The sequence below is a fragment of the Papio anubis genome, chromosome 2 (genome assembly GCF_008728515.1).
Source record: "Papio anubis isolate 15944 chromosome 2, Panubis1.0, whole genome shotgun sequence".
Taxonomy (NCBI): Eukaryota; Metazoa; Chordata; class Mammalia; order Primates; family Cercopithecidae; genus Papio; species Papio anubis.
The window spans coordinates 24,795,942-24,868,030 of NC_044977.1; positions in this window are offsets into that span (position 1 = coordinate 24,795,942).

The following is a 72,089-nucleotide window of genomic DNA, read 5'->3' on the forward strand; positions in this document are numbered from 1 at the left end:
TGCAAAAAACCTTATTTGTTTTTCATAACCAATAGAAAATTGTTTTAAAAAAAAAAGCTCGCTTGGTCTCAGATTTCCACAAATCTGTTTACTCCCTCCACCAAAGTCCATATTTCCAAATTGTCTGTGTTACAAATTAGATCTAAACAATATTCCCTATGAAGTTTTATCTAATAGGAATACTAGACCTTCAGTTCTATGAGACATTTCTTACCTGTCAGTTTTAAGAGAGGGGGTGATATCTCTATGATGCTCCCAGGTTTGCTGAGGGTTGAACTGGCTTATTAAAAATTCCTGGCCAGGCTCAGTGGCTCACGCCTGTAAAAGCACTTTGGGAGGCCAAGGCGGGTAGATCAACTGAGGTCAGGAGTTCGAGATCAGCCTGGCCAACATGGTGAAACCTAGACTAAAACTCTGCTGAAAATACAAAAATTAGCCAGGTATGGTGGCACATGCCTGTAATCCCAGCTACTAGGGGGGCTGAGGCAGGAGGATCACTTGAATCTGGGAGGCGGAGGTTGCAGTGAGCTGAGATCATGCCGTTGCACTCCCGTCCAGACAACAGAGCCAGACTCTGTCTCAAAAAAATAAAAAATAAAATTCCGTATTGACTTGCATTAATATAAATTAGTAGGTAGAGAACACAATCCAGCACAAAGTACAAATTTTTATTCAAATAATTCTATTAGCATAATTATCTTTTTTGAGGAAATTAAATGTACATTATTATACTTGATGTGCCACAAATTATAAAAGCAAAAAATTTCACTTGTAAGGTTCTGCAGTTCTCCAGTGATTAGCCATATTGTGCCCTGGAAACTAAAATTAAATACATAAATTAAACCAGTGGGGGAGATAATAACATTGTAAAGGGGGTCCAGATTTACTACAGCATATTGTACCTGAGGCTCAGCCTTAGAAGAGCCCCTGTGGGTTCGGTCACACAAGAATCAAACCTGGTTTCCCATAGATCTGAGCTAGTGACTGAGATAATCACTTAGCATGGCACTCCACTAAAGGAAAATTCCATCTCTGATCAAATCGTATTTATGCAAATAGGTCTCTTCTGCCTACTTTCTGAACATTGTTCAGTCCCTTAATCTTGTAATACTCAGGGTATGAATTCAGCAGCAAGGTATTACATAAATTCAGCACTACGGTTAATATCCTTTCCAATTTATACAAATGGAACTTGCAGCTCTTCGTTTTCTAAAGTCACACACATATAGAGACATAACAAGGATGTTCACTGGAAGTAGCTTTTTGTTGAATTTATAATATTTCTATTAGCTACATTTAGTGATAATTGCTCCCCAGATGACAAGCCTAGGGAGTACTCAGTCTACTAGCTAATGATACTTAGTTGGATGGAAAGATCAGTCTGATACTAAGCTTAAAAGCAAATGAATAAAAAGAAACATGAAGTTCCCATAACGTTTTATTCCCCTCTGCATAGTCATTCTTTCTGATAAGACGGGAGATAAGTAACAAAATAACACCATGTATTAGGTTTTTCTTTGTGAGCCCCAGGCACATAGTGAAACTCAATTTAAACACAAATTCTCTGATTCCAAAAGACAAAATGGGTAGGAGTAGGAGGCTGTCTCCCCAGTAATGTTGGTATCATAGCTTCATCCAATATTCCCCATCGACACCTGAACACCCAGCCCATAGATGTTCATTTCAGCCACATGTTCTTTTTAAATAAAATCTGCAATACTAGAGTAGGAGAGATTTTATGGTATAAGCTAATAATAGTAATTATTATCATTAATAAAAAAGATGAATAATAAAAAAGGAAGATAATAAAAAATTAAAAATCAGCAGCAAATGTGACAATCTTTTGATGTCATTTCAAGGCTCTCCAGAGAGCATTCTTCATTAAAGAGACAGAAACAACTAGTGCTAGCACAATGGATGCATGGCGGCAGGTATGGAAGCTACAAATGGGTCCAATATCATGGGCATAGACTCACCAAGTTAGGAGATACTGCTGTTGTCTAATGCCCAACTTGCCAGCAACAGAGACCAATGCTGAATCCTTGACAGACACCGCATCTCAAGGTGACTAACCAGCCTATTGATGGTATTCTGAAATTCAGTTCTGGAGGGGTCAAGAGATTTATTTTGACTGGATACAATATATATTCTGTGTATGGATTTACTTGCCTTTTCTGCCCACAGAACCATCGTTTGAGACTTTCAGCATATTTGATCCAACAACATGGGGTCCTAATAACATTATATCAAAAAAGATGCAAACGTCACAGCAAAGATTTGTGGGCTTGTGACCATAATATTCAAGTTGTCCTATCACATACTGTATCAACCAAAGCTGTTGGCCTGATAAAGCTAGAGAATAGAATTTGATGACACAATTCAGGTACCAGCTTGAAGATGATACCCTGAAAGGGAGAGAACCATCCTCCAAGATGTAGTATGTACTCCTATGAGTGATCCTTATATGATATAATGTCTCCAATAGCAAAGGTGTTGCTATGGTATAAATGTTAGTGTCCTACCCCCCATGAAATTTATGTATTGAGACCTAATCACAAAGATGATGCTATTGGAAGGTGGGTTAGGGGAGGTGATTAGATCATGAAGACAGAGCTATCATGTATTGAGTTAGTGCCCTTATAAAACAGTCCCCAAAAAGCTGCTTTGCCCTTTTACACCATGTAGAGGACACAGTGAGAGAGTGCCATCTGTGAACCAGGAAATGGGTCCTCAGTGGACACTGAATCTGCCAGTGCCTTGATCTTGGACATCCCAGCTTCCAGAACTAAGGGCAATAAATTTCTGTTGTTTGTCAGCCACCTAGTCTACAGTATTTTGTTACAGCAGCCTGAATGAGCTAAGACAGATTTAGTCCATGCTTTCATATTAAGAAGTAAGTGTTCTGCTATAACAAATACCTAAAAATGTAGAAGCAGCTTTGAAACTGAGTAATAGGTAGAGGTTGGGAGAATTTTGAGCTGTATGCTAGAAAAAGCCTACATTGTGGTGAACGGGACGATTCTCATGAGGGCTCAAAAGCAAAGGAGGAGATTTGTAGAGAAAGCCTCAGTCTTCTTAGAGACTACATCAGTGTGAACACAATGTTGGCAGAAATATAGAAATATGGACAATAAAGTCTATTCTATTGAGGTCTTAGACTGAAATGAAGAACATATTACTGGAAACTAGAGGAAAAAGCAATCTTTGTTGTTAAGTAACACAAAACTTGGCCAGGAGGGTGGCTCATGCCTGTAATCCCAGCACTTTGGGAGGCCGAGGTGAGCGGGTCACAAGATCAAGAGATCAAGACCATCCTGGCCAACATGGTGAAACCCCGTCTCTAAATACAAAAATTAGCTGGGCATGGTGGTGCACGCCTGTAGTCCCAGCTACTTGGAAGGCTGAGGCAGGAGAATGGCGTGAACCTGGGAGGCAGAGCTTACAGTGAGCCGAGATGGCGCCACTGAACTCTGGTCTGGGCGGCAGAGTGAGAGTCTGTCTCAAAAAAAAATTAATTAATTAATTTAAAAAAATAAATTTCAACCTGTGACTGGCACCTGTGCACTTTAGGTTCTGTGCTGAGATAATCAGCTTGCAAACAAAGCCGTCACTATATAACAAGTACAGTTGATCCTGTGCATCAGGAGCAGGTATGGTTGCTGTTTCACAACGTGAGGAAGTTAAGACTGGCAGCTAGGTGAGCCCACTGGGTGTTCCTTTTTATTCCTTTGCTCTCATTTAAATGATATAAGAAGAAGTGCAATAGCCACAACCTGAGAAGAACATGGTGACTAGGGGCTAAGTTCTCCCATGGATTATGGTCTGAATTATTTGATTTCAGAGGAACTAACCATGAATGGATAACAGAATAAATAAATAATAAATCATGAGCATCAATTGTAGTCTCAATACCAGCTGCAGCTGCAGAGGATGCAATGTATCCCACCAGCAGTCCTCTTATAAATTTCTTTCAGGAAGACAGCCCTACCAGAATCTTGAAGGAGTTGCTCCCAGAAATAATACAAACAAATGGATCAAAGTAGTGCATAGTGTGGACTTCACTAGATGCATTGCTGCTGCTCAGATTCCCTAATTCTTTAAGGAGTGAAGAACTCATTTGCTCAAGCTTCTAGAGTTAAGTAGTTGATGTAGCCTGGACTCCTTTCCTCAATGTGGGAAAATTCTAAATATCATCCTACTCCAGAGCTGCTTGTGGGATTAAATGGGTGCTTTGTTGTGACTGCACCAAAGCCCAATGTCCAATGTCTCTCTCTGACCATTCCTGTTTTCTTTCGTCTCCCACAGTGTTGAATTTTTTTTTTTAAATCTCACATATAAATATCTACCTTAGTATCTGCGTCACAGGAAGATGTACCTATGGGGATGATAATAATAAGAAACTAATACCAAAGTTCACATTAGTTTCCTAGAGCTGTCATAATTTCCCACAAACAGACTGGCTTAAAACAACAGAAATGTATTTTCTTGGAGTTCTGGAGTCTAGAAGACCAAAACGAAGGTGTCAGAAGGCATGGTTAATACTGCAGGTTTTAAGATAGTCTCTGTCTCATGCTTTTCTCCTAGCTTCTGGTGGTTGCTGGCAATTGTTGGTATTCTTTGGCTTGTACATTATACCAATCTCTGCCTCCATTTTCTTACTGCCTTCTTCTTTATGTGTTGCTGTGTCAAGATTTCCTCTTCTTATAAGGAAACTGGTTTTTGGATTAGGCTCCACTAGAATTTAGTATGACCTCATCTTAACTTGTTTGCATCTACAAAGATTCTTTTTCCAAATAAGTTCACATTCTGAGCTTCCCGGTGGACATAAACTTCAGAGGGACTCTATTCAGCCCAGTACACAACAACAGAATAAAGAAGAAAAGCTATCTGATAATCTCAATCAATGCAGAAAAAATATATACAAAGTCAATAACAATTCATTATTTATAAAAATTTTCAGCTAAGAATAGAACATATTTGACTTGATAAACATCATCTCCATAAAACTTACAGCTAACATCATAATTAATAATGAAATATTGAGTGTTTTTCCTAAAATAGTGAATAAGTCACAAAAATATCTACTTCACCTATTTGTAGCAATGTGGTAAAAAGGAAGAAGTAAAACTCTCTTTATAACAGACTATTGTTTCCACAGAAAATTTTAAGAAATCTGCAAAATACTAGTGGGACTAATGAGTGAATATAGCAAGTTTGTCAGATGTAAAGCCTATATAAAAATTTATTTGTATTTCTCTAATATCCCAGCAAGTGATTGAAAATTAAAATTAATTTTAAAACACTACTATTTACAATGAAGACATAAAATACATAGAAGAAATCTAATATTACATGTGTAACAATTTTACACCAAGCTGAAAATGTATGCACTAAAACTATATATATGGAAATATCGAATAAGTGTAGAAATGTGTCATGTTTATTAATTAAAAGACTGAATATTGTTGGCCAGGCGTGGTGGCTCACACCTGTAATCCCAGCACTTTGGGAGGCCGAGGCAGGCAGATCATGAGGTTAGGAGATCCAGACCATCCTGGCTAACATGGTGAAACCCTGTCTCCACTAAAAATACAAAAACTTATCCGAGCATGGTGTGGGCGCCTGTAGTTCCAGCTACTCGGGAGGCTGAGGCAGGAGAATGGCATGAACCTGGGAGGCGGAGCTTGCAGTGAGCCGAGACTGCGTCACTGCACTCCAGCCTGGGCAACAGAGCGAGACTCCGCCTCAAAAAAAAAAAAAAAAAGACTGAGTTAAGCTGTGAATACTCTTCTAAATGATATTTAGATGGACTAAAATCCCAAGTAACATGTCAGTAGGTTTTTTTCAGAAAAAATTAATAAGATAATTATAATAAAGTTGAAGACTCACATGACTTGATGTATCAGTTAGGGTTCTCAAAAAAAAAAAAACCAGTAGGATGTATGTAAATATATTAGGGGGTTTATTATGGGAGTGGAGATTGACAAGTTATACAATAGGGTGTCTGCAAGCTGGAGAACCACAAAAGCCACTGGAGTAATTCAGTCTGAGTGTGAAAGTGTGATAGCCAGAGGAGTCAGTGGTGTAATTCTCAGTCTGAGGCCCAAGGCTGAGGTGATGGACAACACTGGTATAAGTCCTGGCCTCCAAAAGCCTGAAAACCTGGAGGTCTGATGTCCATCAGCAAGAGAAGGTGAAGCTGTCTCAGCTCAAGGAGAGACAGCAAAATTCAGCCTTCTTCTACCTGCTCTTCTGTCTGGACCCTCTAGAGATTGGATGATTCTCCATGTTGGTGAAGGTAGAAATTGTTTACACCATATACTGATTCAAATGCTAATCTCTTCAGAAAACACCCCCAAGACAGACACACCGAGAAATAATGTTGGTTTTTAGTTAATTTATTATTTTTTTTTCAAGATAGAGTCTCACTCTGTTGCCCAGGCTAGAGTGCAATGGCACGATCTCGGCTCATTGCAGTCTCGCTTCCTGGGTTCAAGTGATTCTCCTGCCTCAGCCTCCCAAGTAGCTGGGACTACAGGCATGTTCTACCACGCCCAGCTATTCTTTTGTATTTTAGTAGAGATGAGGTTTCACCATGTTAGTCAGGTTAGTCTTGAACTCCTGATCTCAGGTAATCTGCCTGCCTTGGGCTCCCACAGTGTTGGGATTACAGGTGTGAGCCACCATGCCTGACCCAGAAATAATGTTTTACCAGCTATCTGGTCATTTATTCCAAGAATCAAGTTGACACATAAATTAACTTACAAGTTTTGCTGTTACTCAAGATAGCATACAGCAGGTATAACTGGAGTACAAGAGTCATAACTGGTATACATCAGACAAACAGATGAATGGGACAAAATAGAAATCACAGAAATAAATTTACACAGACACCAACTATTCAATAGGAAAATAAAATACTTTTTCAGCAAAACAACAATTTAGTAACTTTATAAATTATTATATAAAATTAATCTGAACCTCTACCTCATACCATACACAAAAATTAATTCAACAGCAATCGTAGACCCAAATCTATATGAACAAAAACTATTAAGCTATAAAGAACACAAGACGATAATATATTAGGTTAAAAACAAGATAATCATCAATTGAATTTAATCAAAATTAAAAGCTTTCCTCTTCAAAATTCATCATTACAAAAATGAAAATTAAGTGAGAAACTGGGAAAACAATGTTCAATACATATACTGAGAAAGAATTTGTACCCAAAAGGTTTAAAGAACTTTTACAAATTAACAACAATATAAAGATGCAAAAATAATGTGCAAAAGATTTAAACAGATACTTCAAAAAGGAAGATCCAGTAATTAATTTTAAAAAATTATATTAAAATGTCCCCAGCGTCATTAATCATCAGGGAAATAACAATTGTTTGGGATTAGAGAAATGCATATTAAACACAAAGAGTTTCATTGACTAAAATGGAAACTTTAAGATAGACAAATAGTACTGATAAAAGATGAAAAATGGTACAATCATTTCGAAATATTGTTTGGTATTTTCTCACACCCAAACTTACAAATGTTTACCTTATGATACAGAATTCCACTCATTTACCAAAGAGAAATTTAAAATTTGTACACAAAAATATTAGTACCAAAATCTTTCTAGTCGCTCTGGTCATAATCTACAATAATCAAGACAGTGTGAAACTGGACAGGTGACATTGTTCAAATAATGGTTGCTTATCTAAAAGAAAGCCCATTTAATAGGGAAGATTTTTTCAAGAAATAGTGCTGGAACAATTTTACAAATGTAGTCAAAATAGCTCATATTTCAGATACAAGCTATTTTGACTACATTTGTAAAGTTTCTGCATTTTTAGCAGAAGAAGAGTTAAACAAGTTGTTGTATACAGTGGAATTCTACTAACCATTTAACACAAGGAATGAAGTTTTTGTTATATGTGAGAACATGAATGACTCTCAAAAATAGTATTATGAGTAAAAGAAATCAGGAGCAAAAGAGAAAATATTGTGTAACATAATTTACATGAAGCACAAATAGGAAAAACTAATCCATGAATGTCAGAAATAAGCCAAATGTTTGCCTACAAACAGTTGGGGCTAGGGGTTGAGATTGACAAGAAAGGCTCAAAAGGGAAATTTTTGGGCTTATGGAATTACCTATATCTCAATTAGGATGTGGGTTACATGGATATATGTTTGTCAAAACTCTGAATTGTCCAGTTAAGATCTTTGCCTCTGCTACATATAAATGTTCTTCCCAGCGAAATCAAAGAAAATGTGCAAAAAGTATTCTAACTTTGGAATGCAAACTTAACAATAAAAAAATTTATATTATACCAAATTTATATTATACCTAAGTAATCTTTAAGTGGAATACGGAAATTTCAAGTAGAAATAACAAATGGATTCGAGGAGTTTTACAAGTAATCTCAATAATAAAAAATGAACTATTGGACAAAGATTTCAATTTCTTGCTGATTTGACCTGAAAACTTGTATCAGTGATGGTAACATAATATGCCACAACAAGAACACTGATGACACTAAGGTCAGAATGGTTTATGAATGTCATGAATTTAAGCAGTATTTAAGATTAGCTATTGCACAAAAGAAACTCTTAATTCTCTGTTCACATTTGAAAAATAATTCCGAGAGCTTTTCTCATATTTGACAATTCTGAAATATTATCTTACGTTATCAGTAATAAATAATGAAGCAGAAATAAACTTTTCTAAACTATCAATATTAAGGAACAATTTCAGATCAACCTTGATAGAGGAAGGACTTAATTATCTTTCTATTCTCCACAGAAGATGATAGTACAATGATATTTATAATATAAAAAAGCAATCAAAGAGTATGCTGCCAAAAATACAGGAAAAATGATATAGATGTCTGTTAGGTCTTTAATTAATAAATATATTAGGTTATTCTGCATTTTGTGATGCAGTATATTTTAGCATTTTTTAATTTGCAGTTTGTTATGGTTTCACATTTTAAAAATATATTTACTTCCTATTCAATTTTACAATCATAATTTTATCATCTTTTTTCTTAATAAGGATACACAAATGACATAAGATTTAATCTCTGTGAGGCCTAGATCTGTCTCTGCTACAACTCTGGACTGCCACTTCTTTCAAGGGTCAGTCTTACAGGTGACAATAACCCATCATTACATTCCCAGGGTGCTGCACCACTCCTTGTTAAGTGTTCTTCCCACTCCTACTCCAACCTGCCACCAACTACTCCTCTCCATAGCTTCCCTATTGCATTAATAGATTAATTCCACTTGAAACACTTGAACCTAAAGTTCAAGAACAGTGTTACGATTTTCTTACCATCTCATCTCCCTCTAAACACACAATCCACACTATGCTTTTGAGATAGGAGGTGGGACTTGACTCTGCAGGTGGGACTTGGAAACCAGACCAAATTGAGGTCTAGCTACAACAGGTCTGGGGCAGAAGCATCACCTCCATAAGACACACCCACCAGTGTGCCATGTCAGTTTACCACTGCCATGGCAACTTTCCATGGCAATGACCTGACAACATGGAAGTTACCACCCTCATTCTAGAAACTTCTGCATAAGCCACCCCTTAATTTGCATATAATTAAAAGTGGGTATAAATATTAGTGCAGAACTGCCTCTGATCTGCTAATCTTGGGCACACTGCCTATAGGGTAGCCGTGGTCCTCATGGAGCAGTACCTCTGCTGCTGTTGTACACTACTGCTTCAACAAAAATTGCTGTTGAAGACCACTGACTCACCCTTGAATTCTTTCCTGGTTTACGCAAGAAACCTCCCAAGCTAAGCCTCAGGTTGGGGTCTTGCCTATCCTGTATCACTTTGTTACAATTTCTCACTCAACTCTGTTGCCATTTGTAGTGTCTCCAAGCCTCTACACATAGGAGTTGTATTTATAGGGAAAGGGATAAAATTACAATATTTAATCAATATCAACTACTAACCCATAAATAATTTAATACCCTTATGACTCAATAAATACTGCAAGACAAATAAGGACAAGAAGATTTTATAATACAACAATGAATTCCAAATAGGAAAGGAGGAAAAGAAATATATTCTAAATTTTTTCCCTCCTTTTTCTTCTGAACCTCACAAAATTTACAATGAAGAGCAAATGTTGAGATATACCTAATGTAAATGATGAGTTAATGGGTGCAGCACAACAACATGGCACATGTATACATATGTAACAAACCTGCACGTTGTGCACATGTACCCTAGAACATAAAGTTTAAGAAAAAAAAATCTGCAAAATGGTATTTCTGCCAGTGAATAAATAGAAGATCTAATCATGGTGACCTTGGCAAGGTTGGCAGAAAAGCTCAAAAATGAAGAACTGGATTATTATGCAGTTATTTAGGTATTTATGTAAAAATTAAGCGAGAAAAATATTCAAAATATATTACATTTAAAGTTTGGTTACAAAATAGTTTGTACAATATGATACTAATGTTTATTTTAAAACATTTATAGATATAAAATAGACATAACATATACACAAAAATCTAGAGGGAAATAGATGCAAATGTGAAGGATATCTCTGGACAGTGAGACTGCTGAATTTATTCCTTTACACTTGCTGGTCCATGATTACCATGTTTCAGCAATTAACATATTATATCTTGTAGTAAAGAAGTTTTTTAAATAAACTTATAAAGAAGGTTCAATGGGCTGGGCGTGGTGGCTCACGCCTGTAATCCCAGCACTTGGGAGGCTGAGGCGGGTAGATCATGAAGGTCAGGGGATCAAGACCATCCTGGCTAATACGGTGAAACCCTGTCTCTGCTAAAAATACAAAGAAGATTAGCCAAGCATGGTGGCACATGCCTGTAATCCCAGCTACTCAGGAGGCTGAGGCAGGAGAATCGCTTGAGCCTGAGAGGCGGAAGCTGCAGTGAGCTGAGATGGCACTGCACTCCACCCTGGGCGACAGAGTCAGACTCTGTCTCAAAAAAGAACAACAACAACAACAAAAAAAAAAAAACAGAAAAAGAAGGTTAAATGGCATGGGAATTATTCACAATATAATGAGTAAGAAATTGGATAAAGAAATGCATACACTATGATCCCAAGTACGCAAATATATGTGAATGGTGAATGTATGTATACGTACATGTATATGCAAATGCATTTTATTTAAATATATTCATATATATACAAACTAGCCTTCATGTACACTAGAAAAAGGTCAGAAGGCAATTTAGCAGAAAGTTAACAGGCTCTTTCTAGGAGTTAAGCATATGGATGACTTTGATTTTCTCACTTATAGTTTTTATATTTAATTTCTTCTATAATTAACATATATTTATTTTTAAATTAAGGAACTAAAAAAAAAGAACGAACCAAAAAAAGATACAAATGAAAGAAGAAGTGTCAGAAAACACTATCTGTTTTATAATCGTGCTCTGTGGCAATACTGCCCAAAGCCGAATGTTTACTGCTTCAGTGATGGGTTTTCTCCAAATTTTGGATGAATCTCTCTCTTTGTTCAGAGAGTGAGAAAGAATAAACCTCAGGGTTTAAACCTTAATATGGATATAAACAACTGAAGAAAAATTAGATGAGTATGGAGAAGTGAAAAACAGCAGCACAAGAAGAAAGAAAATGACCAAGTAGATATGCAAAGATATGCGTAAAAATTTGCAGATAGGTCAGCAAGTTTGGAGTGATTGCAGCTTGATTTTAAGTTGTAGAAGGTATCTGGGGAACTCTAATACCTACATATTCTGGACAAAGACATTGTTAAATAAAACATCAACTCAGTCAGTAGAATCAAGAAAGACTCACAAACACACGCACGTGCACACATACACACACACCACCACAACCACCATGTATTATGAATATTGACTCTGAACCATAGATAGGCTGGAACATAGATCTGGCAAATGATTAACACCAACTTAAAGAGGCAAAAGGGCAAAGGAAAGGGAGTTATCGGGTGTTTCTGGGAAGATTCAACCCATACAGAGTATGTTTAGCAACAATGGTGTCCACTCTTAAATGAAAAATGAAAAATGTTTGATTTCATATTAAAAATCTGAAATTTCTTTAACACTGTGTTTATTGAGTGTTTCCCAGTTATCTTTGTTCAAATTTGATAAATACAAATAAATAATTCTTGTCAAAGAATTACTTGATCCTGGTAGATTTTAAGAATGATCATTAATATACCAGTGCCCAAGTAAGAATTACTTCTCCCTAATTAAATTAAACAGCAGCACCTACCCTCTGGGGAGATAAATTTGGGTAAGCATGGTTGTAGTTTTACCACTGTAGATTGAAGGCAATAGCATCCTAAAAACAAAACAAAAAAGCTGAGGTGTGCCTATGTGTCAATGTTCTCAGAATAGTATTTCTTCAGTTATTAATTTCTGTGTACTTTGTGTGTGATTGATACATAAGTATTTACTTTATCTAACTGAATTGAACTGAGGTCATAAAATTATCGGGAGTTCCAGTTTTCAGTAGCACTTCACTCCTGAGTTAGAAGGAACTTTTATTACTTGACCCCAGAAACCATTTAAGCAACCCTTTCAGAGAAGGCTTCCATCAGCAATGCTAAATTAAATCTAATTGTTGAGGCTGGACCCTAGTACAGGGGAAACTACAAAGTGTACCCAAATCACCACTTAACTTTCAGAGTGTAATAACTTTGTTTATTTCTAACTTATCCTATGTTTGAACCAGTGATTCACTTGTAAAAAGCAATTTTCAAAAATCATATTAACCATTTACTCCTTACAGAACCTAAGCCTAATCTCTTTTTAAATCTACTGTTTACACTAATATATATGATTATTTCAAGTATGGAAGATCTCATTCTAGGGTGGAAAATTATGCACATGTGGGTAGAGTCTAACATCCTTTTGTTTTTTTCAAAACAGATTACCTCATGCAACATAATCTCCAATTGGAAATTGAGGCGATAGCAAAAGTGGGATTAGAAAAAGACATGTAATGAGCATGTCAGATAATGTTAGTTACTACATGTGTTACTGAAACACCACAGGTTCCATCTAGGTCCTGCTGTTTGCCGCACAGAAAATCAATGACTGAGATGACAAGTCCTGCCACAGAAGGAGGCTTTAATCAGGTGCTGCAGCCAAGGAGATGGGAGCTCAAGCTCAAATCCGCCTTCCATACTGACTAAAATTAGGGGTTTATATAGCAGGGAAGAAACGTAACTATGTGTGGGAAAACAGGAACTCCGTAGGAGTAAAGAAGCAATCATGATGAATGAAGGGCCTAGTGTCTCACTGTCTGGATGTGATGATCTGGTGAGTTTCAGTTCTTTGATACTTTTTGAGAGGCCTGGGGATCCTTTCCTAAGGAAGAAACAGGTGAAACAAATGTAAGTTTCAAGCTTTAAGAGCAGAAGGATTAATTTCTGTTTTTATGAAAGAAAGAAAAAAAGAAAGAGAGGGAGGGAGGGAGGAAGGGAGGGAGGGAGGGAGGAAGGAAGGAAGGAAGGAAGGAAGGAAGGAAGGAAGGAAGGGAGGGAGGGAGGGAGGGAGGGAGGGAGGAAGGAAGGAAGGAAGGAAACAGTCTATGGAACTATTGTGTTGCTTTCTCAAGAATATAGTCAACGGGGTATACGGGTGGTAACAATGAGCCAGTGTTTAGAGTAGCTCCATACTTGAATACTTCAGTGATTTTTAAAAGAAGTAATACCATCTTATTCTATTTTCAAAGGTATCAAAATAAAAGTGTGCGTGGTGAGATGTAGACTTACCCCTGCAACTAAAAATTCTAATTTCATGTTTTTGAAACCTAAGAGTCTGATACAGAGAAAAGAGATTATCCTGCTACAAGAAGAAATTTGGATATGCAAATGCTTCATCATTAATAATTTATGGGAACTATTGGTACTGGTGGTGGATCCATACAGGTCTGCAGCAACCTCATTTCTTGCCTCCCCTGAAGAAAGAATTCGACTGAGCAGCATGAGGCAGAAGGAGAGACGGAGACAAGTTTCAGATCGAACGTGAAAGTTTATTAAAAAGTAGGCTAGCAGGAATGAAAGGAAGTAAAGTACAGTTGGAAGAGGGCAAAGAAGGTGACTTTAGAGTTTCAAGTGTGCAGTTTGACCTTTGACTTGAGGTTTTTATACATGGGCATTCTTCCAGAGTCTCCATCTCTTCTTCCCCGATTCTTCCCTTGGGGCAGGCTGTTCATGTGCACAGTGGCCTGTCAACTCTTAGGAGGGGCCACATGCACAGTGTGTTTAATGACATTGTACACAGGCTCACTTGAGGCGTTTTTCCCTTTCCAGTCCAGCGTTTCTAGAGGAAGGTCATAGGCCAGTTAAACTCTGCCATTTTGTCTTTTAGTGTGTATGCTTGAGCCCACCCGCCCAACACCTGAGATCTTATTGGGAGGCTGCTAATCACCAGTTTCAAGTGTTTCTGTCCATTGGGAGACTGCCTTCCCCTGGTGTTAGCTGCACCCAATTATGATTTTAGAGAGACAGCTTAAAAACAGGCTGGGTGTGGTGGCTCACACCTGTAATCCCAACACTTTGGGAGGCCCAGGTGGGCAGATCACCTGAGGTCGGGAGTTCTAGACCAGCCTGAGCAATATGATGAAACCCTGCCTCTCCTAAAAGTATAAAAATTAGCTGGGCTGTGGTGGTGCACGCCTGTAATCGCAGCTACTCAGGAGGCTGAGAGGGGAGAATCTCTTGAACCTGGGAGGTGGAGGTTGCAGTGAGCCGAGATCACGCCACAGCACTCCAGCCTGGGCGACAGAGGGAGACCCTGTTTCAAAAAAACAAAACAAACAAAAAAACTGACCATCTGTCACCTGACCTTCCTGGTTGGGGGTTAGGGGATCGTCTCCTGTCCTGCTCAGGTCTGCCTGACTACCTACTCTAACACTACCATTGTTTTGTGGTAAGTATTTTCAAGTCCTGGAAAAAGGATGAAAAATAAGTCTTGCTATTTAATTTGTTTGTCAAACTTTTGCAACAAAGAGAAAAAGAAAGTCCTGGCCACTGTGCTTTACTGTCAGGCACAATCTTGCTTTCTCAGCTTCTAAACTATCTGGTGTTCCAAAAATCTACTCCTCTTTACCTGTGCTTTTGGTGTTTGTAATCAATAGACAATTTGGTAGTTTTATTTATGTAATTGAATGGTCCTCTAGAGAGCAGTAAAGTTTACATAGAGGAAATGTTTTAATACGATGGATCTCCAAAATGTAAAAGAGTAGATGAAAATATGAGTGCTCTAGTGTTTCTTGCCTCTTCATAGTTGATATCCACCCCCATTTTACCAGAAGTAGGATACAGCTACATGACACCCTGCTTCATACACTTGCTCATCCCTGATATAGATATTATACTAATTTTACCCTCTAGATAAGGATGTGTACAGGGTCAAAAATAATAGATGCATAAAGTCAGGATGAATTTTAATTCCTGGTCCTCAAAAATTCCATTAAGCTCTATGGTTTCCCACAACCATGATTCCACCAATCAATTACACTAATAGTCTAAAGGAAACAATCAAACCACAACATTAAACTAACAAATAAGTGTTTCTGTTTAAGGGAATGAAATGAACAACTTTAAAAACAGAGGCTATTAGATGTGAATGCATGTGTTTTATAGAGTTTACTGTGGCATTTTCCAAATATGCCAATAAAATTTATCCTCAAATTATAACAGGAGCATAGTATGCTCATAATAGGGAAGAAACGGATAGATGGGTGGATGAATAATATATGTGTTGATTTAACATCTATTAATTACTATATTCCAACTGCTTTTAGATGACAACCAGTGCTCTAAGGTGTTTGTCCCCAAGAAAATGAGCTCTGTGGTCTGTGAAAGGAACAAGGAGGTCAGTATGCCTGGAATATGCTAGGGAAAATAACACAGGGTGAATGTGGAAATGTAGGCAGCTGCCAAGTAATGTGTGATGTTACAAGCCATGGTATTTATGGTACTTGAACGCTAACATAATCTATCTTTTTAAAAATTCATTCCGATTGTGACCGACAAAGCTGGTACCAGACAAAGAATGCAGTCTTTCCCTGTTTGATGTCACAAAACCAATATATGAGATCGAAAGTCAGTGCCAAGCAGTGGAGGCTTTATTCCACGGCCATGGAATTGAGAAGCAGGAGCACGGCTCACAAATCAATTTCTTCACTAGTAAGGGGTGAGAGGGTTAAAATATAGGTTTTCTCTAATGAAGGGGCTGGACATTAAAAGTAAAAGAAGGAATATTCATGTATTTTCTGGAAATGGACAGCGAACTTCCTGGAACCAGAGTGGTACCTTCCTTTTTGTCTTTTTCTGACTTATTTCAGTCATTGTTACGACAATTGTCACCTGTCATGGTGCTGGTGGGAGTGTCATTTAGCATAGAAATGAGATTATAATGAAGTCTGAGGTCATTTTGAAGTCACTTGGCCTGCTATCTTGGTTCTAAGCAGTCTCAGCTGGTCTGGTTGCACAGGGAGCTTTTTATCGCTGGTATCCTGTTTCTTAATGATAAGCAAAGTTACAACAGAGTAGAAATTCAGCTATTTACATAGGGATTACACCAGGTCACAAGATCATTGTCAGTTTTGCAGAGGGACAAGTGTGGAAATGAGACTAGACAAGAGTCTATTGCCAACAGGAGGTATTGGTAGCTTAGATTGAGATACTAAGAAAGTAGAAAGGAGAACCGATTCCAACTAGATTTGCAGTTTTGACAAATAGTACTAACTGATGACTTGCAAGGGAAAGATAAAGAGAAGATAAAACAAGGGGTTGAAAAACTTATTAGATGACAATATCATCTATTGAACTTGAAAAGACAAAGCACAGGGTACTAAAGGACAATCAAGAGTTACATTTTAGGCTGGGCATTGTGGCTCACGCCTGTAATCCCAGCACGTTGAGAGGCTGAGGAGGGCAGATCACAAGGTCAGGAGATCGAGACCATCTTGGCCAACATGGTGAAACCCTGTCTCTGCCAAGATACAAAAAAAAAATTAGCTAGGCATGGTGGCGTGTGCCCATAATCCCAGCTACTTGGGACGCTAAGGCAAGGGAATTGCTTGAACACACAAGGCGGAGGTTTCAGTGAGCTGAGATCATGCCACTGCAGTCCAGCCTGGCAACAGAGCAAGACTCCATCTAAAAAAAATTAAAATAAAAAATAAAAAAGTGGCCGGGCGCGGTGGCTCAAGCCTGTAATCCCAGCACTTTGGGAGGCCAAGACGGGCAGATCACGAGGTCAGGAGATCGAGACCATCCTGGCTAACACAGTGAAACCCCGTCTCTACTAAAAATACAAAAACTTAGCCGGGCGAGGTGGCAGGCGCCTGTAGTCCCAGATACTCGGGAGGCTGAGGCAGGAGAATGGCGTGAACCCGGGAGGTGGAGCTTGCAGTGAGCTGAGATCCGGCCACTGCACTCCAGCCTGGGTGACAGAGCGAGACTCCGTCTCAAAAAAAAAAAAAAAATAAAATAAAATAAATAAAAATTAAAAAGTTACATTTTGACCATCTTAATTCTGAAATGCCCGTTAGATACCTGAGATAAGGCAGGTAGATATATACTCAGGTCTATATATAGTCTTAGGGTTGAAGTACCCTAGGAAAGGTATGCAAAGAAAAATTAGAAAGATAAGTACTAGGTTTTGGATCCATTCCAACACTCAAAGTTTTAATAGAGAAGAAGTAGCAAATAAAACTAATGAAAGCCAGCAAAGTAGACGAATAGTGAGGAGAGTGAGAAGTCACCACCATCAAGAATTTTAAGAAAAAAAGGAATTGTCAATTACGTCGAATGCTGCTGAGAAGTCAAGTGTGATGGGGCATTAAGCGAGCATTGAATTTGGCATTAAAGAGATTGTTTGGTAATGTAATAAACAATTTCAGTGAAGGTGTATGGGCAATATCTGGAGTGGAGTGGGAAGATGAGTAGATTTGAGGTGAAGATAGTGTGGGTAGTGCAGCGTGACTCTTGAGAACTTTTTCTGTGAATGACAACAGAGAAGTGGGAAGGCAGCTACAGCTGGGTTGAAAGATCAAGAGATTTCCTTGTTGTGTATGTGATTGTTGTTGTTTGTGTGTTAAAGTTTTAAAAAGCATAATACCACAGCACGTTTGTATATAAGTGGGAATCATGTGAAAGAGAGGATAATAATGAAGATGTGATGATTCAGGAGAGGGAGAGAATTGATTGCCAGTGGGAGGCCCCTAAGAAGTCTAAGAGTACAGTGTGCAGAATACAAGGTGATAGGTTGGTGCAGGATAAAAGCAGGAACTCTTTTTCCATTGTAAAGAGTAGAAAAAAGGGAGCATGGTTCAGATACAGAATATGGATATTTTCTCTAATAGTTTCCAAATTCAGTGCATTCTGAAGTGAAGGGCATAGGGTGAGGTGAAGCAGAAATACCTTGAGTGAGCAAAGTAGCAGCATAAATTGCAGAAGTCAAGTGCAAAATGAAAATGCAGGATCCCTTGTTGAAAATGCAGGAAAAAAGTATGTAAAATACTGAATGTAATTTTTTCTTCTGTTGTCTCTCAACTTTCTATCATGTGTTTTGTTATTTAATATTGCTCTAAGCAAAGGAAAATTACAATATTAAATTCTTAGCATAAATTTAAGCACTCATTGTTACAATGCCTTTTTAACTGGGAATATAAGAGCACTAAATTATTTAAAGAAAATCAAAATTACACAATTTGTATTCCACAGCTAGTACTCAGAAGGTGCTTCAAACTAGCTAGAATAAACACTGCATACTAGATTCAGGGAGGTTGTAAGTAAAAAGAATTGGCCCTGCAAGGTGTGTAGCCAGCAGGAGGAGTACTCCTTTGGGAACTAGGAAACTCACAGGGCAAGGGAAGACTCTCATATGTTCCTGGGGTCTCCACCCTATGTCTCAGAGCATGCTGGGGTCCCATTCCTGCCAGCTGCTAGACTAACATAGGGCCTTATAGATGAAGTGGGCTCTAGGGAAGTCAAATCAGTTATCTCTCCTTCCTATACGCCTGTTGCTCCAACCATGGTGAATGGGCCATACTCAGGGTCCTTAAACTCCATTATGTGTCAGGCTGTACTTGGTACCTCGATCAAAGGTGGGTTACGGGCTTTCTCCCACCCACATGTGATCTTTTCCTGGCCTATATGCATTTGCAACTGCCCTAGAAGGCAAGGAGGTGTCAAGAGGCAGGACCACACATAATCCAAGACTTCAAGTGCTTGGCATCTGCTCTGTTATCCCATAGGACTTCATACAAAATGTGAGTTCTAAGATAACATTAAGAATTTGAAGGAAGCAACCACAGATAACCACAGACCATTAAGCTACAGTGTGGGGTGGAGGTGATGGGATTCTGAGCATAGAACTTGTGTGTTTTCAAAGGACCATAAACATGGTCCGGTGTGCAAGTCTCTGAAAGAGATCATTCTTGTCAGGTATGACGGCTTACTCTTTGTAAAACCAAATCATCATTACGGTTTAAGAGGAAGACATTTCTCTATGAATCTCATGTTTCTGCATATCTTGTTATCTTGCCAGAGAGGCACTGACTGCCTTTAATTCCAGACTCTTTTCAAGGATATTTGTATAGTGAACTGCCATGGAAGCTAGAGATAAGGCCTTTATCTGAAGCAAAGGGGAAGCATGCTTCTTGCCCATTATAAAATATTCAGGTTTTCAAAGCCCACACCTTCCTCCTGTAAGCAGTTCATTACTTGAGCAGGTTTCATCTAGCCCTCTTCCTATCTCCCTGTGGGAATTGGGGCTTAGGAAATTGGCCAAAATAGAAATGCTGATACTCTGGCTACCACTTAGGCTGACTCATTTATCTCTGACCTAAGGATTTCATAACTTCTATCAGCATCTATTAAAGTGTGGCAGGCTAACTTGAAAGTAAGGTAAGAATCCAAATTATTAATACCTTTGCTTTAGTTCTGCACTCTCTAATCAAGAGTTCCCAAGAATAATTGAATTTTCAAAGTACACACTAAAATTTAAGAAATTATCATTCCCCTTCAGCAGATCCAGGAAATGTAGACAACAATGACTGGAAAATAAGCATCTAGCTTCTAAAACATTGCTTTCCAAAGTGCTTCATTGGTTCATAATTGATGATACATACATACACAAAAAGTTGCCCACAGTGATATACATTCAAAGTAATATTGCTTTATTGCAAAAATTTTAAGATCCTTTAATGAAGAATTCTGAAAATTGTTTCTTCATACACTCCATCAATAACAGTGTTGAGCACATATCTCCAATACATAGGCATGCATTTATACATAAATTAAATTAAATAACTGAACTATAGTGTTAATATGATATATGTTTTTAAGTATACAAAAGTAAAAAGAAATTTAAAAGGTTATGAAAATACATTTACAAGGAAACTTTCTCATGGTTCCTTCCTACCTGCTACTGAATCATCTTTGTACCCTCTGATATGAACACACCCCATTTGGAGACCACTGCTTCAGTGAGTTGATGTACATTACAAATCTGCAAACAGGAGATAGATGTGTAGTTTCTGCAACACAAATGACGATGGAACTTTTTTTCCTTTAGGGGGATTCTCTAAGATGAGTCTTTCTTGGAATGCATCTGCAATGGACCAAATGTTTATGTTCCCTCGAAATTCATATGCTGAAACCTAATTCCCAAGGTGACGATGTATGGACATGAGGTTCTTGGGAGGTGGTCAGCTATGAAGATGGAGCCTTTATGAATGGGTTAATAGCCTTATTTTAAAGAGACCCCAGAAAGCTCCTTTGCCCCTTCTGTTATGAAAGGGCACAGCAAGAAGGCAATTGTTTATGGACCTGAAAATGACACCGAATCTGCCAGTGACATGATCGTGGTCTTCTCAGCCTCCGAAACTGTGAGAAATAAATTTCTGTTGTTTACAAGCCATCTATTCTATGGTATTCTGTTACAATAGCCTGAAAAGACTAAGATGGTACCTTAAAAATACTGTTCTAATCTCCAGAGGCTTCAAATTGGTGGTCCGCAGCAGTCTCATTTACTATAATTGAATTTGCATGACTTTACTCAGCAATGTAGTCAGTCTCCAATTTACCTAATCTTCGGAAATTTTTGAGTTACAAATCTTCTTTATTCATTTTTTCATCTAGCATATAAACTCCTTTTCATGTTTTATCTTCACTTGGATTGCTTTGAATACCACACAAAGTTTAGTGAGAAGGTTTGTGGCTTTAGGGGAGCGTAATTTCTTCAGAATGGACACAGATATTTTTGGCCAGGGATAAGTAGGTGATAGCTTGCTTGATTTGGACCTACATCAAATGACATGCAAGGTAAGTTAATCTTTAATGCCTATCCCCACTATTGTTTTAGGATTATTTGTGCCAAAACACAGTATTCCTAAGTTATTTATGCTTTTTCACATTTTAGAGGGTTACAGCTTCAGCCTGTGGCTGAGTCTAAGGGAGACAAGTTGTTGGCTGATGTAATAATGAAAGAATAAGAGGTATAAATTTGTCATCTCTTTCTATGCCATGCCATTAGCTAGTGATCAACTTTTTCACACAGTTAAAAAAAAATGTTAAATTGGCTGGGCGCAGTGGCTCACGCCTGTAATCCCAGCACTTTGGGAGGCTGAGGTGGGCGGATCACAAGGTCAGGAGATCAAGACTATCCTGGCTAACATGGTGAAACCCCATCTCTAATAAAAATATAAAAAATTAGCCAGGCATGGTGGCACGCGCCTATAGTCCCAGCTATTCGGAAGACTGAAGCAGGAGAATCATCTGAACCCAGGAGGTGGAGCTTGCAGTGAGCCAAGATCGCACCTCTGCACTCCAGCCTGGGCGACAGAGCGAGACTCTTGTCTCAAAACAAAAAAAAACAAAAACAAAAAAATTTGTTAAATTTACTTCAGAGTTATTCTGTTGGATTTTAAATTAGATAGAAAAAAACAATTCAAATGTTTCTGACATTCTTATCAGGAAGGTAAATTAAATATTTCAAAGTACATAACTGAATTAGATGAATCCTGCATAATTTGCATTGCTTCTGTGATCCAGTGAAATAAATGGAAGAAGAGAGAAAGAAATACATAAACAGAGTGAGTACCTTCTTTTATTTGAAACATTTTCAAACGTTAGCCAGGAAAAGGAGGTATTTTGCAAGGTGTTATGCCAACTGGAATTGTATTGCCATTCATTCTATTCTCGTTGGGAGAGAGTGAATGAGACAGTAATTGATTTCTTCCAAGAGGAACCATCACCCGTGACTCTTACCGTTCTTATACATCATTAGTCAGACAATAGAAAGTTTCCTAATGGGATTTTAGAGTCTCTTGAACCTTAAAAAAAAAAAAGTATTTTCACATGTTTTAATTATTAAATTTCAATATTGTATGATGCATCATGTTTTTGCTATTCTCAGTTTTGCTAACCGATTTAGATTACAACAGTGGGACATATTATTGGACAGAATCAAAATAAAGGGTCTAGTGAATAAGGTACCTAGAATGAAGTATTTTTCCAAAGGTACAACACAGTTGTGGAGAGCTCATAATTTAACTTAATTATCCTAAAAAGGGAAATATATTGGAGGCATAAAAAGTACAATATTTAAATGTTTGAGCAACAAACAGGGCAAGGTGAACATAAAAATTGTCCATGTTGAGTGTTTCTAGTCCATATCCACATTTCTCTCTCGATCCCGTAAGAACCAAGAGGGCATGTTTGATACCCCTAACATTTGAACTAGAAAACTGGAATGAACAACTGTAAGGAAACAGGACCAGAAAGGGTGATGATAAACATTCAGTCTCATGTTCAAATAAATGAATAGATTTGCATTAGGTTTTAAATGGTTTCTGTTACACCCAGTAGAACTTCAGAAAACAGATTGTGGAATCTCATCATCTTACCATTTTCTTCTTTCTCTCTCCTCCTTTTTATATGTATAGAATATATGTAAAAATATTACATATATAAATATTTCTCTATATAATAAATTTCTACAGATAGAAACACATGTATATTTCTATGTATGCAAAGCATATATATATATTTTTTAATCATGTCTCTGTGGGAACAAGACGTAATCCTCTCAAGTTGCCGTCACACTCTATTTTTATGGCTTGTACTTTTGGCAGGCTTAGATAGTCTAGGATGAAGAATCATATACAGTTAAGCCACTTGTCTATAACAAAGTACAAAGTCAGAGGAAAGAAGCAAGCTATCAGTTAAGCAGTGGTGTTTTTCCATCCCCAGGTATTGATCATATCACTAAACCTTAAAAGATTAAAGATCTATTTCTCAAAATGTAGAACTCAAGGATTGTCTTTCTCTCTTTCTCTCTCTCTCTCTCTTTTTTTTTTTTTTTTCATGCTGCTAAGGTGGCAACTAAATTAATAGTTTATTTGCAAGGTATGAAGTTTATTAATAGCACAGGAGAGGCAAATAAACAGAAAGAGATTACAGAATAGTGCTGATGGTAGTTAGCACTAAATATTAAAACTACCTCCTCTGCACAATTAGACTCAGTGCTGAACATTTGGAAACAGAAGAAACTAATGGCAAATTGCCTCAGCTTTCCCGACATCGGAAGCTTCCAAAGCTATGTGAATACTGTGGAAGTGATGAGGGCAGAAGTCAGGACAGTGGGCTCATGATTAAGCTGGCAGGAAGACTCATCAGGTGGAGTAATGTAATTCCAAAAAGCAGCATTAATAGCACTGACTGGGCATCGAAGAGGTTAATCTGCTGATGCAAATACTAAATAGCCTGATTTCAGTTTCCAACTTTGTTCCTCAGAGAAAAGTCAAACCCAATTGTACCAATGTTGATTTCCCCCCTTTCTCTATGCTGTAACCACAAAACGTAAGTTCCTTCCATAGTATCAGAATATATGTTCACAATTATAATTCATGGCATTAGTTGGCAACATTAGTTCGTTGTTTCCTTATTTGAAAGAGCATTTGAGTGCCCAAATTCTGATCACTATCAACAGTGAGTCGCCATGTTAAACCTAGGCAGTCCGAACTTTATTTCATCTCAGCGTAACTACTTTTCTGCTGATGAATTAAATAGCAAAATGTTGTTTTAGGTTGTGTTTTAAAGTTGTACCCTAGAGAGAAATTCCAGAATCAGCTTTGTCGACAGAGCTGCATTTCCTAGCTTACATTTGATTGAATGTGATCTGTCCACAGAGTGCTTTGGAATGAAGATGGTAGGTGATATATAATAACTAAAGAGAGAGAATTATATTGAGGCACTTAGGGAGGGAAACGTAAGAAACATTATGGCCAGTTATCGACACTGCAATCAAGCTGTTCTAAAGGAACCTCATACGAAATATGTTGTCAATAAGAGCAGTTTCAATTACTTATTCTTATCAACATAAGCAAAAAACAATCAGTTGTAGAAAGATCATTTAAAAATATTTGATCAAGTTTTGCATCAAAAGTTCTCTTTTTCATTAATTTCTTTCTCCATATTAATTTTTATGCCACTTTATTTTTTTATATTAATACCTTTAAAGCATCTAATTATTTTCTCTCAACAAATTTAAATTGCCCCCTGCAAAATACTAATAACGTCTAAACTGACCAGGAGAAGAACTTTGCTTTTGAGACCAATCAACCCACAGAATTATTAGACAAAATAATTTTTTTCGTGAGATTGAGTGTCGTGCATTTGCCCAGGCTGGAGTGCAGTGTCACGATCTCAGCTCACTGCAACCTCCACCTCCCGAGTTCACACCATTCTCGTGCCTCAGCCTCCCGTGCAGCTGGGACTACAGGTGCCTGCCACCACGCCTGGCTACTTTTTTGTATTTTTTAGAGGCAGGGTTTCACCATGTTAGCCAGGATGGTCTCAAACTCCTGACCTCATGATCCACCCGCCTCAGCCTCCCAGAGTGCTGGGATTACAGATGTGAGCCACCGCGCCTGGCTGTAAATTGTTGTTTTAAGCCACTACATTTTTACGTGATTTGTTAAATAGCAACATATATCTAAAACATCAAACATAGAAAATAATAACATGATAAAAATTTTGAAATTTCAGAAATTTTGATACCAAAATTGATATCAGTGTTGGTTTAAATATTGATACGCCTGTAATCCTGAGAGGTGAAGCCAGCTGGACTTCCTGGGTTGAGTGGGGACTTGGAGAACTCTTCTGTCAAGCTAAAGGATTGTAAATGCACCAATCAGTGCTCTGTAAAATGAACCAATCAGCAGGATGTGGGTGGGGTCAGATAAGAAAATAAAAGCAGGATGCCCCAGCCAGCAGTGGCAACCCACTTGGGTCCCCTTCCATGCTGTGGAAGCTTTGGTCTTTCACTCTTCACAATAAATCTTGCTGCTGCTCACTCTTTGGGTCCACACTACCTTTATGAGCCGTAACACTCACTGCAAGGGTCTGCGGCTTCATTCCTGAAGTCAGCAAAACCACGAACCCACCAGGAGGAACAAACAACTCTGGATGTGCCACCTCTAAGCGCTGTAACTAACACTCACTGAGGTCTGCGGCTTCGCTCCTGAAATCAGCGACACCACAAACCTACTGGAGGGAAGAAACTCCAGACAACACCATCGTTAAGAGCTGTAACACTCACCGCGAAGGTCCGCAGCTTCATTATTGAAGTCAGTGACACCAAGAACTCACCAGAAGGAACCAATCCCAGACACAATTCCAGCACTTTGGGAGGCCCAGGAGGGCAGATCACTAGGTCAGAAGGTCAGAAGATCGAGACTATCCTGGTTAACATGGTGAAACCCTGTCTCTACTAAAAATACAAAAAATTAGCTGGGCATGGTGGTAGGTGCCTGTAGTCCCAGCTACTCAGGAGGCTGAGGAGGAAGAATGGCATGAACCCGGGAGGCGGAGCTTGCAGTGAGCCCAGATCGCGCCACTGCACTCGAGCCTGGGTGACAGAGTGAGACTCCGTCTCAAAAAAAAAAAAAAGTTGATACCAAAGTATAACCCCAAAAAGTAATATTACAGCTTAGTCTTCCATGAAATATTGATAAATCTCTCTCTCTCTCTCACTCCCCACCCCCTCTCACACACACACAATATTATTATTACATAGATGTAAGCCATACATTAAAAGAATAAGAAATACAAATGTGAGTAATTCACCCCAGCAAAACAATGTAGTGCAACACTAGAAATACGATGAAGATCTGAGTAATAAAGTATATTCTCACATACAATCAGAGAGGCAATATGCCAATATCAAAATATAACATATATGCTTTTTTATCTGGTAATTCCACTATTTGAAATTTATCTGATAGAAAGAAAAAAAATATGGACTTAATATACATACTGTTGATTGTAGCATTGTATGTAAATAGTAAAATCTGAAAATATAAATACTCATTAATAAGAAAATGATTATAGGATTTATAGAAATATTATATATTAGGCAGAAGTTTAAAATATGAATTAAATAAGTGTTTGTCAATATGGATAACTGCAGGAAACAAAGGTATGTTATAACACAGTATGAGACAAGGCAAGTACTTGATTCTATCTGCAAAATAGGGATATTGGCCTTTTCTCAAACACACATATGAAATTTTAAGAAGAAAACAGGAAAACATTAAAACTGGAAACAGGAAAACATTAAAGCCATGAAAGTAATTATCTTTGATGAGTGAGACAGGAAAAGAGAAGAATGAAGAGAGAAATTTACTAATTATATATTTGTATTTGTCTTTAATTGTTACATGCATGAGTTACATATATACATATATATATGCACATACATATATCTATTCTCCATGTTTATGCATCAAACTTAGCACTCCCCATGTATTTAGTCCTTTTCCTCACATTCCCCTTGTCATTATTTTAGTAAGGAGACCAGGCATCTCATAATGTCTCTCTTTTAATAAACTTTAATGAACATTTGTTAACTGTCTAATAAAAAAAGAGTCATTATAAATGTGTATAGTTTTGAAACAATATCACTTCCAGGAATATAGTCCAGGGCACTGTTTTTTAAACTATGGTTTTATTAATTTGTGTGTAGGGAAATCAATGTGTCAGTAAGAAATCAACATCTTATATGAGCTATATTCAATAAACTAGAATAGGGATGAAACAAAAGAAAGCACATAGAAAATGTGAGTGTTGCTGGTTAGCTTCTGATGTATATGTAAGAGTATGAAGATATTTTGCCATAGGTTGCGAGTATTGGCTGAGTAGATTAGACTATCTATGTCCTGTTTCTTTTATATAGTTCAATGCTGTATTAGTTAATGATGAGTAAGCACCTAGAACTCTAACAGTGAGAAAAAGCTGAATAGCTTACAAAATCATAATTTTGGAAGCCTTTTAGATAGTGGAAGACACAAGGAGACTGGGTAAACTATATTCTCAAAGAAAACAAGCACCTTGGAGAAAAGGTAGAACACAATTTAATTTTGTGCCAAGCAAGACAGCAAGAGAGTAAGAGTCCGCCTCCATAAAAGCAGGTGAGAAGAACACAATTGAAATTCAATGAATTATTTAAGGCTCAATGTGGGGTGCTGTGACTTTTAGAATACTTGGGAATCCAAGAAACTAGGAGGTTTTTCACCTACTCATCAGGCCTTTTCACAGGCCTTCCTGAGATTCTCATTAAAAACTTGGGGGCAAGGCAGAAGGCCTGTGAACATTACCTGAGTGTTTGGGCTTTGAGAGTAGGCTTAGGTCTGAGGGCGGAGCATCAGTCTCTGGAGGCACCATTCATGGTTTTTCACGACCTGCATGAGTATAAGCAGGTGATCAGCTGCCACTTCAGGACAGGCGTCAAATCTGCCCACATTGTGGAACCTTTTCTGACACGTAGCAAAATCCATCTTCTGCTGGAGAGGAAGTGGGAATCCTCTCACTCACTAGTACTTGCCCTGACACTGGGCAAGTTCACCTGCCAGTAGATTAGATTTGTATTAACAAGGGCAAAAGCCTCTGTCACTAGCAGAGGGGCAGGATGCTGAAACATACTCAGAATCCTGCACTGATACAGGCACAGTTCATTGCCACAGGGGAGCAGAGAAGGGGCTCAGAGAGCATACTTGCATTAGAGGAATGGGTTGTTTATCATTACGGAAGGAGCAGGAATGCTGGGAAAGTCTCACCATTACTTGAAGGGTTATATTAATAATTGAAGGTACACTCATACATTTAAAATCTAGATTTTAAACCTAAAAGCAGAATTTCTCAACCTTGGTGCTATTAACATGGTGAGCCAGGTATGTTTTTGTTGTGGAGGCCACTGTATGCATTGTAAGACATTCATTAGGATCCCTGGCCTCTACCTTATAGATGCCAGTAGCATCACCCAGTTGTGACAGCCCGAAAGTTCTCCAGATATAAATATTGCCGAATGTCACCTGGGTGCACAAAATCACCACAGGCTGAGAACCACTGGCCTAGACTAATGATAGATAGATAGGTAGATAGGTACATAGATAGTTACATAGATACGTAGATAGATAGCTCATAAGCTAATAGACTAAATTATAAAAAGTAATCACATTTTGAAGAGACCAGAAAGAGAAAAAGGGAACAAAGAATAGACAGGTCAAATGAACTATCCAAGTACCTCAAATAAAAACATTAAGGACTGTCTTCCATTTCATCTGAAACCATCTCTCAGATTTGGTGTTTGGCATTTGGGGTATGTCAGACATTAGAGAAAGTGTAGTGGTATTTTACCTTCATCCTTAAAACATCCCTGTTTCCCCCTTTGTAGGTCTCCATCCACAGTAACTGCCTGCAGTCATCCCCCTTCTTTCTCAGGTAGATTGTATTACTTTTCACCAAAAATTCAGGGCGTAATCTTATGTATCAAAAAGTCATGTTTTCTGTTTGGCTCATACATGCTTTATTTACTCCAAGTTTCCTCATTAAAATGAACTTTGTCATATGCTTTCCCCACACGCTCCAAACATAGACTCATAAGAGCAGGGATCTTAGTCTATTTTGTTCAAAAATGATGTTCAGGTTGTTAGAACAGTGCCTGGGACAGTATTTGGAACCTAGAACTCCAGGAAAAAAATATTTCCTGAATGAATGAATGAATGGATGAGCAGATAATTGAAATGATGCAGTAAATAGGTATTTTTTTCCCTCTTGAAATTTATCTGCCCCATCTTCTTATAAGGAAAAAAATTCACCTCTTATTTTATAGTTTTTATTATCATTTTTATTCCCAATACATATGAAAGACAGATTTATTAAAATATGTTTTGGAGTAGAAATTAAAGCCCAAAGAAAAAATAGAATTTCCTTAAGAAAGAATAATTTTTTTTTTTTTTGAGACGGTGTCTCTCTCTTTTGCTCAGGCTGGAGTGCAGTGGCGTGATCTCAGCTCACTGCAACCTCCACCTCCCAGGTTCAAGCAATTCTTCTGCCTTGGCTTCCCGAGTAGCTGGGACTACAGGCGCCCTCCACTGCGCCCAGCTAATTTTTGTATTTTTAGTAGAGACAGGATTTCACCAACCTGGCCAGGCTGGTCTTGAACTCCTGACTTCGTGATCCACTCACCTCGGCCTCCCAAAGTACTGGGATTACAGGCATGAGCCACCGCGCCCGGCCAAGAAAGAATATGGTTTTTTTAAAAAATGAATAGACAAGATTCCTTTCCTCCAAGAGACTAAAACTTATTTGTGGAATATAGAAAAGCTGAATGCATCTAGCGTACAGATACAAATCAATTTGTCAGTCAGTGGAGAACAATCTACTGTAAAAATGAAAGACGTGATATGAGTGGTGGAGGGAGTGAACCCAGGGAGAATTCCTAGAAAAAGTTATTTTTTGAATAAAATAGTGAATAAAGTGTTGGAACACAGATTGTCAGCTCAGACAAGGAAGGACATTCCCCTAAGATTAAAATGCTGACACTAAACATAAAAATCTTCAGGCAGGTTTTGTTGGAATGGAGTTAAATATGAAGAATGGAAAACAGAAGAGAAGATGTGGAAGCCTTATAAAAATGATAGAAGTTGAATGCTAATGTGAAAATAAGGGAACTTACCAATATATGTAAATATGTGGAATTAGAATTTAGATGGAATTAACAGTTCTCCTAAATTGTGCTTAGTAAATGTCACTAAAATTATTTTAAAATAAATATAGCTTTAGGGTAGAGCAGGTCAATTCACTGATACACCCTTATACTCCAAGCAAACAGCAGTGATAAAGTAAAATATGAAAAGTGAAATCCCAAAAGGAAAACATGGCTCAAAACTATGATAATTATCTTTGTAAACAAAAAATATAACAAAATTACACACTGCTAAGTGGGGGTGAACTGTACACAGACATGCTGGGCTCAGTCTCAGACAAGCAGTAGCAGATGGGAAATGAGCTCCAGCTAGGTAATAGAGGCTATAGTCCTGCCTACAGGACAGAAAGCATGTGCCAGGGTTTCACAGCTCAGCTCAAGGAAACATGCTTGTGTTCAAACCACTGTTCCAGCATTAGCTACCTGTGATAAGCATTTTACCTGTGATTAGCTACCTGTGGTCAAATGGTGCTAGTAATAACTACCTCATAGGACTGAATGAGGATAAATTGAATGGGAACACGAAAGGCACTCAGAAGAGTGCTAGACAGTCAGTAAGTGTATTCAAGTCCATCCCTATTCATCTATTTAAAGCTTAAGCTACAACGTTGCTCCATTTTCTTTACATAAAGTTTGTGCCTCCTGCTGGATCATTCATAACAGCATACAAACAAGCTCACCTCACTGCTCCTGCCAGCTCTTACTCCATTTCTTGCCCTCTCTGTAGCAAAATACCTTGAAAAAGTTGCTATATTTTGTCCAGTTCATCTCCTGTTATCTTTTAAACCCACTTCACCTATTTTTTTCATCCCCAAACCTCAATGAAACTGCTTTTGTCAAGGTCACTAATATCTTCTGTTGCTTCTCAGTCCAATCTTATCTGGCCAATCTGCAGCCTTTGACATAGTTGCTTTTTTTCCAAACCCTTGATAAGATTTTCTTTCCCCCCTGACTTCCAGGACTCTAACCTATTTTGCTTTTCCCCTTCTACTTTGTTGATTACTCCTTTTCTGTATGCTTTTTTTTAATCTTCCTCCTCTACCAGACTATTTCATGTTTTAGGGAAGCAGACCTCTGTTTAAGGATACAGAGCTCCGTTCTAGGCCTCTTGTCTTCCCTATCACGCTCACTCATTTGGTGATGTCATCTAGTCTGTGGCTGTAAATACTGCCTATATACTGAAGTCTCCCCAGTTTATGTATCTTATTCAGATTTCAATCTCAACTCTAATTCTGAAATCCAGTTGCCCACTAGATACCTCTACTTGAATGACTAAAAACATCCCAGACTCAACACATGAAAAATTGAACTTATATTTTTCTCCTCCATCCTACCCTAGAAACTTGCTCTATTGCAGCCTTCGCCATTATATTAATAGTTGTTGTCAAATCCAAATTTCTTATTTGCTCTAGAAAAAAAGAGAAAGAGGGAGGGGAGAAGGTTGGAGGAAGAAGGAAGGAAGGAGGGAGGAGGAAGGGAGGGAGGAGGGAGGAGAGAGAGAGGGAGGAACAGAGGAAGGAAGGAAGGAAGGGAAGGAAGAAAGGAAGGAGGCAGGGAGGGAGGGAAGAAGGGAGGGAGGAGGGAGGGAGGGAAGAAGGGAGGGAGGAGGGAGGGAGGGAGGAACAGAAGAAGGAAGGGAGGAGGAGGAGAAAGAGGGAGAGAGGAGGAAGGAGGATGAGGAGAGGGAGGAACAGAGGAAGAAAAGGAACAATGGACGGAAGGAAGGAGGAGTGGAGGAGGAGGGAAAAAGAAAAGGGGAGGAAGGGAGGGAGGAGGGAGGAGGGAGGGAGGGAGGAACAGAGGAAAGAAGGAAGGAAGGAAGGAAGGAAGGAAGGAAGGAAGGAAGGAAGGAAGGAAGGAAAGGAAGGAAGGAAGGAAGAAGGAAGGAAGGAAAGAAGGAGGGAGGGAGGGAGGGGAGAAACATTGGACATATAATGAAAACGAATAGTAAATTTAAAGAATAAAATAAATGGAGGAGATTTTATAGTGGAATGGAATATTTACACAGCACAATTTAATGGAAGTAATGGATAGGATAATATATAACACCAGCCGGAAGAAAGTATAGGTTTGAATATAGCAAAAGGATGATCCTTTTAAAGTTTATGGCAGATTATATAACTTATCACCACACATCCCTCCACAGGTTCTCCACCTTATTTAGAGAAAACCTTACATTCCTACGATGGCTTACAATGTCATGATCTCCCACACCCATCTTTATGGCGACATCTCTTACTGCCCTTCTCCCAGGCAAATTTGCCATTTTGCTCATTCTCAAGTGTGCCAGGCACACTCCTGCCTTAAGAGTCTGTGTTTGAGCAATTCCCTGAACATCCTTCCCCCAGGAGTTCACTGGACTGAATACCTCATCTGCTTCAAGTATTTGCTCAAATTCAAATTCGTAACGAGGCCTATTTTACCACTTAATTCAATACGGCAACTTGCCTCTTACAGTCTCAGCCTCCCTTTCTCTATAATAATTTATGCTTCTAAAAATACATATATATATATATATATATAATCTTCCAGCACACCCCATCATGGACTTATTTATTAAATTTATCATTTATTATCTGGGTTCTCCACTACAATGTAAACTTCAGAAAGAGAAATCTCTCAATATTTTGTTCCCAATGTACCCAAGTACAGACAACAGTGCCAGTCTCAATTGTTACTGCCCAAAACTTTTGGAAGCCTATTAATGGAAATTAATAAATTGATCAAGAATGCCCACAATGAAAGCTTAAGTCAAACTGAAAGTACTAGGCAAAACAATAAGATTGGAAACAATGTTGCATGATATTTGGGGAAAAAGTTCACATATTTATAATTTGCACAATGACCTACACAGAAAACCCAACTACAAACTTTCTAACAAGAGAATTTATGTATATTGCTGTATATAAAGTTAACCTGAAAATAGTGTTCTCAGAGATTAGTAAAAGAAATGGAATAAAAAGGGCAACCACACTTATAATGGCAAAATAAAGAAATCTACAAATTACTTAAGATCAAAAGCAGTAGAAGTGCAAGAAAGTTATGAAGAAAATTACCATAACATTGAGAGACATTTTCACCAGGTACAGTGGCTGATGCTTGTAATCCTAGCACTTTGAGAGGCCAAGGTGGGAGAATCGCCTGATCTCAGAAGTTCAAGACCTGCCTGGGCAACATAGTGAAATCTCATCTCTACAAAAAAAAAAAAAAAATAGCCAAATGTGGTGGCATGCTGCTGTAGTCCCAGCTATTTGCGGGACTGAGACAGGAGGATAGCTTGAACTCAGAAGGTTGAATCTGCTGTGAGCCAAGATTGTACCCCTGGGTGACAAAGTGAGAACCTGTCTCAAAAAAGAGAAAGAAAACAAAATTGAAAGACATTGTAAAATACAGAGTAAATTAAGATAAACATTATGTTCATCAATAGAAAGTTTCAATATTGTATACCCATTTATTAACCTTTAATCAATATATACATTCACATCCCCAAAAAGATTTCAATTTCTCATTTATACTTGTTTGCAATCAACTATAAATATGTATGAAAGAACAAAGTGCTAAATGGCCAAATTTTTAAAATCACCTTGTCTAACAAGGATTTAAGGCCAAGAATAGACAAACATACCAATGGAAACGAACACAGAACAAAGACACAGATCCTAAAAACAATCACACACATAAGCAGAATTTTTATATATAATAGAGAAGCTATAACAAATCAGTGGTAAAGGTTAAAATATACAATATATGTGTTAGGGTGTATGTTAGTGCATGGAAAACAATAAAAATTATCTTTCTCATACAATACCTGAACATAAAATCTGATTAAATTAAGGAGTTAAAAGTGAGAAAAAGTTACTCTGAAGATTTTAAAAGCATTTATGGAAAACTGTCTTCATAAATTCATAATAGGGAAGAATTTCTTAGAAACAAAAAGCTACAAACAACTAGGACAAATGAAGAATATGTTGACAAGTTGCATTCCATTAAAATTAAAATTTCTACAAACAAATACAGTGATAAAAACTGAAACAATAATTTAGATTGGAACATTGTATTTGCAACACCCCAACACCACTAAAAATATGGCAAGAAAAAGAGTATTTTAAATGACTGTCATTAAATAATCAAAAGACATAAACCCTATTCTAAAAAGGGAAAATATGTTAACATACACATCAAAGACAAAAAAATATTATCGATCTCAATAGTACTTGTAGAACTGGAAATTAAAATAAAGCATAATGAAATAATATAAGACAATTTTCCACACAATAATTTGTTTTTATTTTTGTTTTAATGTTATTATTTTCCTTTTTTTAAGGTGAGTTCTTGCTCTCTTGCCCAGGCTGGAGTGCAGTGGCGTGATCATAGCTCAAGGCAGCCTCAGACTCCCGAGCTTAAGTGATCCTCCTGCCTCAGCCTCCTGAGTAGCCAGGACTACAGGCACACACCACCACACCTGGCTAGTAATTTTTATTTTTATTTTTTGTAGAGATGGGGTGTCGTTATGTTTTCCAGGCTGGTCTGGAACGCCTGACCTCAAGCGATCCTTTCACTTTGACCTTTCAAAGCACTGCGATTACAGTCATGAGCCATCACAACCAGCAATACATTGTTTTTACATATTTAAACTAAACTTTCTACCTGCCAGAAAGCATACTAAGTGTTCAATGCTTATTAACTCTTTTAATCCTCATGACAACTCTTTGAGAAAGGTGTCATTATCATTCCCATTTTGAAGATGAAGAGTCTAATGTAAAGAGAATTTGTTGTTGGCCATGGCCACAAAGCTAGTAAGTGGCAGAGCTGGATTTGATTGCAATTCCAGCTCCAGGATGCATCTTTTATCCCCCCTGAAGTACCTGATGATTATAAGTCTTGGTGAGACTGTTGAATAGAAACTCTAATTCACTGCTGGTGGAAGTGTCATTGATACAAACAAACATTTTAGAGAAGTAATTTGTTCTGTTTAACAAAGCTGAAGATTGGAAAGTATTTAGAAACCCTCTTTCTAGGAATATATCCTCAGATATATTTCACCCATTAGCACAAAAGGCATATATAGAAGTTTTCATTGAAGTGTCATTTACAAAGGTGAAAATCATAAACACGGTAGTTATGCATCAACAGAAGAATACATTTTTTAAATGTGATATTCCAACAATAAAAAACTTCATGGCAATTAAACTGAATGGAATGGGTGTCTGTGATGGTGAATTTTATGTGTCAACTTTATTGGACAATGAGGTACTCAGACATTTGGTCAAACATTATTCTGGGTGTGTCCCTGAGGATGTTTCTGGATAAGATTAATTGTTGAATCAGTAGACTGAGTTAAGCTGATTACCCTCCTTAGTGTGGGCAGGCCCCATCCAATCAGCTAAAGGCCTGAGTGGAACAAAAAGGCTGACTCTGTCAAAAGTAAGAGTGTACTCTTTCTGCCTGATGGCTTGAGCAGCAACCATCGGTCTTTTCTTACCTTCAGAATAGAACTGAAGCCAGCTCTTCTTAAATCCGGGTTCTTCCAGCTTTCAGACTGGAACTTATCCCATCAGCTTTCTTGTTTCTCACGCATTTGCACTTGGATTGGAATGGAATGACACAATTAGTTCTCCTTGGGTCCTGCTGGCCAATGAAAGATCTTGGAATTTCTCAGCCCCATAATTGCATGAGACAATTTCTTATTTAAAAAAACTATTTTTCTTTATATATGTACATGCTATTGTTTTTGTTTCTCTAGAGAACTGTAATTAATATGTTATTGATCTGGATAAACCTTACCAACAAAAATTAAAAGATTGAAAATCATACATAGTAAATGATTCTATTCACATAATAATTTTGGAAGATGCAAAGCTGTAGTTTACGTTGTTCATATTAATCAACACAATAGTTAAATATAAAACAATTTATGATATGATAATCAAAGTAGAGATTAAATTGCAGAGGAAAAAGAGTAGGACCAGGAGAATTAAATATTAGTTATTAATTATAAAATATTCTAAAATGATTATAGCAAAGATTAAGATTTTTTAGACTAATTAGCATAAATGTGCAACATTTTTCTCTTTAATTATCTAAAAATGTGAAATAGTTTACAATAAGAAGTAAGCGTACAATAGTATAATTTGGAATATATTAATAAGACCATCTAATATAATAGACATATAAAGAGAATCTTATTAAATTTTAATAAAAACAATTTTAAATTTCCTAATTTATTTTTTAGCTGTGTTCACAAATTTCTCATAAAATACATATTGACAAAAGCAAATTTGACAGCAAAGACTCTCCAAATTATTAAACATTCTAAATTAACCATTTACTGAATACGTACATCTGTTAAGTTTTAGATTTTATGATAGTAATAACTGACATATATGTCAGATACATGTTAGATATATGGTTGAATACTTAATTATATAAAAAATAGACATATATGCTTGATATGGTTTGGTTCTGTGTCCCTACTCAAATCTCACATCAAATTGTAATTCCAGTGTTGGAAGAAGGACCTGGTGTGAGATGATTGGAACATGGGGCCAGTTTCTAATGGTTTAACACCATCCCCCTAGTGCTGCTGCTTGTTTAAAAGTGTGTAGCACCTCTGCCCCGCTCGCCTCCTCCTGCTCCAGCCAGGTAGGACGTGTCAGCTTCCCCTTCACCTTCCCCCATGATTCTAAGTTTCCTGAGGCCTTCCCGTCATACTTCCTGTACAGCCGGCAGAACCACGAGTCAATGAAACCTTTGTTCTTTATAAATTACCCAGTCTTAGATTATCTTTTTAGCAGTATGAGAATGGGCTAATCCAATCCTCAATAAAATTGCTGAAAATGTAGAATATACTAATTTAAAATGCATAAATATTTTTACACAAATAAAACTTGTTCATATCAATACAGCTTAGTCAACTACAATGGCAGATATCATATTTAAAACATCTACCTAAATAAACAATTTAAATGCCATTCAATATCCAAATGTGAGATGTTTTTATACAGCTAAATATGTATTTGGGGTCAAGTTTTTATGAATATTTTTACATTTCCGCATGATTCAGGCTTTCAGAGAACATTGCACAGGTTAACGTCGTGTCAATCATGCCTTAGAAGTTAAGGATTGTGTATTACTCCAGAGAGATTTAGAGACTTCTCTCTCCAGAGCCATTTGATTGCATTCCAGGGTAGAGCCCTTTTTCAACATTCCCTAGAGAAAACTTGAATACATTCCAGGATGCAGCTTTCTCTGTCATTTTCTCTAGCGTAGAAGAAGGATATATATGCCAGTTGACCTGTATGAGTTCTAAGTCTCATTAATTGTGGAGTTCCTCTCCTGTGGTAACACCCGTGGCACACCCAGGTACATCTGGCTATCACCTTTTCACTGTGGGTATTAAGGCTTAGAGAAATAGTAAAAGATGCATCTCTGACCACTGTTTAAGCTTTAACTGGTAAAGAATATATTCTTTGGACCAGGCGCAGTGGCTCACGCCTTTAATTCCAGCACTTTGGGAGGCCAGGGTGGTTGAGTCACCAGTTCAGGACACCGAGACTATCCTGATCAACATGGTAAAACCCTGTCTCTACTAAAAATACAAAAATTAGCCGGGCATGGTGGCACGTGCCTATAATCCCAGCTACTCGGGAGGCTGAGGCAGGAGAATCGCTTGAACCAGGGAGTCAGAGGTTGCAGTGAGCGGAGAGCACGCCACTGCACTGCAGCCTGGGTGACAGAGTGAAACTCCGTCTCAAAAAAAAAAAAAAGAATATATTCTTTGATTCAGAATCTTATGTTTTATAACAATATAAATATTGATGTAACCTCTCAATACGCAGTGTACATTTGATTAGATGTGTGTAATTTCTATATAGTAAAATACATCTTATTTGTTTATTGAAACAGGTAGCCCATAACATGTTACTAAAGAAAATGAATCCATAAAATCTTAATAAGTATTAGTATCCTACATTAATGTATAACACAGTTTATTTTATATTTCTATTTGCTTATGACAAATAAATTATAAATAAAATACATTTGTTGCCGGTCAGTGTATTAAATGAGGCCAATAACCAGCAAGGCAAACCCATTTTCTTTATAATGTGGTGAAAGAGGGAAAATTAAACCTTCATAATATATCTTTTTAACTGGGTCACACAGGAATGTATCATACGTTTAGCAGAAAATAAGCCATTGAAGGTTTATGTTCAGATAGTGGTGAAATCAGAGGAATAAATTAGAAAGACTAACCCATTATTACAAAGGATGCACTAAAGCAGGGGATGATGAGACATAAGTAAAGAAGGTGAGAAGTTCTTAGAAAATCACAGTAAGATACTGGATTCGTGTGGAGACAGTGAAGTAGCTATGACAGCAGAAATATCAGAAATAGATATTTGGAGGAGTAGATATGGCAATTGAATAGATGTTAGGTGGTCAAAGTCTTAAAATACAGAGGCTAACAATTTTAATATATATATAAAGGAAATAATCTTGGGAGACTGAAGCAGGCGGATGATGAGGTCAGGAGTTCGAGACCAGCCTGACCAACATGGTGAAACGCCATCTCTACTAAGAGCCGGGCGCAGTGGTGCGTGCCTGCAATCCCAGCTACTCGGGGGGTTGAGACAGGAGAATTGCTTGAATCCGGGAAGTGGAGGTTGTGGTGAGCCAAGATTGCGCCACTGCACTCCAGTCTGGGCAACAGAGTGAGACTCGTTTCCCTGACCCCCCACCCCCCAAAAAAGGAAATAATCATTAGCTATTCATTCAGCCTAGATATCTAACAATTAGTCCAAACTTGTGTGATTTTACTACATATGTGTTTATATGTCAGCATACTTTTGGCAGTGCTTCACAATATTGACTACTTTGACATACTCAAAACATTTTCTTTCCTCAATCAACTCCAAAGACATTTTTTTATATTCTTCCAAGTTTCTCTTTCCTAATCTTCTGTGCTGGATTTTCTCTTCCAGGTAACTCAAGTATTAAAGTACCTTAAAGATTTCTCTTAGATACTCTTGTCTAATCACAGTATGCATTCTCCCTTAGCAAACTCATTTAACATGCTAATAACCTGTATCTGAAATCAGGATCTGAAGCTCATAATCCTCTAGTCTACTCCAAAACTACATACACAAACTCAAAATATTATCTCCACATGCATGTCTCAAATACCATTAAATTCAACATGATGGCTGGGCGCGGTGGCTCATGCCTGTAATCCCAACACTTTGGGAGGCCAAGGCTGGCGGATCACGAGGTCAAGAGATCAATACCATCCTGACCAACATGGTGAAACCCCGTTTCTACTAAAAACACAAAAATTAGCCGAGCCTGGTGATGCGCGCCTGTAGTCCCAGCTACTCAGGAGGCTGAGGCAGGCTTGAACCCGAGAGGTGGAGGTTACAAGGAGCCAAGATCACACCACTGCACTCCAGCCTGGCGACAGAGCGAGACTCCGTCTAAAAAAAAGAAAAAAAGAAAAATCCACATAATTAGAACTGAATTTATTACTACCCTTTTCCCACACTTGCCGTCTAATCAATCACCGATCATTTCCATCTGACAATTTCTTAAAATGTTGCATTTCTCACCTTTCCCATTTCCCCCATATTAGTCCAAGTCACTATCATTTCTCTTAATAAGTCTACAATTTTCTTATTCTCTCCCAGTGTTTTTCATACATTTCAGAAACATGATTTTGAAATGTAAATTAATTCATGTAAGTTACCTTTTAAAAATCTTTTAGGCCAGGCGCGGTGGCTCAAGCCTGTAATCCCAGCACTTTGGGAGGCCGAGACGGGCAGATCACGAGGTCAGGAGATCTAGATCATCCTGGGTAACACGGTGAAACCCCGTCTCTACTAAAAACTAAAAAAAAAAAAAAAAAAAAAAAAAACAAAAAAACAAAAAAAAAACTGGACGTGGTGGCGGGCGCCTGTATTCCCAGCTACTCTAGAGGCTGAGGCCCGAGAATGACCTAAACCCGGGAGGCGGAGCTTGCAGTGAGCCGAGATGGCGCCACTGCCCTCCAGCCTGGGCGACAGAGAGATACTCCATGTAAAAAAAAAAAAAAATCTTTTAATTGCTTTCTATTAAGTAAATAAAAGAAATACAAAAATCTTTCTCATCCAGAAGGTTCTGCATTTCTAAATTCTTTTTATCTGGCCAAAATTTCGCTATGTTTTTACCAGAGGACTGAAATGAAATCTCCTACTAGATGCACCTTATCCTGTTTTATGTTTCCACACTAACATATACTTCAATTTTCTAAACACATTCACTTGTAATTTCTAGATTAATGTTTGTCTTCATTAAACTCTAAGAACAATCACCATTTGTTCACTGTTATATCTTCCAGGTTCAACAGGGCTTGGAAAATACTAGATCTAAAAATCCTTACTTATTTAATATTGTGTGTGGTTGTTAAACCTAATAATTAGTTTAGATGCAATATATTTCTACAAATCTGCAAATGTTAATGAATAATGAGAACACCAGCCCTAAAGTTTCTTTTGGTTTTGTTTTTGTTTTTATAGTTGTATTAATTGATATGAGGGAAATAGTAACTTTATATTCAATTCTACTTGGTATATATACAGAAGAAATGAAATCAGTATTTCAAAGGGATATTTGCACTCTCATGTTTATCAGTGCCCTATATACAATAGCCAAGACATAAAAGCAATGTAAATTTCCATTAACAGATGAACTGATAAAGAAAATGTATATATACACATAATGGAATACTATTCAGCCATAAAAAGGAATGAAATTCTGTCATTTGTACCAACATGGATAAGCCTAGAGGACATTATGTCAAGTGAAATAAAACAGGCACAGAAAGACAAACATCATATGAGTTCAGTCATATGTGTAATCTAAAAAGTTGATCTCATAGAATAGTGGTTACCAAAAGGTGGAGAGAGTAAGTGGGGAGAGGAGATTAGGAAGAGGTTCATAATGGGTACAAAGTTACAGTTAAATAGGAGGAATAAGTTCTAATGTTTCATTGCATAGTACGGTAACTATAGTTAATAATATATGGTATATTTTTAAATAGAAGAGAGGATTTTACATATTTTCACCACAAATAAATGATAAATGTTTGAGGTGATAATATGCTAATTACCTAATTTGATCATTATACATTGCATACATGCATCAGAACATTTCACCATACCCCAAAAATATGTACCATTGTTATTATGTACACTGTTTCATTATTTCTTACACTAGGATAAATTGGTGTTTACACTACTTTGAACCAAGGAAAACTGAGTTAAAAGAAATTGCTTAGCCAATAAGTTTCCTAGATCAGACTCTGGCAGATAATAAAGTGTGAATCCGGATAAATAAAGAAGGGTTTGAATAATACTTACCAAGGCATTGTAGTCTCAAGTGTCCCTAAGCAGGGAAGGCTGATGAACATTTTTCAGGCACCATTAATAATTCTATCATATGCTTGTACATTCAGAGGCTAGAGCAATTCAGTGATTTACCACACCCACCACTAATGTTTCATTTCAAATGCTATTTACTCTGAGGAGAATATTAATTAAATCAGTTATATAGAGATATAGTCTCATCAAGTGCAAAAGCAAACACTTGAAGTACTCTCATCAAGACTGATATTAATATTAGGTTCATCTACAAAACCCCCTGAGTGTCTGAAAAACACATACTTTAGGTTTTGAAAAATATTTGGTTCCAACATTTCAATTTATTCAAGTATTTTGTTTCATTTCCATAATCTGTTTTTGTGCACTGCGTTTTCATTTTTAAAAATGGGAGTGAGTTGAAATTAATTGCTTGGTTGCATGAGCCTTAATAATTACAAAATTCTCACATGGTTTATAAAGCACACTCCATTTTAAGAGATGCTTCTGAGTAAGAAAAACTGAGTTAAAATGTGGTTTTATGTATGAATGCCCCTTTGGTGAAAAAATAGTCTACTGAACTTTTAGATGGAATTATTTAAAAGTTTTATATTTTTCTATTACAATATCCTAGATAATTGTTTACTTTCAATCTTCCTCTAATGCTCCAACAATCACAGAGGGCATATTGAATAGTCTCCAGGAGGTATAGTTTTCTACAAATTTCTCCATGCCACGTATTTTCTAAGAACCTTAAAAACATGTATCTATGGGCTTCAAATCTCTCATGCCTGTCACTTTTACCACTTGGTCTCTTTTGGTTCCTAAACCTCCAGGTTACCTCTTGCTACTAGTAACTGGCTTCTGGAAGTTCCTTTTACTCACACAATTTAAGTATTAATAACGTGTCCCTTTTTTCATTCCTCAAAGCTTGTCTTACAATAAGCCATTATATTTTTGGACTATTTTTACCGAAGGGACAAGAAAAACTCAGCAGACAGAATAGCTGATGTCCTTGCCTAGCTGTCAGTGCACAAAAAGGAGGAAAGTCATCTCAGCTTCCACCAAAGTTATCTCCCCACTTTAGTGTCACAGCACAACTCTAGTTCCATCTTACAGGGAAAAAAGAAATGATCTCTGCTCCCACCCAAGACTTCACCATTTCTTATTCCAGAATTTAATCCTTCTCAGGTGGGACACTTTGTAAACATTTTCTGGAAAAATTCCTGTCTCCACCTAAAAAAGAGGATCTGGGAATCAAGACCACAATAGTACTTTACAGTATTTTCTGTACTTGACTTTTAAAACATTAAAGAGCATTGCGCATGGTACACCAATAGAGCAGCACCCGTTGACTCATGATGTCCTTAATCCAGGTTGGCAAGCATTCTTCTAAAATAGGGTGAAGTCACTATCGGTTTTATACATTCTTCTTGAGGTGATCTGTCCTTCCAACAAATATAAGTAAATGTATGAATGTAAAGAATAACATCTCCCAAGAACAAATAATAGTTTTCAGTCATGGGATAACATAAACCCAAATTCAAGAAAAAAATTAGTTTCTCTCTCTCACTAGGAATGCACATTTGCATTAGATAAACCTAACTTCTATCATTAAACAGGAGACATCTTGCTTGGAAGCAGCTGCATTTTAATTACCTTTCTTTTTCAGGGTTACTCTATAAAGAGAAGGTAGATATTTGCTTTATACATGCGTGAAAGAAAGTGCAAATCAGCAGTCAGCTTCCCAGCCAATGTAAACAAACACAAAGTCCAATTTCTACCCCGATCACAAAAACTCCAAGCAAACCCCAAAATAGCAGTTTTCAAGTTTTCACATTTAAAAACTAAATCTTCATTACACACACACACACACACACACACACACACACACACCCCACACACACACACCCCCCACACCACACACTTCCAAAAACCCAATAGTCAGTAACTCCCTTTGCTTATTACTTGAGGAACGCTGACATACCATAAACTACCTCTAACTTCTATTTCTTTCCTTCTTGGCCACCTGTAATTAACCTTCTTCTTCTCAAATCTTGTAAATCATTAGGCAATTAATCATGCACTGCTTTGGAAAATCTTTTCTATTGTTTTTTTCAGTATTGCTTTTAATCGCACATTTTTGTCTTATCTTTCCACCTCCGTTTTATGCTTGGAGGGTACAATTGTGGAGAGGAGAGGCAGATTTGTTTCTCAAATTTGTTTTCACTGTTTCTCTGTACCCAATAGGTGACCATGAAATATATGTTAAACCTAGTCTATGCACATGTTCAGAATAATCTGGTCTCTTGTCTTTTATTAACCCATCATACTATCTATAAATTAAAGTTATTTTGGTACCACTGCAGGTTAAATATGCTGGCTCAGGCAATACTCTCATCTTACCTCCTAAATTAGAAATGACCCCAAATTTTAATCATTCCCTCTTCATTCTTGCTAGGCTAATTGTTTAATAGTTTGTCTAAAACTTTACCTGAGCAAAATCTGGGAAACTATACCTCTTTCTCCAATTCCTGTGTCTCCTTTAGCTTAGGATTCACCTGGAACATTCTAAGGGCTGACTAATAATTTCCCATCCTATATCCAATGAACATAACTACTCACCCGAGTATTTCTACTATCCCCATAAACATATTGCTGCAAAAAACATTGATTTTGTCACCCTCTTGATTAACATATTCCAATATTTTCCTATTATAATCTTAGCTTATCATCAAAGATCTTTTCATCTGATTTCATTTTTCCTCTTCAGTCTCATACTGACCAAATTATATTATACACACTACATCCTGCCATACTGAAATTGTTGCTTCATCTTGGATATACCACTTACCATGTACATGTATATATTTTGACATAAACAAAAGCACGTCAGCACATTCTATCTGCAAAGCATATTTGTCCTTCAAAATACAAGTCAAATATCATCTCTGCTATAAATTTGTTCAAATCTTTTCCAGGTAAAATTATTAACAGCTCTCTAATTTGTATTTTTACAGCACTTTGTTTACATATGTCATGATATTTTTAGTGTTTATTGTTTGTGATTTGCTTTTATGTATGGCTGTTTTTCCTTGTTCTTCAAAGGAAATAACTACTTATTTATGCCCCAAATATAGCATGGCAGAAAAAAAGTGCAAACTTACAAGGTATAAAGATGTAAGTTAAAATTCTAAATGTGTCATTGGATTCAATCTGAAACTCAACGTTGATCAGCTGTAGAAAAATCATTCCACCTATCCTCCAATGCAATCATAATGCAGGGCTTACAACATTTATCTAGTTGAGTGGTCATAAATATCAGTGGATTTTATATCTGTGTATGGAAGGCTTATTTTTTTCTTTTACAGAGTTTCGCTCTGTCGCCAAGTTTGGAGTGCAGTGGTGCAATGTCAGCTCACTGCAACTTCCGCCTCCCGGATTCAAGTGATTCTCCTGCCTCAGCCTCCTAAGTAACTGGGATTACAGGCACGCACCACCACGCTTAGCTATTTTTTGTTTTTGTTTTTGTATTTTTAGTGGAGACGGGGTTTCACCATGTTGGCCTGGGTGGTCTCGATCTTCTGACCTCGTGATCCTCCCACCTCAGCCTCCCAAAGTGCTGGGATTAGAGGTGTGAGGGAAGGGTCTCTTTAAATGAAAATTTTTATTATATCATTTTGGAAAATAGTTGAGTAAATGAATTCTTTAACTTTAGTATTTTCATAAATTGTCTGTGTGATTTAGCTTTTGGCCAATGAGTCTGCATCCACTAATGACAAGTCAAGAAAAAGAAATATAAAACTAGTTCTGCTTAGATGTAAAAAGCTGTAAAGAGTATTGCTCTCATCCCAACAAATAAAAAGAGTAGGAAAAACACACAATCACAGTTTTTCCACACCTATCAGAGAGCAGATAGGTGTAAAAATGGACCCCAAGTAACTAAGTAAATTCCAAAGAAAGCCAAACCTCTCCATGGAGAAACAAGGTGTAAAAACACCTTGCAGATAAGAAAAAATAGCCAAAATCTTATTGAACTGCCAAAGTCCAAGTGTAGGCAAGTGCGCTTGAATTAGTTGATTCCTAGCTATCAAGGGAGTCTCCACACATTTGCAAAATCTTTCTCATAGCTGTCTGCTGGTTGAGACAAGAAAGATCGGAAGCAGGACATGAGTGCAGAGTTATGCATTTGGGAGCTGATATTTGGGATCTGGGAAGAAACAATAATTAAATACTGCACATATCTGTGGACCTTTATCTGCTATGAAATGAAAGCCTAAGTCGTCTAATATAAAGGCAGCAAAGTCTGTCATACCCAGTACACAGGCAAAGATCCTGTGGCTAGGGAAATAACAGAAGAACAAACTCTACTTCAAAAAAGAACAGGGAACCACCTTGGGCCTAAGTTCCTATATTGACCCCAAAGAGTAGTCTCTCATTGCTAACTGAGGGAAAGAAAACTTCCAATAAAACAAGCAAGAGAAGAGGAGCTAGAATGCTGACAAATCCAGAAATTCAACCGAAACGCTACAAACAACTCAAAAGCAACGCAAAGTAAAGACATTTGAAGCAACTGAAAATAGTAATAGTAATAATAAAACCCACATTCAGCTCAACTCCCAAACAGAGGGACTCAGACCTATACTTCACTAACAACTTGAAGAAGAGGTACAAGTTTTCAAGGCATAAAAAGCATTGACAGTCTTTTACTCTTTTTTTTTTTTTTTTTTTTTTTGAGACGGAGTCTTGCTCTGTCGCCCGGGCTGGAGTGCAGTGGCGCGATCTCAGCTCACAACAAACTCCGCCTCCCGGGTTCACGCCATTCTCCTGCCTCAGCCTCCCGAGTAGCTGGGACTACAGGCGCCCGCCACCACGTCCGGCTAATTTTTTGTACTTTTTAGTAGAGACGGGGTTTCACCGTGTTAGCCAGGATGGTCTAGATCTCCTGACCTCGTGATCTGCCTGCCTCAGCCTCCCAAAGTGCTGGGATTACAGGGGTGACCCACCGTGCCCAGCCTACTCTTTTACTCTTCTACAATAATGTCTTGGCAAGGTGGAGCAAGGTGGCAGAGTAGAAGCCTACACCATTGGTCTCCCCAGCTGAAAAAGCAAATTTTAACAATTATCTCCACACAGAAAGGCACCGTCACGAGAACCAAAAATCAGATGAGCAATCACACTACCTGGTTATAACTTCATATGGTGGAAAGAGGCATTGAGGAGGGCAGGAGAGAATCTTGAATTGCAGAATTCATCCCTTCCGCATCCCCCAGCAGCATCCGTGCAGGATGCAGAGAGAGAATCTGCGCACTTTGCAGAGGGGCAAAGAGCAGCAAATGGAGGACTTTACGGTTGAACTTGGTGCTGCCCTGTCACAGCAGAGAATAAAACTGAGCTACGATCAGCCAACGCCCATGAACTGCAAGAGTATTTTGAGCAGCCCAAGCCAGGGGGAAATTGCCCATCTCAGCAGTCATAATTTGAGTTTCTTGGCAGGCTTCAGGCTGAAGTGCTCTGGGGTCCTAGGTAAACTTGAAGGCAGCCTAGGACAAAGGACTGCAATTCCTAAGCAACTCCTTGTGTTAGGCTGGGCTGACAGCCAGTGAACTAGGATGGCACATGACCCAGGCAAAGAAGATGTTGTCTTGCATCATGGGTACAGCTCAGCCACAGTACGATAAGGCACTGGGCAGAGTTGCAACGCTCCCACTCCAGGCCCTGGCTCCTGGGCAATATTTCTAGACACACCATGGGCAGAAAAGTAACCTGCTGCCTTAAGGAGAAAACCTCAGTCCTGGCAGGATTAATTTCACCTGCTGACTAAAGAGCCCTTGAGTCCTAAACAACCCCCAGTGATACCCAGGGAGTTACTCTGTGGGCCTTGGTCTCTGAGATGTGCTAGCTTCAGGGCAGACCCAGCACATTCTCAGCTGTGCTGTCTATGGTGAAAGACTCTTCTTGTTTGAGAAAACCAGAAGTAAAAGAGAAGGGGAATTTGTCTTGCACCCTATGTACCAGATTGACCACAGGTGGGTAAAGCAAGAAGCAGGCTCTTGGGGTCCATATGTCCAGAGACCCAGGCTCTTGGACAGCATTTCAAGACCTGGCCTGAGCTAGAGGGGAGCCCACAGCCCTGAAGTGTGAGTCCGAAGTCTAGTAGCATTCACCATAAGCTGGCAGAAGAGCCCTTGCACTTTAAGTGATCATTGGCAGTTACTGTCAGAAATCCTGTGGACCGGTGAATGAGATATCCACAGGGCAGAGCTCCCCTGCCTGTGGAAAGAGGAAGGAAGAGTGGAAAGGACTTAATATTTTGTTCGAATGCCAGTTTAGCCACGGTAAAATAGAACATCAAGAAAAATGCTAAGATTTTTTACTCCAATTCCTATTTCCTAGACAGCATCTCTGTATATGTACAGGGCCTGGGGGAACTCATCACCCTGAAGTGAAGGGCCTTGGGCCGGGACCGGAGATGTGCTGACTTCAAGTTTGACCCAGCCAAACCTGGGTCCTAGTGGTGGTGGCCACAGGGGTGCTTGCATTACCACACTCCCACTTCCAGGTGGTTCAGCACAGAAAGACTCTGTATGGTTGGGAGAAAGTCAGGGAAAAGAACAAGAGTCTCTGTCTGGTAACCAGACAATTCTTCAAGATCTTATCCAAGACCACCAAGGTGGTACCTCTTCAAGTTGCAAAACCACAGCAGTTTGGACTTGGAATTCAAGTCCCTTCAAATACCTGGAAAGCCTTCCCAAGAAAGACAAGCACAAACAAGCCCAGACCGCGAAAACTGAAATAATTACCTAATTCTTCAATGCCCAGACACTGAAGAACACCTGCAAGTATCAACACCATCCAATAAAACATGTCCTCACCAAACAAACTAAATAAGGCACTAGGAATCAATCCTGGAGAAACAAGGACAGGATATAGAACCTTTCAGACACCAAATTCAAAATAAATGGTTTGGGGAAACTCAAAGAAATTCAACATAACACAGAGAAGGAATTCAGAATTATGTCAGACATACTTAACAAAAAAAAATTGAAATAATTTAGAAGAATCAAGCAAACATTGTAGAGACAAAAAGAGATGTTACAACTGATACTGCAGAAATTCAAAGAATCATTAGTGGCTACTATGAAAAACACATGTCAATTAATTGGAAAATCTAGAAGAAATAGATGCATTTCTAAACAAATACAATCTACCAAGATTGAACCATGAATATCTCCAAAATCTGAACAGAACACAAACAAATAACAAGATCAAATTCATAATTAAGTCTCCCAGTAAAGAAACAACTGAGACCTGACAGTTTCACTGCTGAATTCTGTGAAACATTTAAAGAAGAATTAACACCAATCCTATTCAAACTCTTCTGAAAAGCAGAGAGAAAGCGAATATTTCCAAACTCGTTCAATGAAACCAGTATTACCCTCATACCTAAACTAAACAAAGACACAACAAAAAAGAAAACCACAGACCAATATCTCTGATCAACATTGATGCAAAAATCCTCAACAAAATACTAGCAAACCAAATTCAACAATACATTAAAGAACATCATTCATCATGACCAAGTAGGATTTCTCTCAAGGATGCAGGGATGGTTCAACATATGCAAATCAATCAATGAGATCCATCATATCAACAGAATGAAGTACAAAGAACATATGATCATTTTAATTGATGCTGAAAAAGTACTTAATGAAGTTCAACATCCCTTCATGATTAAAATCTTCAAAAAACTGGATATAGAAGGAACATACTTCAACATAATAAAAGCCATATACAATAGACCCACAGCTAGTATCATACCGAATGGGAGAAAAGTAAAAGTGTTTCCTTTTAGATCTTGAATGCAACAAGGATACCCACTTTCACTACTGTCACTCAACATGGTAATGGAAATATTAGCTCGAGCAACAAGACAGGAGAAAGAAATAAAGGGCATCCAGCTTGGAAAGGAGAAAGTCAAGTTATTCTTATTTGCAGATGGTACAATCTTAAATTTGAAGAACCTAAAGAATCCATCAAAACACTATTAGAATTGATAAATTCAGTAAAGTCACGGGATACAAAATCAACATACTAAAATCGGTAGCATTTCTATATGCCAAACGTAAACAATCTGAACAAGAAATTTAAAGAGTAATCCCATTTACAAAAGTCACACACACACACTAATAAAATACCTAGGAATTAACTTAAGCAAATAAGTGAAATATCTCCATAAACAAAAAGTGAAATATCTGTTTATAATGAAAACCATAAAACAATAATGAAAGAAATTGAAGAAAACACAAAAAAGAGAAAGGTATTCCATGTTAATGAACTGGAAGAATCAATATTGTTAGAATGTTCATACCACAAAAAGCAATCTACACATTCAATGCAATTCTTATTAAAATATCAATGACGTCCTTCACAGAAATGGAAAACACAATTCTAAAATTTATGTGGAACCAGACCTAGACTTGCCAAGCCTGTCGTGAGGAAAAGGAACAAAATTGAAGGAATTACATTATCTGTCTTCAAATTATTCTACAGAGCTATAATAACCAAAACAACGTAATACTTGAATAGAAGCAGACATATAGACCAATGGAACAGAATAAAAACGTGGAACAAATCCACACACCTACAGTGAACTCAAATTCAAAATAGCTGGTTTGGGGAAACTCAAAGAAATTCAACATAACACAGAGAAGGAATTCAGAATTATGTCAGACATATTTGACAAAAAAATTGACAAAGGTGTTGAGAACATACACTAGGAAATACCTCTTCAATAAATGGTGCTGGGAAAATTGGATATTAATATGCAGAAGAATGAAAATAGGTCCCTGTCTATTACTGTATATAAAAAACAACACAATATGTATTAAAGACTTAAATATAAGACCTTAATCTATGAAACTACTAGAAGAAAGCATTTGGGAGACTCTTCAGGGCATTTAATTGGGCAAAGCCTTTTTGAGTAATACTCACTAGCACAGGCAACCAAAGCAAAACTGGACAAATGGAATCACGTCAAATTTGAAACTTCTGCAGAGCAAAGGAAAAAATCAACAAAGTAAAGAGCCAACCCAAAGAATGGGAGAAAATGTTTGCAATCTACCCATCTGACAAGGGAGTAATAATGAGAATATATGTGGAGCTCAAACAACTCTATAGGAAAAAAAATTAAAAATGAGTAAAATACTTGAATAGACATTTCCCAAAAAAAGTCATACAAATGACAAACAGGTGTATGAAAATGTGATCAACATTATTGATCATTATATAAATGCAAATCAAAACTGCAATCATATTATCTCATCCCAGTTGAAATAGCTTATATCCAAAAGACAAGCAATAACAACTGCTGCTGAGAATGTGGAGAAAACGGAACCCTCATATGCTGTTGGTGAGAATGTAAGTTAGTACAAACACTACGGTGAACGATTTGGAGGTTTCTCAAATAATGAAAAACTGAGCTACCATGTGATCCAGCAATGTCACTGCTGGGAGTATACTAAAAGAAAGGAAATCAGCATATCAAAGAAATATCTGTGCTCTCATGTTTGTTGCAGCACTATTTGCAATCACAAAGATTTGAAAGCAACCTAAATTTCCATCAACTGATGAATAGATAAAGAAAATGTGGCATGTATACATGGTGGAGTACTATTCAGGCATAAAAAATAATGAGATTCTGTCATTTGCAACCACATGGAAGGAACTGGAGGTCATTATGTGAAATGAAATAGGTGAAGCACAGAAAGACAAACATCACAGGTTCTCATTTATTTGTAGGATCTAAAAATCAAAACAATTGAACTCATGGAGATAGATAATAGAAGGATGTTTACTAAAGGGTGGGAAGGGTAATGGAGGGACAAAAGAAAGTGGGGATGTTTAATGAGTACAAAAAAATTGTAAGAAAAAATGAATAGTATTTGACAGTGTGGGTGGGGGACTTAAGTCCATAATAATTGTATGTTTTAAAATAACTAAGAGAATATAATTGGATTGTATGTAATACAAAAGATACATGCTAGAGAAAATAGATAGCCAATTTTCTAATAGGTGATTATTATGTATTGCATACATAGAGCGAAATATTTCATGTATCCAACAAATATACACACCTACTATGTACCTGCAGAAACTAAAAATTATTGTAATGAATAATGTCTGACTTTCAGTCATAGATTTCAAGATATTAAAATATAAATAAGGAAAAACAAAGCGACAGAAAACCTCAAATATATGTGTATATTTTATATTATATATATATAAAATATGTTTTTATGAATTATTTTATATATACATAAAATAAGCTGGACCACAATAAGAGATGGCCGTATGTCATAACTATCCAATGAAAACTTTAAAATAATTATGATTAATATATTTTTCTTTCGATGTAGTGGGGAAAACAAAAAAGACAACATAAATGAACAGATAGAGAGCTCCAACAGAGGTGAAAACTACACGAAAGAGTCAAGTATTATACAAATATAGGAACAAAATTTTGTGAAGATACACAGGAGAAAAATTCAGTTGGCAGGCTCATAAGTAGATTCAAAATAGTTAATTAAATAAGTTGTAAACTTAAAGATAGGTCAATGGAAATTACCTGACCTGAAACACAAAGAAAGAAAAGATAGGGAAAGGAGCGAAAAAATTAAATAATTGCATAAGTAGCAAACTTAAAGATAGGTTAATGGAAACTTTCTAAACTGAAACACCAAGGGAGAAAAGATAGGGAAAGGGCAAAGAGATTATCCAGAAGCTGTGCAAAATTTTAAGTGGTCTAGAATGTGTTATTTGAGTTCTAGAAAAAGCAGGAAGAGAACATAGCAGAACATGGAAGAGAACATAGAAGAGAACAAGTAATTTATGGTAGAGAACTTTCAAAAATAATGAAAGACATAAATACATATTTAACAATCCCAATCAGGCTAAACTCTCTCTCCCTCTCTCTCTCTCTCTCTCTCACACACACACACACACACACACACACACACACACACTTTGTGCAAAATCTGAATAGCAAACAGTAGTAGGTGGAGATAGAGAGCATGTACATTATGTATAAAAGACCAAATATCTGAATTACAGCAGACATTTTGCCAGGAATTATGCAAGCTAGAAAATACCTCCAGAGTAGTAAAAGTAAAAGCCTGTCATTTCAGAACCTTACACCCAATAAAAATGTTTCAAAAATGAAAGGTTTTTTTGTTTGTTTGTGTTTTTGTTTTTGGTTTTTTTTTGAGACAGAGTCTTGCTTTGGCAGCCAGGCTGGAGTGCAGTGGCACGATCTTGACTCACTGCAAGCTCTGTCTCTCAGGCTCAAGTGATCCTCCTGCCTCAGCCTCCTGAGTAGCTGGGCTTACAGGCATGTGCCACCATGTCTGGCTAATTTTTATATTTTTAGTAGAGATGGGGTTTCACCATGTTGGCCACGCTGGTCTCGAACTTCTGACCCCAGGTATTAGGCCCGCCTTGGCTTCCCAAAGTGCTAGGATTACAGATGTGAGCCACCATGCCTAGCCAAGTAGAGACTTTTATAGGTCAACAAAAGCTGGGAGTTCGTTGCCAGAAGACTTATGATGTGGGCAATGTTAACGGAAGTTCTTCACACAGAGGAAAAGTGATAGCAAGCAGAAACTAGTTTGTGCTCCAGACATAATAAAAAATAAAAATCAGTTTTTAAAATACTTTTTTCCTTATTTTTAGTCACATTGAGATACTTTATAGTCAAAGGGATAATTAATACAAATATAGGGCTTATTATATTCAGAAATAAAATGTGTAACAATACAAAGATTGTAAGAAAGGAAATGAAAATTTTGTAATTTTTTTTTTTTGAGACAGAGTTTGGCTCCTCAACCAGGCTGGAGTGCAGTGGCGCAAGCTCTGCCTCCCGGGTTCACACCATTCTCCTGACTCAGCCTCCCGAGTAGCTGGGAATACAGGCGCCCGCCACCACACCCAGCAGATTTTTTTGTATTTTTAGTAGAGATGGGGTTTCACCGTGTTAGTCAGGATGATCTCGATCTCCTGACCTCGTGATCTGCCTGTCTCAACCTCCCAAAGTGCTGGGATTACAGGCGTGAGCCACCATGCCTGGCCGAAAATTTTGTAATTTCTTACAATATATATTTGAATTAGAATCAGATTATTGGAAAATAATCTGACCTAAATTATTTTTACAAAAGACCTATATTGCTAGTCCTAGGAAATTGAAAACATTTATAAAAAGATATACCATTGAGTACAGTAATCATAAAAAATTCACAATTAGTTTGAAAGCAGGAAGTAAAAGTAGAAAACTGGATAAAGAAAAGTAACAGAAACAGAAAGTAAATAGGAAATGGTAGATTTTAATTCAACTGTGTATATTGTTACATTGAATGTAATAAACACAAATAAAAGTTAGAGATTGTCAAATTGCATTAAAAACAAAAACCAACTAAATCCTGCCTACAAGAAATCCACTATAAATATAAAAATATACACAAGTTAAAAGTAAGGTGATTTCTAAAATAAAATATTAGAAAACTACACCATGCAATCTATTTTAAAAAGGGAAATGAATATATTAATGTCCAAAACATGTTAATTAAACTTGTATAAGAACAAGGATAAGTAACTTGTTTGAGAAGAAAGAAAAGGAGGAATGTTATTTAATGATAAAGGGACCAATTCATGAAGAAGACATAAAAATTCTATATATGAATTAATGAATGAATGAGTCAAAAAAGAGATCTTAAAAATGCATAAAGTAAGACAGAATTGAGAGAATAGAGAAATACACAATTAAAGACACTAATAGTTCTCTTCCACTAGTTGATAGTACAAATAAACAGAAAATCACTAAGTATGTAAAAGATCTAAGCAGCACTATAACTAATTTGTCAAAAAATTTACAAGAGAATGCCACTAAATAAACCAATAGTAGAGATCGAGTAATACAAAACACTAACTCAAAAGAAATGAAGTAAAAATAAAAAGGACAGAGATAAGACAAATACAAAATGAATAACCAGATGGTATTTTAAAATACAGCTATATTACTAATATTACTAATTTGTGTAAAAACTTAAAATAAAAAACAAAGTTTATCAGATTAGGTTTTTTCAAAGCCAGCCTTTCTGTTTGCTGTCTACATAAAACTCAACTTTAAATATAATGACATAGATAGACTAAAATTAAAAGGATAGGAAAAGATAACCAAGCAAAAGCTTTGACAGCAAGAGTTGCTATATTAATAAGAAAATAAATTTTAGAACAAAGAATGTTAACAGAATATAAAAGGAAACTACATAACTATTTCCGTAGGCGGTCAGTTCATCAAGAAAATGTAACAGTCCTTACCATTCATGCATCTAAATGCATAAAGCAAAAATGTATAGAACTGGAAAAGTGTATAGACAAATGCAGAATCATATATTAACACTTTTACCTCAGTATTTGTTACAACAGAAAGACAAAAATATCTTATTAAAAGATGATAGATTTAACTCTACTACCACCCAACTTAATCTAATGATAATTGTGTAACACTCCCATCAAAAAACAGAAAAAAACACGAGTACAAGTAAAAATGAAACTTTACCAAGATAGAACATCTTCAGTCATAAATATAAATCCTCTACCAATGAAAAAAAAAATACTTGAAATAATAGAAAGTATGTTCTTTAAGCATATCATAATTAAGCTTGGAGTCAATAACAGATATCTAGAAAATCTTCAAATATTTAAAAATTTAAAAATTCTAATGTACTAACGAGTGAAAAAGAAAATCACAAGGAAATATTAATATTAAAATAAATGAACTGAATGAAAGAAAAGTAAAACATTTGTGTGAAGCAACTAAAGTAGAGCTTAGAGAAAACTTTGTAACATTAAATACTTACATTAGGAAAGAAAAACTTATCAAATTAATGATCTAAGATTTTATCATGGGAAAATTTGAAAGAGGAAAAAATTAAACACAAAGCAAGTATTTATAAGGGAATAACAAAAATAATAATGTAAATCAATAAATTCAAAATGGCTAGTAGAGAAAACTAATTCATATAAAACATAGATCTTTGTAAAGCTCACTAAAATTGGTAAACTATTGAAAAGACCATCTAACAGCAACAAAACAGAGAGTAGACAGACATAAATTATCAATATTGGGAATGAAAGAGGAGGATAACTGTAGATTTTAAAGATTGCCTAATATAATAAGCAATTTTTATATTAAAAATTAAGAATGCAGAAAAAATGAAAATAACCCCTTTAAAGACAAAATGTTATGCCAAGCTCCATCAAGATGTAATAGGAATTGTGAATAATCTTACACCAATTAAAGTAATTAAATTTATATTCAAAAACGTTCCCAGGATTAAAACTCCAGGCCTAAACACTTAAAGTAGCAATACTACCATGTTTCCCATAGATTGGGAACACTCACTATCTCACTGAAAATTCTAACCAGGACGATAAGGTAAGAAAAATAAATAGAATTCACAGAGATTGCAAAAAAATAAAAATAAACTTGCCTCCATTGGAAAATATGATTGTCTACAAAGAATATTCCAAAGATATTATGAAAAATATTACTAGAACTAATAAATGAGTGTTGCAAAATTATAGGATAGAAAATTTCTCCATGAAATTCAATTGTATTTTTAAACTATCAATGAACAAAAATTAAAATAATTGTATGAAGTACCACTTAAAATAACACAAATCTATGAAATGTTTAGAAATAAATCTACCCAATTATTTGCAAGATTTGTATTCTGAAATATAAAAAAAGTTGATGAGATCAAGCAAAATATTTAAATAAATGAAGAGACATACCATGTTCATAGATAACTGTATATTTTTAAGATGTCATTTGTCCCCAAATGGATTTAGAGAGTCAATATAATTCCAGTAGAAAACAAAGCAGGCTTATTTCATTTTCTTTCATTTAATTAACAAGCAGATTCTAAAATTTATATAGAAAAGCAAAGAGTGTAGCATAAACAAAACAATTTTGAAAACTTAAAACTAACTTGAAGGTCTATACTTTCTGACTCAAAACACATTGTGAAGCTAAAGTAATCAAGGTCAGAGGCTGATGCAGAAGACCACTTGAGGCCAAGAGTTTGAGATCAGCAAAGGCAATATAGCAAGACTTTGTCTTCAAACAAAATTTAAAAATTAATTAAAATTTTTAATTTAAATTACATTCCTTTAGTCCTGGCTACTCAGGAGGCTGAGGGTGGAGAACTGCTTGAGCCCAAGAGCTTGATACTCTGGTGACTATGATCATGCTACTGCACTCCAGTCTGGAAAAAGGGGTGAAATCTTGTCTCCTAAATAAAAAAAGTAAAATAACCAGTAAGTGTAGTATTGACAAATAGATAAATATGAAGGTCAATGAAACAAAATAGAGATTCAGGAAATAAACTCAAATGTATGGGACAATTTATTCTAAAAAAGGTGTAAAGGTAGTTCAATTAAAAAAATAAAGATAATTTGAGCAATAATGCAAGAAAGTATGGACCCTGCCAGAAGAGTGACATTAAATTTCTAGCCTCCAAAACTGTGAGAAAATATATTTCCATAGTTTAATCTACATTGTTTATGATATTTTTGAGAGCAGCCTGTGCTGCCTAATACAACAAGCAAATAAGTTAACCTTTATTTTCTATCCTGCAGCATATACAAAATACACAAGTAGATCATTGATCTAAATGTAAAATTCAAAATTAATAATGTCTCCAAAAACATAGGAGAAAATATTTGTGACCACAGATTAGGAAAGATTTTTAGATATCACACTATAACAAAACCAACATAAGAAAGATTTGAAACACTGAACTTCATCAAAATTAAAACTATTGATTTTAAAATTTTTACATTTATTAATTTATTTATTGAGATTGGATCTCACTCTGTCACCCAGACTGGAGTGCAGCCTCAATCTTCAAGAATTAAGTGATCCTCCTATGTCAGCCCAGCTAATTGTGTTTGTTTGTTTGTTTGTTTATTTATTTTGTAGAGATGGGGTCCTACTATGTTTCCCAGGTTGATCTCACACTTTTGGACTCCAGCGATCTTTCCACCTAGACCCCTCAAAGTGCTAGTATTACAGATACGAGACACAGTGCCCAGCCAAAACAACAGTTGTTTCTTAAAAGACACTATTATGCATATAAAAACTGAAGCCACAGATTGTGAGAATATATTTACAAATTGTGTATTTGATAAAGTACTGGTGTTTAGGATATAAAAAGAATACTCAAAACTTAATAACAAATTCCCCCTAAATCCAAAAAATGGACAAAAAATTTACACACTTGACCAAAGCAAATATTCAAATTATCACCAAAAGATTTTCAACAGAACTAGTTATCAGGGAAATTCAAATAAATTGTAACCACCATAAGATGTCACAAATGGATAAAACCTAAAACCTGAGAATACAAAGTACTGATGAAAATATTGCACTAACTTGAACTCTCATACATTGCTGGAATGCGAAATTGTATAATCACTTTGGAAAACGATTTGGCAATTTCTTATAAAATTAAACATATATTTACCAGGCAACCCAGCAACTCACTACCAGATGTTTGTCCAAGAAAAAATGAAGATATATATGTACACAAAAACCTGTATCTAAAAATTTATAGCAATTGTATTAGGCAGCACAGGCTGCTCTCAAAAATATCATAAACAATGTAGATTAAACTATGGAAATATATTTTCTCACAGTTTTGGAGGCTAGAAATTCAATGTCAATCTCCTGGCAGAGTTAGTTTCTGGTAAGGGCTCTTTTCCTGGCTTGCAGAGAGCCACTGTCTATGTCCTGACATGGCCTTTTGTTAGCGTACGCACATGCAGGTGGGGGAAGTTATCCGATATCTCTTCTCCAAAGGAAACAAATTCTATTGCATCGGGGATCCTCTTATGACCTTATTGAATCTTAATTACTACCTCGTATGACTCATCCGCAAACACAGCCACACTGAGAGTTAGGTCTTCAACATATGTTTTGGGATGACATAAACATTCAGTGCATAACATTACACCTCTGCTTAACCCAAAATTTATACCTTTTCAAATGCAAACTACATTTACTCCATTCTAACAGCTGCAAGAGTCTTAACTCATTCTAGCATCAACTCTAAAGTTGCATGTCAAGTCTTATCTAGATATCATTTAAATCAGATGTGGGTGAGACTGAACGTAATAACTCATCCAGAGGTAGAGTTTTTCCCCAGCCATAAACTTTTGAAAACAGACAAGTATGTGCTTCCAAAATGTCATTTAGGACCTTTTGGTAGTAGTGTCATATCCATAAATCTGCATGGTGGCCCCACCCCTTCAGTTCAGAGGGGTAGCCCAGGCCCAGTATTTCCCTATGACAGCCCCATCCACATGGCTCTCTTTAGTGGTTGTCTAGTTTGCTGAAAATGAGGTGGATGACCTAGTGAAACTGAGAAGTAAGCAGGTTTATATACAGGGTCTATAGTGGGAGTAGTAGCCCTGATGATCCCTGTATTACTTTCAGGATTACTCGTCCCTTATTTTTGAAAGATGAAGCATGTGTGCAGCCCATTGGCTCTATTTTCTCCTCCTGTAGAATCCAAGAAGTTAGCTAAGATTTTTTAAAATTTTATTTTATCTCATATTCTCTGTGCCCTTTAGTTCAAACTGGTAGTGTTTCTAATTATGTAATCCCATTTCTATTCCTGGCTTTTCCTGAGATGGATGGTTAAACTAGGAAGTCACTCTCATGATCTCAGTATAGAATTATTGCTCAGTCACATTTTTAGTGTTCTTATTGGAATATGCTTTCCCATTCCTTGGAATACAAATAGGCTGAGAATATGTCCAAATCTTTGAATTCTTTTTCCATTTTGCTTAATGATTTACCTTTTCTCCTTAAATTTATTCTGCTCTTCTTACAGTTTACTATCAGTAGTGAGAAGAAACCATGCTGCTCCTTCAACACTTGATTTGAAAGCTCCTCAGTTAAATAATCAGTTTCAATGCTCATAACTTCTACTTTCCAAAACACACTAGAACACAATTCAGTCAAGTTCTTTGACCCCTTTTAACAACGATTGCCTTTCCTCCAGTTGCCAATAATATGTTTCTCATTTCCCTCTAAGACCTCACCAAAATGACCTTTGATGTCCATATTTTTGTCAATATTTTGTTTATGCTAATCTATGTGTTTTCTAAGACAATATAGGTTTTCACTATACCTCTTCTTTCTGAACCCTCATAGAATCATCTTTAATATACATGCTTTTACTGAAAGTCCCTTCAAGCCAATCTAGCCTTTTCTAGCATGCGACTCTGTATTAGTTCATTTTCACACTGCTATAAAAACTATCTAAGACTGAGTAATTTATAAAGAAAAGAGGTTTAATTTACTCACAGTTCTGCATGACTGTGGAAGCCTCAGGAAACATACAATTGGAGGTGAAGGGGATACAAGGCATGCCTTACGTGGTGGCAGGAGAGAGAGCGAGCTACTTTGAAACAACCAAATTTCATGAGAACTAACTTATTATCATGAGACCAGCATGAGGGGACCACCCCCATGAATCTATCACCTCCCACCAGGCCCCTCCTGACATGTGGAAATTGTAATCCAAGATGAGATTTGCATGGGGACAAAGAATCAGATCATATTATTCCACCCCTGGTCCCTCTCAAATCTCATGTACATCTCAAATTTCAAAACCAATCATGCCTTCCCAACAGTACCCCAAACTCTTAACTCATTCCAGCATTAACTCAAAAGTCCAAGTCTCATCTGAGACAAAGCAAGTTATTTCTGCCTATGATCCTGTAAAACTTTTAAAAGTTAGTTACTTCTAAGATATAATGAGGTTACAGGCATTGGGTAAATGCTCCCATTCCAAAAGGGAGAAATTGGCCAAACCAAGGGTTACAAGCCTCCATGCAAGTCCAAAACCCAGCAGAGCAGTCATTAAATCTTAAAGCTCCAAAATAACAAAATAATCTTCTTTGACTCTAAGTCTTACATCCAGCACATGCTGTTTCAAGAAGTGGAATCCCAAGGCCTTGGCCAGCTCCATCCCTGTGGCTCTGCAAGGTACAGCCCCTGCAGCTGCTTTCACAGGCTGGTATTGAATGTCTGTGGCTTTTCCAGGTGCACTGTGCAAGCTGTCAGTGGATCTACCATTCTGGGGTCTGGAGGAACGTGGCCCTCTCTCACAGTTCCACTAGGTAATGCTCCAGTGGGGACTCTGTGTGGGTGCTCCAACCCCACATTCCTCCTCTGTACTGCCTTAGTAGAGGTTCGCCATGAGGACTCCACCCTTGCAGCAGATTTCTTCCTGGACATTCAGGCATTTCCATACATCTTCTAAAATCTAGATGGAGGTTTCCAAACCTCAATTCTTGTCTTATGTGCAACCACAGGCCCAAAACCACATGGAAGCTGCCAAAGCTTAGTTGGGGCTTGCACCCTTTGAAGCAATGGCCCAAGTTGTACCTTGGCCCCTTTTAGTGATGACTGGAGCTGGAGTGATTGAGACACAGGGTACCATGTCCCAAGGCTGCATAGAGAAGTGGGGACTTGGGCCTGCCCTATGAAACCGTTTTTCCATCCTAGGCTTCCAGACCTGTGATGGGAGGTGATGTCAGGAAGGTCTCTGACATGCCCTGGAGACATTTTCCTCATTGTCTTGGGTATTAACATTTGGCTTCCCTTTACTTATGCAACTTTCCACAGCCAGCTTGAATTTCTCCCCAGAATTTTTTTTTTTTTTTCCTTCTACCATGTGGTCAGGCTGCACATTTTCCAAGCTTTTATGCTCTGCTTCCTTTTTAAACATAAGTTCCAATTTCAGACCATCTCTTTGAGAATGCATATGACTGTATACTGCTAGGAGCATCCAGGTCATAGCTTGAATGCTTTGCTACTCAGATGTTTTCTCCACCAGATACCCTAAACCATCTCTCTCAAGTTCAAAGTTCCATGGATTCCTAGAGCAGAGTTACAATAGCACCAGTTTTCTTTGCTAAAGCATAGAAAGAGTGACCGTTGCTCCAGTTCCAAATAGGTTCCTCATCTCCATCTGAGACCACCTCAGCCTGGACTTCATTGTCCATATGACTATCAGCATTTTGGTCAAAACTATTTTACAAGTCTCTAGAAATTCCCAAACTTTCCCTCATCTTCCTGTCTTCTTCTGAGCCCTCCAACTATTCCAACCTCTGTTCATTCATTATCCAGTTCTAAAGTAACTTCCACATTTACAGGTATCTTTATAGCAATGCTTCACTTTCCTGGTGCCAATTTTCAGTATTAGTCCATTTTCGCACTGCAGTAAAGAACTACCTGAGACTGGGTAATTTACAAAGAAAAGCGGTTTAATTGACTCAGTTCCACATGACTAGGAAAGCCTCAGGACACTTACACTGATAGTGAGAGGTGAAGGGGAAGCAAGGCACACATTACATGGAAGCAAGAGAGAAGGAGAATGAAGGGAGGAGTGCCACACACTTTCAAACAACTGGATCTCATGAGAACTCATGCACTATTATGAAAATAGCAAGGAGGAAGTCCACCCCCATGATTCAATCACCTCTCATCAGACCTTTCCCCCAACCCATGGGGATTACAATTTGAGATGAGCTTTGGGTGGGGACTCAGAGCCAATCCATATAAAACTCAAAATTCTTCCAGCCTATATTCACCACCCAGTTCTAAAGCCACTCCACATTTTTAGGTATTTGTTTGAGAAACAACTCACTTCAACAACTTCTCCATGATCACCAACATCTAGAAAATATCCAAATATTCTTCAAGTAGCAGATAATTTTTAATGTAGTATATGTCTATATAGTGGAATACTACTTAACAATAAAAGAACACACTAGTAAAAAATACAACATATGGATGAATCTCAGAAGCATTTTACTAAATAAAATAAACTAGTCTCAAAGGCTAGATACAGGATCATTTCTTTTCTGTGGCATCCTGGAGAAGGCACAAGTATAGAAACAGAAAACACTCTTGGATGTCATATGCTTAGATTGTGGTAATTTGATTGACTATAGAGAGACAAATAAAAAGGTTTTTTGTGATGGAACTATTCAATATTTATATTGTACTAGCGATTACACCACTGTAGACATTTTTCAAAATTGTACCATGTGTAAATCATATCAAAAGTGAAAAAGAGATGAGGATGTAAAAGAAAAGTAGGGGAATGGGGATGAGAAAGAAGAAGAAGAAAGGAGAGAAAAGGGGCTATAGAAATGTGATATCCTGGCTGTAAGATTTTTCCCAGATGATCTATCTTCCTCAATATTCATACATTTGTTTAGACCACTCCTTCCTTGATTTGGGGCTTACCATGTGTAAACTAATATATCATAGCAGATGATACCTTATTTTGTTGCAAGATTTCTGAGATTAGGTTGTAAAAACCCTTGCTTTCTGCAAACATTCTTAGAGCCCTGACCTGCAAGGTAAGAAATTTGACTACCCTGAAGCCACCGTGGTAGAGAAAACACATAAAAACACATCCTGGGAAAATTTCTGGGAATATAAGGGAAGAGAGAGCTGGCTGTCCAGCCCTATTTGTTTCTAACTATAGGTGTTTCACTTATTTCAGAAATTGTGGGGCAGAGACAATTTGTCCTTCTGTCCCCTGAAAAATTACGTATTTATGGAAAAAGTAAATAATTATTGATTTAAGATACCAAATGTTAGCCTGATTTGTTAAGCAGTAGTAGATAAATTGAACAAAAACAACAAAAAAAGCAAATGGTCTGTAAATGAGTATAAACCATCAGAGAAATGTTAATATTTTAGAAACACAGAAACTAATTTAGGACAGAATTATGAAGAAAATTATTTCACAAATATGGGGACTTTTCCCCCATGTTTCTTTTCTAAAATTATCTTGAAACATCCGTTAATAGTGTATTAGTCTGCTTTCACGCTGCTAATAAAGACATACCTGAGACTGGATAATTTATAGAGGAAAAAGGTTTAATTGACTCACATTTCCACATGGGCTGGGGAGGCCTCACAAATCATGGTGGAAGACGAAGGAAGATCAAAGGGACGTCTTACATGGTGGCAGACAAGAAAGCTTGTGCAGGGGAACTCCCGTTTATAAAACCATCAAGTCTAGTTAAGACTTATTCACTACCAGGAGAAGAGTTTCAGGGAAACTGTCTCCCATGAATCAATTATCTCCACCTGGCCCCACCCTTGACACGTAGAGATTATTACAATTTAAGGTGAGATTTGGGTGGGAACACAGCCAAACTGCATCAAATAGGGATCACAAGAGAGCCTCACTGCTTAAACTGAACATTAATGGAGTCAAGTTCTCTGAAATTTAAAGCGAGAGCAACCCATAGTTCGGATATGGTATGCCTGAATTCTGGTATGCCTGAATTCTTTAATGCATTATGATGTACAATACAAAAACTAAAATAGTATGTCAAATCCTATATTGACATCTATCAAATATAGGTAAACATCTGTACAATAAACTGTGGGTTCATCTGCAAATTGCCTATATATTTGCAATAATTTATTGTACACAAAAAAGTCAAAACCATTTTTATGCTGATCTTAACTATCAAGATTTGATTATGAAAACATGACAGCGATCTGACCATAAAATACATGGTTTTTAATGAAAATGTAAAAGCTTCTCCAGGATGACCTGCATTTCTTTAGTATTACTCTTTCAAATGATGCCTGTACAAAGTTAGTTCTATCTGCCAAATAATGGGAATTTTTCTAGGTGTTAAATAGCATCACGCGGGGGAGGTCACATAAAACTTGAAGGGCAATTAATGCCAGTACTGGAATGTCTGAGCTGATAGAAACCAGGTGGAACTGTAGTGAACTAGAAGTTAATATATTAAAAGAAAGATCTTGCCAATTGAGAAAATGGATATAATTCACATAAAAAGTGGTTTTCTTCTACCTGAAATGAAAAACTGTATCTTCCCTTACAGTTTGTTTCTTTATATCTTACCATCTTTCCTCTTTAGCCATCACTGAGTGTTAGAATGTGCGGTTTCAGAAATTTCTTTATCTCCTGACTGCATGGAATTTTTCACAGTGCAATGAGCTAGAATGGAAAGTCATAACTAATTTATTACACTAACATTTATTAACCTCCTGTTAATTGCTGTTCCCTTAAGGAGCTCAGAGTCTAGCACAGAATATAAACAAATAATTACAATAAAGATTGGTAACTGCAACAGGAGAAGTCTGTACAAGGTACAGATGTGGGGTCAATGCATACCTAATTTTTCTGGACTACAGCAGGCTTGTTGAACACTTCCAGATGAATGATTATCGGACATTAATTTAAGTTTGCCAGGAGGATAAGTGGTGAGTAGGACGTTTCCAGCAAAGGGAATAGCATGTGCAAAGACAGAAGGCTAAAAACAGCATAATGCTTGGTATTTGATATGTTATCAAGTACGAATAGGGGAGTACCAAGGGATATGAAAGGGGTCAGACCACAAAGGGATTCATTTTATACCAAGGAGTTTGGATTTATAAATGTAAGGAATTGGGAAAAAATGAATTTCCTTAAGTGGAAGAGAAACATGATCGTATAAATATCGTTTTATCACTTTAGCAGTAGAATGGGGGTTGGCTAGATTATAGGAAATTTAAAAACAATACTGTTTAGCTACCAATTTAATAACCTCATCATAAGGTGATGAAGTCCAGAAAAGTGATGATAAAAGTGGCAACAGGTGGAGAGCAAGAGGCAGTTTTGAGACTACTTAGGAAGCGTATTGTTTGATGACTATTTAGAGATAAATAGTGAGCACTGGACCTCTGGAATGACTCCTAGGTTTTAACATAATATATTAGATTATTTGTGAGTCATCATCCTACATAGGTTATATAGAAGGAACATATTTGGGTGGGAGATAAGTTCAAATTTAGAATTCTGAATTTAGAGTGACCATGGGAAATGGAGGTAGAAGTGAGAAAAGGAAGAGAGTGGTTGGGATTCCCTGTAGCCCAGGGAGCCCAACCTAATTAATAACATCCTCTGGTAATATTCTCTAGTGGGGCGATCTTTATGAGCATCTGCTTAAAATATCACTGGCTAACAGCATAGACTCTGAATCAAAACCGCCAGAATTCCTATTCTTGCTCAGCTATGAAGCTATTACTTAATATTTCTATGCCTCACTTTCTTTCTTTCTCTTTTCTTTTTTTTTTTTTTTTTTTTCTGAGACAGAGTCTTGCTCTGGCTCTGTTGCCAGGCTGGAGTGCAGTGGCGCGATCTTGGCTCACTGCAACCTCCACCTCCCAGGTTCAAGTGATTCCCCTGCCTCAGCCTCCTGACTAGTTAGGACTACAGGCACGCACCATCACGTCCGGCTAGACTAATTTTTTGTATTTTAGTAGAGACAGCGTTTCACCATGTTGGCCAGGATGGTCTCCGTCTCCTGACCTCGTGATCCACCCACCTCAGCCTCCCAAAGTGCTGGGATCACAGGCAGGAGCCACCACGCCTGGCCACCTCAATTTCTTAATCTGTAAAAAGGAAATAATGAGGAATCTATTTTATAGTGGCGTTAGAATCTAATGAGTTAGATTAACACGGCACTGAGAACAGTGATTAAGACATAGTGAAGACAAAGTGTTTACCCAGTAAGACAAATAAGGACTGGAAAGACAAAACATTCATCTCAACATGAGATTTTTCTGATGTATAAAAACATAAAGCAGAGACTACATTTTATTTTGATTGCATAGAATAAGAGCAGACAGGGATTTTGTTTTGTTTTGATAAAAGTCAATAAACCGGCCGGGCGCGGTGGCTCAAGCCTGTAATCCCAGCACTTTGGGAGGCCGAGACGGGCGGATCACAAGGTCAGGAGATCGAGACTAACCTGGCTAACCCCGTGAAACCCCGTCTCTACTAAAAAATACAAAAAACTAGCCGGGTGAGGTGGCGGGCGCCTGCAGTCCCAGCTACTCGGGAGGCTGAGGCAGGAGAATGGTGTAAACCTGGGAGGCGGAGCTTGCAGTGAGCTGAGATCCGGCCACTGCACTCTAGCCTGGGTGACAGAGCGAGACTCCGTCTCAAAAAAAAAAAAAAAAAAAAAAGTCAATAAACCACTTCAATTAGTTGCTTCCAAAGAAGCAAAGTAGAAGACTGTACTTTCTTACATTTATTTTTTTGTTCATTGCAATGTGGTTTACAAGAGACACAATTTTAAGGCTGTTCTGATTTGATATTTAGAAATTAGGTGGTTTATGGTTTTTCATAGGAAGCCCACAATTCTGAAAAATAATTTTCTCATAATTTAAACTTACTCTCACATTTAACATTAGCAAATGGGCCAGTAACATTGGGAAGAATACAATAATGGGAATATAATTTATGGAAAGACTATAATTTTAACTCAGTGGAAATGTATAAGGATTTTTTCTAGAAAAATGAAGATTTCACAGTCTTATTCTGTTGTATAACCTTAAAGAATGGTCTATGAACCTTCCTGTCAAGATGCCTTTTCATCATCTTGTTAAAGTTCAGTGACTCCTTTCAGAATCCCACTGAACTCTCACCCTTTTCACTTCTTGGCACCTCATTAATTGTTAACTTCTGCTTCTTGTCCAGCAGTCTGTAGTTTTTCCATTTCACCTTCTAACTCGTATCTGAATCAGAAATTAAGCCACTAACTCTCCTGGAGCTATGAAATGAGCTTGGAAAACTAAGAAAACAAAATTGCTTTGGAAACAACTTCATTATAAATGCTGAAATTATAAAGAGGCATCTGAACATGTGGCCTAATTGCAAAACTAGAACTGATCCTGTCTGAATTAGTGGAATTTTCGGAAAAAACAAACAAACATGTAATTGGTAACTTTTTACCTCAATTCATATCTAGAATATCACTTGACTTTAGCTAGAAGTAATTAAGTCCGAAGAAACATCCTCTTGGTACTTGAAGTAACAAGAAGCAGAGATCAGCAAATAAAGACAAAAATTAGTCTTCCGAATACAGTATCAATTGTTTGGTGGTCTCACCATTACACAAAATTTACTTTCTTAAATAAGTTCATACTTTATTAAAGAATAAGATAGTAATTTGGCACCCCATTCCTGACTAATTCTTCATACAGTATAAAACATTAAATGACAAACATAATGCCATTTTAAAAACCATCCTATCATAAAAGTACAATGATGACAATGTTGCCAAATAATGGCTACAAAAATAGTCCCAATGTTAAAGCTGTTAAAGCACAGACAGAGTGATTAAAAGCCTCAACTGTCCCATGTCATAAATTTAAAATAGAATTAATGTTACTTATATTATGGAATAAATTTGCTTCCATTATACAAATTTATCAGGCTTCCGGGGAATAATTTTCTTGGCCCAGGTCTCTTTTTAAAAGCTGTCCAAAGGAGCATGAAATCATACCATCTTTTTATAAATTTCCCTGTGGCAAGCAGAAGCATTCAAAATCATTTCATTTGTTCAAACGGTGAGGACTCTCTAAAGGGACTTAGACCTTTACTGCAATCACCAGCACCTGCAACATTTATTCTGGAGCTCAGCACACACCTGTGAGCCTTCATCCATCCACATCAGAAAAACTGTTTAACACTAGGAAAGAAGGATTATAAGCCTCATCATGGGATTTGCTGTCATACTTCCAAGGCACACGTAAGTGAGGCATCCGCCCACACATTCAAGAATTCTGGTCATCTAGTTCCAATAGATTCTCTGCCTCTTCCTTGATAGCTTAAGTCCTGAATTCTGTCCTTAAATACTGTGCAGCTTAAGCAGTCCTGCCTGACTTAGACTTCCTAACACTAACCTCAGTTTTTACTTATGACCTGATAGATTTTATCCTTGAATGTTTAGTTTGAAAATGTGGCAAGTATGTTTATTTTAAAAAGAAAATTTATTTGCCTTAGGAGGCATACTTGGTGGTAGTCATTCATAAAGATTTCTTATATACATTGTTTAATTTGATCATCATAGCCATCAACTGAGGTGGGCAGTTAGCCTGTGTTACAGCCCCGGCATTTATCTCTTCTCCTGAATTCCAGGATTGAATGCATGGTTCCCAGTTGCAGACCAAGGCTGAAATGAGTTCCTAGGCCAGTCGACAGTGGTAGGAGGCATAAATGTTTTGCTACAGGAAATTTAGTCCAGTTTCTTACGTTCAGTGATTCAGCCAGGATATCTGGGTTTCCTGGTGTCCCAAGATGCATTTGCACAAAGTTTTTAGTCTGAGGAAAACACAAGACAACTTTGTCCCTACCAGACTGTAGCCAAGAGTCAGCCCCTTTTGTAAATGTGTGTGTGTGGCTGGATTCTCCCCTGTTGCTTCTGCCTATTACTTGGCTCCGTACTTCACGGCCCCAAAATTGGAGTCCCGCCTTCCACTCCAGACACTGACACATCGGCTACCTCCTGTCAGATCTCCCTTCAGGATGTGGCTCTTTTTCACTCTGTGTTTCCTTGGCAAGTTTCCCACCTACATCCTTGCAGAATATAGATTGGTTTCTTTAAACTGATGGATCCTCCCTAAATTCCCAATTGCAGCTATGACTAAAATTCCTTGCTAACTTCACCCCAGCCCTGCCTACCAAATACATCTGGATATATGGTAATAGTAATAATAAGAAGAACAGTAACATTTTTTGAAGTGTTTGCTGTTTTTCAGGCACAGTTCTAAGCTGTTGACTTATAGCAATTGTTTAATTTTCAAAATAATAATTTTATGAGTTAAACATGTTATTTTCTTAATTTTACTTATGAGGCAATTGAAGCATAGAATAACTTAATCAATGAGTCAATTAGTCAGGAAATAGCAACCTGGATTTTATCTGCAAAGTTGTTTTGTTTCTAGAGTCCATGCTCTTATTCAAAAAGTCTCATTAAACCCTGTTTGAAGATAGACTTTGAATATTGCAACTTGAACCACTGACTTCCGTCACAGGATAGGATACTATGACTAGTGTCTATACCTCAGCACCATCCTATGCTCAAGCCCCAAATTTTGTACTTTCTCTTTGGTAAATTATTTTCCAATACAGTCATCACAGTATCTTCCATCTTGAATACTTTCTGCAGAGACGTTGCCACTCTTTTCATCAAGTTTTTGGGCTGATTTCTTTTTCTCCCCTTGAATAAGGGCTGGCCTTGTGACTTGCTTTGCCCAATAAAATGTGACAGAAGGAACACTATAGGACGTTCAACATTAGGTTTAAGAACTTTGTAGCTAAATGCAACATGAATAATCCAGGTTAGACAAGTAGAAAGCTCACTTGATCAACCCACACAATCAAGAGAAATAAATTTGTGTTGTAAGACAACAGTTGTCATGGTTTTCTACATAGTGATAAATAGCTGAAACACATTCTCAGTCCTAAGGTGCCCGGATTCTGGCATACTTCATCCTTGAACTGCCCTAAGTAGCACAGGTATAAATTTTAGAAAAGATGAAAATGAAGCTGAGAGAGATTTAGTGAATTGTTCTAAGTTACATTAGTGAGATACACAGAGTAGATTCCAAGTGTAGACTTCTAAATTTTAAGTGCCATGGACTCTTAAGACTGTGGATATAGTGTGGATGTCCCCTCCAAATCCCCCATTGAAATGTAATCTCTTGTGTTGAAGGCAGGGCCTGGTGGGAGGTATCGAATCATGGGAGCAGATCTCTCATGAATGGCTTAGCACCAACCCTCAGTGATGAGTGAGTTCGTGGGAGATGTGGTTGTTTATAAGTGTGTGGCACTACTCCCTGCCCCTTGTTCATGCTCTTGCCATGTGACATGCCTGCTCCTGTTTCACCTTCTGCCGTGAGTAAAAGCTTTCTGAAGCCTCCCCAGAAGCTCAGCAGATGCCAGCACCATGCTAGTACAGCCTGCAAAACCATGAGCCAATTGAACCTCTTTTCTTTATAAATTACCCAGCCTCAGGTATTTCTTTATAGTGACACAAAATGACCTAACACATCCCCTGTCTTCCCAAGCCAATAGACCATATTACACCATTCTGTATTAAAAACAAAAACAAAAAAACAAAACAGTCTAGTAGTCATGATCTCCAACCCGCTTATTATTAGACCGTAGCATTTTACCAGAGATGTTTTCCAAAAACAGTCCCTTCTGGAATTCCCAGTGCAGTGTCTGACACCATTAATCTTATAATAGTCCTCTAAGAACTAAAGTGAATGCTTTTTGATGAAAAACAGGGGCATACTTTTCCCATTGACAGCCACTTTTAAAATAAGGAATTTATTCAACATTTTTTACTCTCACGTTCTCCTAAGTCTTCAATTATTCAAAAGAACAGGTGAACCTATTTAGCATCAGTTCATGAAAATTTAAGGTCAACTAATCGGTTATTTTTGTCCCTGTCCACAGTCTATTTTACTACTTGTTCACAACTATTAGAGTCCTTTAAGTGTCTTTGAAAGGCCATGGAGAAGTGACAGGTTAGTCTTTAAAGTAGAATTTTAAAATAAATTTTTGAGAAGAATTGTGTGTTCTGTCCATTCAAGAGACTTTGGTTTGTAATACCCCAAATCCTGTGAGGAATGAATGCTTATTAAAATAGCATCATTGGATAAATAACATTAGCAAAACTAGGAGAATTACTGTATAACCATGCAAATGGGAAAGGGATAACTACATTTACTTGAATGTTATACAAGTTTAGATTCTGTGCTATAAGATTACATTTTAAAATGTTTTCATTTTCTAAGAAAACAATATAGTGGAAAAAGTAATATTATATTGTCCTCATTATTTTTTCTATATTAACTTTCCTCATTCTGTCATAATTCATAAACTTTACTTCAATCAACAGCAATAAAAAAACCCAGCAGTCATTTATCCTAAATATTCTTGAACAATCCCAATGTAATTTTATCTCTCTGTATGAATGAGCTTCATTAAATATAAAACTAAATATGTATAGCTTTTCTATCTTTGCAACAAGTTCCATATTTTTAAAAATAATAATAATGAATAAGACCTACTATTTGATAGCACAATAGGCTGACTATAATCAATAATAACTACATTTAAAATAAAGAGTATAATTAGATTATTTGTAACTCAAAGGATAAATGCTTGAGAGAATGGATAACCCTTTCTCCATGATGTGCTTATTTCACATTGCATTTCTATATCAATACATCTCAGGTACCCCATAAATATACACCTACTATTTACCCACAAAAATTGTATAAAAATTGAAAATTAAAAAATAATCACAATAAAAATACTGTATACCAGATCATGTAATAATGTTTTCATTCAAAAGTCATTGGTTGGAATGATGAATATATCATTCTGTCCTCACATTCCAACCAAAAAATGGAAAAATAGATCTACCCCATAATCTGAAGAATTGGGTAAGATTAAGATTATTTATCTGTTCAGGATTATACCCTTGGAAGCAGCTACATGACAGAACCATGAAGTGTACACTGCCAAAGAGAAATTTCATACATGTTATTTTCCTGTTTTAACAACAAAAATGTCATGCTTTCATCTTTTTATTGACTTATATTAAATAGAAAGGCCACTCTGACAGATCACATTAAATATTAGAAATTTTTTAAAAAATCCTCTTATTTACA